Source organism: Podarcis liolepis, assembly GCF_965112155.1.
Source record: "Podarcis liolepis genome assembly, chromosome: 1".
NCBI lineage: Eukaryota > Metazoa > Chordata > Lepidosauria > Squamata > Lacertidae > Podarcis > Podarcis liolepis.
This window is the reverse complement of record NC_139554.1, coordinates 43247206-43318747: the sequence shown is the minus strand read 5'-3', so window position 1 is coordinate 43318747 and position 71542 is coordinate 43247206. Positions and strand designations below refer to the sequence as shown.

Sequence of the window (71542 nt, the reverse complement as noted above, 5' to 3'; positions counted from 1 at the left end):
GAAGTACTTGCCAGTGCTATTTTTCTAGAAAAAGAGGTGCTGGAATTCACCACGAATGCCTCCTTTGTTCTCTTGCAATGCCACCCACCTGAGAGGTGCCGGAACTGTTCCTAGCTAGGATTTAGGGGTGGGGTGCAGAAAATGCATGGGGATAATACAAAACGATTGCAAGAATCTGACCTTGCTTTTAGTCACTTGACCAAAATGAATGAATAAAATGGTTTGCTCACCAGTTTCTGCAAGGGTTGCCGGATGCATGGATAACAATGCAGTGGATGTGAGATGAAGTGGGTGGGCCAGGCACAGGATGTGGTTACAATTTGCTCTGACAATGGTGTCAAGGTATTAGCCATCTCAATGGCAATGTGCAGCTCAGTGCTTGAATTATTGGGCATGGGGATACATCAATAAGCTCTACTGCCTGACTCCTCCCATCCATTTTAATGAAACCATAGTTTCCCTGTTGCCTTCAGAAACTGTGGTTAAGGAGACTGTCACAAAAGAAAAGTAGGCTGGCCCTCCTCTGCCCAGCCTGTAATTCAAACATTGGCTCAGCATCAAGAGTAAAGATTGGTCTGAGAAATCTATAATGGCCTTTAAAGATAGTGGTCTGGAGATAATAATCAAGGCAAGAGAAAGGTCTGCATTATGAGTGCCCGTATATCTAATGAGGAGGCATGAAGCACCTGGTAACCTAAATAGATCATGCAAGACTCAAGAGTTCCTGTGGGTTCAAAGACAACAGGCAGTGACGTGTTGGGTGTGGCCCCAAATTCTCCAATTTAGGCAGGCAGAGGAAGAAAGATACGAAGAGGCAGAGGCTGAACTGCTCACTGACTAGACTTTTTTAACCCTACTAGGTCAAACATTTAAGTGGTGCATCTCAAGCACCTTGCTTATATTATGATTGTTAACCTCTGTAGCAGCCCTTGGGCAAGGTACAGAGCTGACAGGGCCCATTCTTGTTGCATCACAGAGAGAATTTGCAATATCTTTTCAAGGTTTATGTACTTTGTTTTAAAATGTGCCTTCAGAATCATTTGGGGGGGGGAAATAATTAATGCTTCGATTTATTTTTTGAAAGTGATACTGAATTAAAATGTTCACATGAACACTTAGTCCAGGACTTATTTAACTTAAAACCCATGGCTTCAGAACCTGCATTTCCATTTCTGAGGGGACAGCATGCTGCAAATGCCAAAATGCTAATACCTGCATTCAAAGCCCTGCCCGGCCATGGATCTTTCTGGGTGGCATGACATAAGTTCTCCCTCAGTTTAATCTACTTCACAGGGGTTGATGTGAAGATAAAAGTGTAACTTGTATATGAAAAAGCCCTGTAGAAAGGTCCTGTGACAATGGAAGCTGAGTGGGAAAACTTTGAGATCCACTGTCCCTCATAACCACTTCCTAGCTTGGAATTCAGTTTGTCAACTGCTCAGGGAGCAAAATGTCCCAAACATTTGTATCAGGGGTCAGCAAACTTTTCCAGCAGGGGGCCAGTCCACTGTCCCTCAGACCTTGTGGGGGGCCAGACTATATTTTGGGGGAAAAAAGAAATGAACAAATTCCTATGCCCCACAAATAACCCAGAGATGCATTTTAAATAAAAGCACACATTCTACTCATGTAAAAACACGCTGATTCCCGGACCGTCTGCGGGCTGGATTTAGAAGGCTATTGGGCCGGATCCGGCCCCTGGGCCTTAGTTTGTCTACCCATGTTTTATATCATTGGATGAAGACAAATCGAGGCTGGCTCAAGTCCTTGGGATTCTGGTATGCAGAGTCAGCAACAGACGTGGTGCTTTGCAAGACCTGCATCCCAGTCAGGCTAGATTAGAATTTTGCTGTGAGAAACTGTTCCTCGCCAGGCTGTAGTGGAGGAGTGGAATTACTGGCTCATATTTAGTAAACAAATTATCCCTCCAGGGTGAACATTCAGTGTGTTAGTCTCAGGTGACTGAGGCATAAGCACAGGTATGGATTAGGCTTCTTTCTGACAATGGTGAATCACAGCCAAGCAAGAAGGCCATTTACAGAGCTGGGGTGATGCATCGGAGCGGACTGTAACAAAAGCAATTATCTTCACTTCAGCTACAGACATCATACATCTAGAAGCAAGCTGAGGATGTTCCTGTGCTGGAGATTGCTGGACAGTGACCAGCTAAGAAACTTATATAGATAAACCAGAGTCATGGAGAGATCGTACTGTTCAGAGAACACTGACAGCGAGGTAACAACTGGCAGTGCAATGCAAACTCAGCTCAGTTTGGCCTGTCTTGCGTCAGCTTTCTGCTTGACGTTTATTCTTTCTAGTTAACTATCAAGACTTGGTGGAAAACCACTTCCTTTCATAGGATTCCGGTTTGCGCAGTTTGTTGGGCAACTGCATGAACCTATGGAGTTAGAGTGAACCCATGTATAATAAATCAAACTAGCTGGTTTTTGTTTTGTTTTGTTAATAACAGCAATGTTTTTCAGATAAGCAGATTATATTTACATAGGATAGATTCAAGCTGCTATTTTAACAAATCTTCAGAAAGGGTTAGGTTTTATGGATTGGGTAGAAACTTGCAGCAATCGCATGGCTGCTTAGATGGAATTTCTCCCTCCTCTTTTCCTTGTCATGCAAATATAACAAACAAACAAACAACAACAACAAAGTCAGCTCACATTAACAAAAAAATAATCCATCACTGCTGACTTAAAAGACACGCATATATGTAAGCATTTTATATGTCCAAATAGATATCCAGATTTATGATTATGATCATGATTCCTGTGTTCCAGGGGGTTGGACTAGATGACCCTTGGGGTCCCGTCCAACTCTACAATTCTATGATTATTAATGATGTATACTAGTTATGTGCCAAAATTCATCCCTGGTACTATTGGAACCAGCTCCCAGGTCTTGTTCCTTTCTAAGGAACCAAGTTCAGCCTTCATGGCTTTTAGCCATGGCTCTGCATCTTTTGAGGTTAACTCCTGGACCTCTTGGAAGCTTGAAGGTTCCCAAACCTTCTATGAGTTACTAATCCCAACAGTGCCTCCTCGCACTGCCCCACAGAGCAGTGGATGCCCTTAACCATAGTGGCACAATGGAGACTGGCCAAAGGCGAATATATGGCTAGCACTTTACCTTGGGAGGCAGCAGTGGCAGGAGCAGGGCTGCTGCAACAAACAAGCCTTTGGGAGGCACAGATGTGAGAGGGCATCAGAGGAGGGAGGGAAGGAAAGAGGGACTGAGGCCAGTGTTGCCGCGGCACCCCTGACCTAAGGTTACCAGATTTTTTTCAAAGAATCCGGGGACACTTCTTTTCTGTGGTCTCCTCTGTCGCATGGCCTTCCTCTGGGTCCTAGCCTTCTCTCTTGGAGTGCTAGCCACTGTGGAGGAGGCTTGGGTTGGACCTGGGCTCGGCCACATGTCCTTGCCCTCCCAGTGCTCTCCTACCTTTCTTCCTCAGCAGCGGCGGCAGCGGCGCGGCAAAGTTGGGGCTCCCCTCTTTTTTCCTCCTTCCTCTTTTTCTCTTTCCTTCTCCTTCTTCTCTCCCCTTTCTCCCTGCATCGGCTCCAGGGTTTTCCTGGCCCCGGAGCGCCGCTGGGCAGTTGGCCAGTTGGCTGGGCGCTCTCGCTCCCGGCTTGATTTGGGTTGCAGGGTGGGTGTGTCAGCGGTTCCCCCAGTTGACGTGCCTGGCGTCTTCGGTTTCCCCCACGGCAGCGACAGTGGCAGTCTCAGCAGCCCAGAGCCAGCCTGGTAGCGCAGTTGGCTCTGGCTGGCTTCAGGAGATGCTCGCTGCCATGGCACTCACCATTTTGCCTCGCCAGAAGTCCCCATATGATGTAGTAGGGAACATTAATTCCCTACTAATAAATCTACAACACTTTAAATATAAATCTGGGCACATTAAATGAAATCCGGGGACGGATTTTGTCCGGGGACAGATTTGTAAATCCAGGGACTGTCCCTGGGAAACGGGGATGTCTGGTAATGGTCTGATAACCATACCCTGACCATAATTCAAGGCACCTCAGGGTGCCATGGCATAATGGTTGAAAACCTCTGCTCTACATTGTTGTTGCTTTTTAAAAAGAAAGCTACTTGTGCCTTTGGCATGCATATCTAGCACATAAGATTGTTCAGGTGTGTGGAAGGCCCACAACTAATAGGCTAGCCATATACTTGAGGGAGTTCACTTTCTTTAAATAGCACCTATTTGCCTGCAAGTAACTACTGGACTGAGGAGATTAATTGCCCTAGACTAGGACCAATTATTCAGGGCGGGGAAAGGGAGAAATGGCTCCTTCCTCCAAAGGTAAGCTCATGATTCAGGAAACATGCAGAGAAACGGGTCGTGTCCTTTCAACCTCAAATTTATTTCAGTAAACATATGGAGAACTTGCAGGTAATCAACTGTGGTACAAAGGAATAAAGGTGTTATACAGTATTTGCTTATCCTGGAAGCCTTTCCCCCTCCTTGGAGTTTCATTAGTCCCAAACTGTATTTAAACCCCCAGAGCTTCAATGACTGGGTAGCTCACAAGCTCCAACAGGAACCTCCCTCCCACTTTTGCCCCTTAGCTATCTCAAGGATCATATCTGTTCTTTACCAGCCATGGACCAAAGGAAGGGGTGAGAGGTTTCTGCTGCCTGGCTGGTATAGAATTTTGTGGGGAGAGATTACCTCTCCCCATAAATTTATTACGTTTTTATATTTTGCTGGAAGAGTGGCTGGAGAAACCCAGCCAGATGGGCAGGGTATAAATAAAATAATAATATTAATAACAACAACAACCTCATGCAGAAAATGAATCTTAGCAACCTTAACAAATGACATTTCCCAGGATTCTTTGGAGGAAGCCATGCCAGTTAAAGTGATATAGAAGTGCTTTAAATGTTTGGTACAGATGTGACCTGAAGGTCTCTTGATTCATGAATTAATATGTTGTCAGCTTTGCCTCTGAAGGTTACAAACAAGGTGTCTATTCCTGTTTTTGTGACCTTTTCTACTCTAGTTTCACTATTTGTTTCTTTTAATGAGCCAGACTAGCTTTAATGAGCCCAGCTAACTTCTGACACAGCACAAAGATAAACCAGCTTCTCTCAGCAATGCCATATTATCCAAACCTGACAGGCTAGCATCTGTGACACATGAGTTCCTGCGAAGGGAAATGCCCATTTCTTTTGTAGATCATTGAAGGTAAGCACCAGCCAGTCTGTTCTTGTGATGTTTGATGGACCTGAGTCATTCATCTGAAACGCAAGATAAGATTTCAGAATGAAACACAAATAAAACTGAAGCCATGTGCAGAAAGCCTGAGAGAGAGAAAGCTTGTCCATAAGCTTAAGAAAACAAACAGAACCATTTCTTCTTTCTAGTTTGTGAATCGAAACTCTTTATAGTGCTGAAATTCATGACTCAGAATGATTTACAGTGGTACCTTGGTTCTCAGACTTAATCCATTCCGGAAGTCCATTTCAAAACCAAAGCGTTCCAAAACCAAGGGGCACTTTCCCATAGAAAGTAATGCAAAACGGATTAATCCATTCCTGACTTTTAAAAACAACCCCTAAAACAGCAATTTAACATGAATTTTACTATCTAATGAGACCATTATACATAAAATGAAAGCAATAATCAATGTACTGTACTATAAAATAAATAAGACAGTATTGTAGATGATAAAAATTAAAATTATTTTTTTTCTTACCTGCACTGATGATAGTCATTGTTTGGATGGGGGGCTTTTATCCATCTCTGCAGTCACACAATCCATCCATCCATCCATCCATCAGTAGCTGAACTGGGTTCCACACAGTCACAAAAACAAATTAACCAAAAAAGCCTCAAAAACAAAAAACGCAAAATAAATAGCAAAAACAAAAGCGCCAAACTTAATCCATTCCGGAAGTCCGTTTGACTTCCGAAATGTTTGAAAACCAAGCCACAGCTTCTGATTGGCGCCCAACAGCTGCATCGGACATTCAGCGTCCGAAAAACATTTGAAAACTGGAACACTTCCAGGTTTTTGGCATTTGGAAACCAAGGCGTTTGAGTACCAAGGTGTTTGAGAACCAAGGTACTACTGTATAGCCATGATCACAGGCATGGCCGGCTAGGCATCGAAGCCTCTGTGCACTCCTTGGTTTACCCCAGGGGTCGGCAAGGCTTATCTTGCCTGGGCTGGTTCACTGCCGCGGAGCCCCCTCTGTGCGTTGGATTGCAGGCGGGTGCGATTTTTGGCGTCTGCATCCACGCAGACGTGATTTCCGGTGCCACGAAAGCGAGTCCTGGTGCTGTGCTGCGCCGGTTTAGCGCAGTGCGCAGGGACTTGCCGAGCGGGTAGCTCGGTTCAGGGGCAGCTCATTGGCTGGTAAAACGACCCCCGTGGGCCTTAGGTTGCCGACCCCCGGTTTACCCATTCTTCAGTTAATCATCATCATCATAATCCAATATTGCATTTGCCATTCCCCTTGCCCCAGCAATCTTTTTTGTTGTGGAACTGCAATGGACCTTCCACACTATTGTAATTGTTATACGAAAAGTTTGGGGTTGGCTTTTACAGCCCAGCTCCCATCAAGGGATTCCCCTAAGAATGGATGGAACCAGACAAAGCAAGGCAGATGTTTATTTTCCTGTTGCAAAAGTCACCTTCCCCCGCCCCGCCCTACCGCTTGCAAGGAGGTGAGGAGGACCCACAACAAAGGTGTGTCTCCAGGTATTACTGTGAAACACTTCCTGTCTGAAACCCCAGAGAGCCACTGCCCATCAGTACAGTATGGGAAAAAAGAGGATGATGAGGGAAATAAACTTGAATAATAAAACAGTAAAGATGTGTGGATCCTAAAACAAAACACTGAACACACGATACAGATAGTGTTATAAAAGTTACGTATGGAAGTACAGTGGTACCTTGAGTTACATACGCTTCAGGTTACATACACTTCAGGTTACAGACTCTGCTAACCCAGACCTATTACCTTGGGTTAAGAACTTTGCTTCAGGATGAGAACAGAAATCGTGCAGCTAAAGTGGTGCTTCAGGTTAAGAACAGTTTCAGGTTAAGAACAGACCTCCAGAACGAATTAAGTACTTAGCCTGAGGTACCACTGTACCCAGAACCATAGTATAAATGGGAATGATTTTGTTTTCTGCTTGTCATGGTCTCCCCTCCAAAGGACAGCATAATAAAGTACATATGTAATTCTGGGGCCAGGGGATGTCAAGTAGCTTTGATCAGGGCATACCCTCCTACATTTCTCCGATGAAAACAGGGACATCCCATTGTATAATGATAATTTTACTATTGATAACCCACACATCTTAATGGGTTGCCCCAGCCACTCTAGGCAGCTTCCAACATACTGTATATAAAAACATAATAAAACATTAAACATTAAAAATCTTCCCTGAACAGGATTGCCTTCAGACAGTTTGGGGGGTTGGATAACTCCATACCCTCCAACATTTCTCCAATGAAAATAGGGACATCCTAAGACATGGGTGGCGTTGTGGGTTAAACCACAGAGCCTAGGGCTTGCCGATCAGAAGGTTGACGGTTCGAATCCCCACGACGGGGTGAGCTCCCGTTGCTCGGTCCCTGCTCCTGCCAACCTAGCAGTTCGAAAGCATGTCAAAGTGCAAGTAGATAAATAGGTACCACTCCAGTGGGAAGGTAAACAGTGTTTCCGTGCGCTGCTCTGGTTCACCAGAAGCAGCTTAGTTATGCTGGCCACATGACCCAGAAGCTGTATGCAGGCTCCCTCAGCTAGTAAAGCAAGATGAGCGCCGCAACCCCAGAGTGCCACATCAGAATGTTCAGGGGTCCCTTTAAGCAGCGGCAGAGCATATGCCTGCGCTGCCCAGGGCGTGTGTGCTCCCAAGGGGCACGGGGAGCAGAGGGTGCCCTTCCAGGCGCGGGATAGCTGCTCGGGTGCACAGAGCGACACGCTTACCCTGCAGCCAGGGGTGGAGTAAGCCACACACAAGGGCGGAGCGAGCTGCCAATGGCGGACATTCGGTGCGCCACCTGCCCACGACTCCCAAGCCTTCCCCAGCTGTCAAAACAAAGGGGGAAGGGGGGAATGCTGCCGGCAAAGCGGCACAGCTCCCCCTTTCCCCCGACGGCTCGGGATAGGCTTGGGAGTCGTGGGCAGGCGGTGTGCCAAATGTCACCCCCCCTCAGCGAAGGCGCCCAGGGTGGTCTGCCCCCACTGCACCCCCCTTCCTCCGCCTCTGATTCTAAGGAAAAGTGGGACATTCCAGGATCAAATCAGAAAGCAGGGCAGCTTCTCTAAATTAGGGACGTCCCTGGAACATAGGGATACCTGGAGGGTCTGTCAGGGGCAGCATTTTTTGTTCAGAAGGGTCTGGAGGCTAGCAAATTGAGTTCCACTGCGGATTGACTCGCTTCTGCATGAGCTGAGGCCAGGGAGAGGGCTTTCCAATGTGGGACAGAGGCTCTGCTTCTCCTTCCTCTCCACCCATCAGCCTGTGTCCTGGTTTCTGTATGGGAGGCAGCAAGTGAGGAGAATAAGCAGAGGACTCTAAATGTTGTTGTTCACATTCTGAGGAAAGGAGGAGGAGGCTTGAACAAGCTCTTTGTGTGCAGCCTATACATCAGCTCTGCAATCCATCATGAGTTTCCAGATTGCTTTGTAACATGTAGAAACAGGTATCATGTGGATCCTTTCCAACTTGAAAGAGGCCTAATTGGAAAGTGAGACACAGACGTTGGATGCACCTCTGTGGCTGGCGCTTGGGTCCGCTTTCCATGTAGTATTGGAGATCACGGCGGGGAGTGGTTTTGCAGAGGCAACAGTACTGTGAGTGCAATGTGTGAGCTCATCCTCATTCAATGGCTATGCACACAAGAAGGTGAGGGCTTGGCCATATTCTCACTTGCTCTTTGTATCAGAGATATGGGCTAGAGCATGGGTAGGCAAACTAAGGCCCGGGGGCCGAATCAGGCCCAATTGCCTTCTAAATCCGGCCCGTCGACAGTCCAGGAATCAGTGTGTTTTTACATGAGTAGAATGTGCCCTTTTATTTAAAATGCGTCTCTGGGTTATTTGTGGGGCATAGGAATTTGTTCATTCCCCCCAAAAAAAATATAGTCCGGCCCCCCACAAGGTCTGAGGGACAGTGGACCGGCCCCCTGCTGAAAAAGTTTGCTGACCCCTGGGCTAGAGAGCTCCTTGCTTGCATCTTCTCTTGCATGGAAAAAAGCATTTGCGGTGGATAAAATGGAATGAGGGAGACTATCATGCCTTCAAATGGAAACCAGCCAGCTTTAACCCCTGGGCTGCCAGTTGCCTGTCCTTACATATGCCTTTGTGTGTCTTCAGGTGCTACCAAGCCACAACATCTTGTCTAGACTGCTTGCTGACACATGCCTGTTAGTAATTGTTGGCATGTGTTCAGAAAGTTAAATAAAGAACAAGCTAATTTTTTTAAAAAACTGCCTTGTCTGGTCACCTGAAGCCACAGGCAAGTGGGTGAGTGGCTTTTTACAAGCCTGCCTAACATGATATTATACTGCCCTGAAATAGATGCTTAGATGCATCGTATTTTGCAGAGAGTGTCTCAGCAGCTCCTGCCAGCTCTAGGCAGCATTGCCAATGGTCAGAGATGATGGGAGTTGTAGCCCAACCTCACCTGGAGGACATGACATTAGGCATCCTTGATTTAAGATATTCAGTTTAGCTTGGTTACCACTATCCTACTCTCTTCTAGCTTAGTTACCAGGGCCACTACTACTTTCTGGAAATCCAAGGTACGTGTTTGACTTCGCTCACATTTACCATTCCAGAAGATCATGAATTCCAGCATTACTTTCCCCAAAGTTCATGCTACATTGCTACATAACTGTGCCCTCTTGGTTAAGGTCAAATCAAAGACAGCAGATCCCCCTCAACATTTTACACTTCTTGAAAGAAGAAGCTGTCAGCAAGGCATGTCAGATATTTTTGTTTTTGCTGACATCCTACAGAATTGGGTGCTGGATCAGGGAGAGGAGGGTGAAAATCTCTCTTTACCCATAATGCTCACAGAGTGACCTTGGGCCACTCACTATCCTCCCAGATTAATATTCACAGCATCATTGTGAGAAACAACCTAACTCCTCCCACACTGTCAGTGTCTCCAGAATGTCACTAGTTTGCAGGAGGGATTCAAATGTATCCCGGAAATGTAGGTTTGTGCAATTAAAGTGGGCGAAAGTGCTCTGTCACCCTAGCATAACAAATCCAAATCCAGCGAATAAATAAATGGATTTTTTGTGGTTTGGAAAGTGACAAGCCAATCTCCTGAAAGGTGTGGGATAAACAAATGATTTATAGGAAGATGTAGAAATACAGTGCAAGTACATCGAAATGAATGCTCATTGTCATATGACACTCCCCAGCCTCAGTAAACAAATCAGACAAATGTTCAATAGACTGGACATGGCGTAAGCTTTGTGCAAGCAAATAAGCATGGATGTTCAATAAACAGGACTTCTGGCAGAGCCCTATGCTTCTTGGAGGGTGAGAATACTAACCAACTAACAGCAGCACAAACATGGTCAGCATTGGCACCTATCTGAAAGATATTATTTATGTACCATGAAAATAAGCCCTTGCTGCATTTTGGACGGTTTGGGGAGCATGGCCTCAGAGGCAGAGCCCTGGCTTCCCAATTTTCTGTGCTTCCCCAAATGAATAAAACTCAGGAAAAGGATTCCTAATTGCATGATGAACTAGCAGAGCTTGTTCCCTTTTTTCCCCAGATGGTTGAATTGAGCTAATGGAGCAACAAGATCACCCTGGACAACTCATTCCCAGGACTGAGCTTCATGGATTGGCAGGGGTGTTCCCAGCATCTGGCAAGGTTGGGCAGTAGTCCATGAATGTCTGAAGGGCCACCAAGACAAGTTCTGGTTTTAGTACCCCGATTGGATCTCTCTCCCTTCTGCTGTCTGAGCAGGTTTCTTGTGAAAGCATCACAAACAATGCCGTTTTACCAGGAGAGGAATAAAAAGCTTGGAGACAGCATTTCACTGCCTTCAGGCTGAGGTTCCTATCCTATGTGAGGGTTTGCTTCACTTCTGTTCTTGCTTGATCACTGGTCCTCAGTGGGAAAGGTTAATTAAGGACTGTGAGAATTAGCAAAAGGTAGGGCAAAGAGGAGCAGCAGGGACAAATCCTTGACTACATCTTGCACACAGAAACCTGACACTGGTCTTGGAGATTGGAGATCCTATTTCAGCACCAGAGGCTTCTGCATAAATTGGCCCACTGCACAGCTGCCCAGACACCAAGGACGATTGCAGAAGCAACAAGGGTCACATAGTCTGCTGGTACCAGAGTGTCCTGGAATAAAGGAAACTGCCTTTTCAAATATTATTGCCACCTGAACTTAATAATATTGAGATGGAGCATGATGAAATCTAGATGTGTCCACCTGGGTGTTTTGTACAGGGCAAGAGCACCTCCTAAAACCTGTATTAGGGTGTGGCGCTCTAGAGTAAGTGGCTTCAAAGAAACTGAGCTCTGCAATCAACTCCCCAGGAAAAATGATAGCGGACATAACCAGTGTGCCAACTGTGGCTAAACATGTGCTTGTCCTATCTTTACTGAGATATGCATGCAGGATGGGAAGGTAGCCTATCTAGGAGATGGAAAACTCTGATTCTAAATCTTCACTGCCTTGCTAAGACTAAGGAGTAAACCCTACACAAAATGGTAGTGGAGTCCCTAAGACGGTTGGACTCCTGCAGCCGAGCTAGTGCAAAAGTATTGCTCTGCTCACCTTTGGACCACATCACCAATGTTGAGAGGGGAATCTTGTCATCTGGGCAGTCCAGGACCTCCATACAAACTGCCCAGCCTTGCTTCCCAGGGAGGATAACCTAAGAGAAGAGCCTGCTGGATGCTGCCCATCGAGTCCAGCATCCTGTTCTCACAGTGGCCAACCAGCAGCATTCAGCAGCACACAGCCTCCAAAAGTGGAGGTATTTGGACTAATATGTGGCTAACATGCAAGGGAAGGTGACAGCTTTGTGCCTCCCTAAAGGTAAAGGTAAAGGGACCCCTGACCATTGTCCAGTCATGGCCGACTCTGGGGTTGCGGCGCTCATCTCACTTTATTGGCCGAGGGAGCCGGCGTACAGCTTCCGGGTCATGTGGCCAGCATGACTAAGCTGCTTCTGGCGAACCGGAGCAGCACACGGAAACATCGTTTACCTTCCTGCCGGAGCGGTACCTATTTATCTACTTGCACTTTGATGTGCTTTCAAACTGCTAGGTTGGCAGGAGCAGGGACTGAGCAACGGGAGCTCACCCCTTCGCAGGGATTTGAACCGCTGACCTTCTGATTGGCAAGTCCTAGGCTCTGTGGTTTAACCCACAGCGCCACCCGCGTCCCATTTGTGCCTCCCTACCGCCACCCTAAAATTGAGATACAGAGCAGAGCAGTACAGTCTGCATGCAAGGCTTGGCTATCAAAGTTCTGCTCTTCAAATGGAGGTTGGGGGCAGATTTCTCCCCTCATGCATTGGCTATGAAAGTGCCCACTTCTTCTCCGTGCTGCTAAAATCTTTATCTGCTGTTTTCTGCACCTCTGTTTAAGGCCAAGAGGAGGCCAGGCTGCTTGTGTTGTTGCTTTCCTGGACAGCTGGCAACCCCTACCCCGCACTCCACCATCAGACTCACATGCTGGAAGATGTTGGCTAAAGTAGCTATACAACTCATAATGGAATATGAGAGTCACAACATGAACGAAGAATAGTCATGGCATTATATAACCATCCTTCTGGAATGTGTTTTCCGAGCGTAGTATAATTGTGCTCCTCACTGGGTGCAGGTGACATAGCGGTGTCAGGATTGCATCATGCTGCAGGCCCTGACAGTTTTAGGACCCAAAAGTACCCTGCTCCGAATCCAGCTGAGCCAACCTTCTGCTCCTCAGGAGCTGCTACAATCCGATGTACACTCAGTTTTTCCAGGACTCCACCTCCCCGCAGGGTGATAATGGATGTTCCCTCTTTCTCAGCTGCTGTAGCAGGCTGTTTTGAAACCAGTTCCAGCCTTCAGTTACTCATAGCTTACTGTTAAGTAAATAACCCTTTTTCTCACTTCCTGATCTTTGTGGCAAAGCCATTCTTTTGCTTTGATAATTCTTTTCCCTCAGTACAACTGTTTAGGATGTGTACACACCATGCATTTAAGACACACACACCCCACAAGAATCCCAGCAAAAGTAACTTATAATAATAGTAATAATAATAATATAATTTATTATTTATACCCTGCCCATCTGGCTGAGTTTCCCCAGCCACTCTGGGCGGCTTGCAATCAAGTGTTAAAAACGATACAGCATTAAATATTAAAAACTTCCCTAAACAGGGCTGCCTTCAGATGTCTTTTAAAGAGAAGATAGCTGCTTATTTCCTTCACATCTGAAGGGAGGGCGTTCCACAGGGCGGGTGCCAGTACCGAGAAGGCCCTCTGTCTGGTTCCCTGTAACCTCACTTCTTGCAATGAGGGAACTGCCAGAAGGCCCTCGGCACTGGATCTCAGTGTCCAGTAGAGGTGTCTGATGGGGGTGGAGACGTTCCTTCAGGTATACAGGGCCGAGGCCGTTTAGGGCTTTAAAGGTCAGCACCAACACTTTGAAGTGTGCTCTCCTTTGCAGAGCTACAATTCCCAGCACCCTTAGCAAACTACACTTCACAGGATTATTCTCTGGGCGCAGGGGAAAATGTACTTTATAAATGCTTCAAATGTATGGTGTGTATTCAGCCTTAAGAGGGAAGGAGAGGCTGGCTGTGTAGACATTACCGGTTTAAAATGCGCTGAGGTTTTTTCTTGCTGCATTTCAAGTCTGATTTGCCCATCACTATACCCCTCAGCATGGGTTGAGGTGTATTGAAATCACCTGCTATTTGCCCATTTCATCACCCAATGGAAATACCTTGTTGGTTTCCCTGCCGTTGTGTCCACCCCCTGATAATCCCCCCCCCGATAATCTGGACAGAATGGAAGGTTGTGCAAATGTACACACCTGGGATTCAGTTACAGGTAGGTAGCCGTGTTGGTTTGCCATAGCCGAAACAAAATAATGATAATAATAAATTTAAATAAAATAATAATAATAAAAATCCTTCCAGTAGCACCTTAGAGACTTAGTTGGTCTCTAAGGTGCTACTGGTGCTTTAAGGTGCTTAGAGACTTAGTTGGTCTCTAAGGTGCTACTGGAAGGAATTTTTTTATTTTGTTTCGACCTGGGATTCAGTATCAGTTGAATAAGCATATCATGCTCAAGTTGGCCTGAAGCTGGCTTCAAGGAAACTACATCAAAACACAGTCTTTTTCCAGAAACCATGAGATGGCTCTGGATCCTGGGCAAGTTTGTGTGTACATGAATTCAAAAACAGACAGCAGGAGTGGACTGGAGCCAGAGTAAATGTCAGTGTGTACACAGCCAGAGGGGGAGCGAAATAAGCAAGATGTTTAGCATTGTTGATGTCAGTTGTACACTGGGCCTCTCCAGGTGGCAAGCACTTATCTGCTCTCTCTGCTGGGTACCTTTTCTGAGGGCATCTCAGCACTCTTAGTGAGAAACCCAGCCACAAATAGTCATCCTTGATGTCACCTTGTCATTTGTCAGCGGTATTGATGTTTAGTAATGAGGTAGCCTTCCCTCTTAGAAGTGCATTATGTAACTGCAGAGAGAGAAGGCTTTCTCAGGACTGACACCCTGGCTTTGTTATATCTTCCCTAAAGGGGTGTAATCTTTACAATCTTTTTGGCACCAGGTTAAGACATCATTATTTACCCAGGCATTTTAATTCCCCAGGGTGCTTTGTAATTTTTGACCTGTTCTCGTTTACTACAGCTACAAACATTTGTGTTTTATTGTACTGTACAGCAGTGCTTCAAATTAATTTATTGCTTGTCTTGTTGAACACCGTCCTGGAAATTGGTTTTGCTGTAGGTGGTATAGAAACGTTTTAAATAAATAAATAGCAGCTAGCGTCTGTCAGCTCACTAATTCCCAAAACAACCCAGTGAAGTTGGCTACTGTTGTTATCTTAAAATGCAGATATAGGCAGTGGACACTTAGAGAGAGAGTGCCCTATCTAAAAGCCACTCTGGACTTTCATGGCTGTGGTAAAATGTTAACCAGGGACTTTGTGGCCCACAGCTCATTTTTTTAAGCAGCTCCCAATTACAATTACGGTACTTCCCCTTCTTCAAGCACTTATGAACCACTTAAACATTACCACTATGACCACTGCATCATCAATGTCTCGGGTATCATCAGATCTGAGCGTCATCTAATTTTCACTACTAAGGCAATTTGCTACCAGAAATGTGTGATTTAAGTTTCAGCTCCCCAAAGGCAGTACATTGCTATTACATCATCGTGGAAAGTGGAGATTGGCTAGGAACTGTTTCTGTGGGGGTAAATGTATGTGAACAGTAAAGGAACTGATAGGTAGTTGCTCATATAGAGAAAGAGGAGTCATTTTGTGAGCGTGACATAGATTATTACGCATAATTATTACATAATGTTCATCACAGGGTGCATACCTGGAGAGAAAGGGAAGCGTTAGCCCCTGAGGGGGAAGATCATCTTTTTATGAGTCAGAGTTCACCTCAGAAACAGTCCCAGTGACATAAATAGTAAGATGATAATTTCAGGTAAAAGAGTCATTGAGATGGTCCTTGCGGCCAACGGAAGCATCTCTGGCTCGGTTCCAACTAGTTGGCTTCGCTTGCTTTGGGGAATAACCTCCTCTCATGTTACATAAAAACCACATCCCAGAATCAGACTGTTACATCAGCCAGTTCCTCTGATGGATGCTGTGACCTTGGAAGTGAAGCATTAGTGGTGACTTAGAGACAAAATGGCTTCCCAAGAAGACTGCCAAGGGAGGAGTATTGGGACAGTCACAAGTTTTGTAAAGCTGCTGGGCCTTTGTGGGACAGAAGTAAACTCTTGCATCTTGCTTTTTAAGCAAGCAAGAGGCTTGTCATTTGGTCTCCCTGTCTCCAGCATCTGGCCCTATTGTACCCATTGTTCTGCGAGCTTCAAAAGCACAGTAATACTTGCAGTTTGCTTGTAAGAGAGTGCCTGAGAGCCACATGACCCGCAGTGTGCCTTCAGTTTTCAAGGGTGGGTTTGATCTCTGTTTGTTCTAGTTCACACTAGACTTGAACAGGTCCATTTTAAATTTATATCACTTTCTCCATCGTGAGGCGCCAGGGCTGCCCTATCTAAGCAGACTCCTGCCTTGTAGTTTCTGCTTGGCACTTTTCATAGAGATGGGTCGGACACATGGCAAGATGAATTAAATAGCCCTTCTCATTCCAGCTCTGTTATCAATGGAAAGTGGATAAAACCTCTGATATCTACCTAAAATTCACCAAGCAACGTTTTAATTTGTTGCAGATTACCAGGGATTAAATGTCAATTATCCTTTACACAGCATGCTTTTGTGGGAACTGGAGCTGCGTAGTAGATGTGTTACTCATAACTCTTCTCGTGAGAATCATCAGACTACTTCCTACTTGATCATATTATCATAAGAACATAAGAATGGCCCTGAATGGGGTAAATGTGCCCCTGAAGGACCAGGAGCGCAATCCTGGGAGTCAATGGAGGCACAGGTCAATTCTGTGTCCAGGGCAGCTGTCTACCAGCTCCATCTGGTACACAGGCTGAGACCCTACCTGCCCATGGACTGTCTCGCCAGAGTGGTGCATGCTCTAGTTATCTCTTGCTTGGACTACTGCAATGTGCTCTGTGTGGGGCTACCTTTGAAGGTGACCCGGAAATTACAACTAATCCAGAATTCAGCAGCTAGACTGGTGACTGGGAGCGGCCACCGAGACCATATAACACTGGTCTTGAAAGACCTACATTGGCTCCCGGTACGTTTCTGAGAGCAATTCAAAGTGTTGTTGTTTTTTTTAATAAATTTTTTATTGGTTTTTCACCTTTTATAAAGACAAAATACACACAGAAAAGACAAAAGACAAAAACATGTATAATTTCAGAAAATCCTACTTTCCTAACCTTGTTCCCTGACTTCCCCCCACCCCCCTTCATGCATCCCAATTCCCAGAATTGTGTCAGCAAATTGGTATTTCTCCTCTTAACCATCTTAATATTACCTCTTTTATAATGAAAAATAAATTTTTTCTAAGTTGGACTCAAATTCCCTTCCATCGATTTCCCATTTTGTCTTAGATAAAGGTCATATTATCTGAACCCAAAGGTCTTGAGTGTTTTTAAAATTCTATTCTTCCCTCCCTCCCATCCCCGGTTTTCGTCCCTTCCCAATTCATGTCCAAAATAGCAGTTCTTAGCCTGGGTTCCTCACGTCCGAGGCTTTCAAGTCTCTTTCAGTCCCTCTCCGCCGGTCTTGTTGGTAATCCTTTATGTCGGTCGTCAAATCTCGAAAGAGTTCTATCACCATCCAACCATATTCTCTTCCCACAAGGACATTTGGAAACAGCTGCTGGAAAATTTCCACAAGGCCTGCATCTTCAGAGTCAGAGTCAAAGTGGAGGCCCCAATCATATTTCTTTATTTTAAGTTCCTGTATTCCATAAACTCCCGGGGCCTCCTCCTTCGTCTTTTGCATCTTTCGCAGATTTGTGGTAGATGTAATCCAAAAGTCTCCTTGCTTATATTCCACAGATGTCAGCTTCTGGTTGGTACTTTCCAACTTTACTTTCTCTTTTTCTTGTTTAGTCTCTTCCACTTCTTTAGATATCATTTCCGATTCAGCTGTGGATTCTTTCTCATTCAGGTCCTCAATACATTCAGCAGAGCTGCTTGTTCCAGAAGTCAAGGTCATGAGTTGTTTATTCATAACCAGACTCTGCTCTTGTAAGATTCCCACCAAATGAAACATTCTTTCGATTTCCACTAGTAACTTTCCATCCACAGCCATTGTAATTTCACAGAGTTCCCCCTAGAGGGAATCTGGTTACTTGGTAATCTTTCTCCAACAATCCTCTAACTTATTGTTGTTACTTTGTTTCCAACAATTTTAGTTCAGTTGTAACTCATTTTAGTCCAGAGGGATCTTAAATGACAATTTTTCCGCTCTAAACTGTCCGTTTGACAGCTTTGACAGCTGTCAAACTCCGCACCTCTTCCACAAGCTCAAAAACAGGACGCTCCCGGGCCCGGGAGGGGGGGTTGTTTACAACAAAAAGAAAGCTTCCAAAACTCCACTCTCCAGCTCAAAATTTCTTTTTGCCAAATCTTGGAAGTTAATGTCTTTTTTTTAACTCACCCCACAAAGGGTAGGCTCTCCAGCTTAGTTCTTATATCGTTGCTTTAGATCGTCTGCAAGAGGGGGGGTGCGGACTTCCTTTTAGCACACCCCCCCGGTCGTCTCAAATTCACGGGATAAAATTCTTAAAGTCCAATTTCGTCTTACTCACGGGTTGTTCTTTTCAGTCCGAATTTCAAGGAAGGGAGTCAGCGCTCTCTGGTCATGGCTCGCGGCTTCGCTCAACCGAGGTAGCGATCGACTCTCAGCGCCACGCCACCCTCCGTATCCTCTCCGCAGCCTTTAAAAAGGCTCTTCGTGGATCGGGGGGGCGCTAAAGGTGCCCACCGAGTCTTCAGTCCGCAGGCTTCAGCGCCTGCGGTTTTTAAGGGTCCCCGCGTCGCCGGCGCGGCAAGACCCGTCCTCAGTTGAGCCGATTCCCTCCGCAGCTCGGAGGGAATCCGCCATTTCCAGATCGCGCCAACCCGGAAGTCCCGCAATTCAAAGTGTTGGTGCTGACCTTTAAAGCCCTAAACGGCCTCCGTCCAGTATACCTGAAGAAGCATCTCCACCCCCCATCGTTCTGCCCGGATACTGAGGTCCAGCTCCGAGGGCCTCCTGGCGGTTCCCTCACTGTGAGAAGCCAAGTTACAGGGAACCAGGCAGAGGGCCTTCTCGGTAGAGGCACCCGCCCTGTGGAACACCCTCCCACTAGATGTCAAAGGAAAAAACAACTACCAGACTTTTAGAAGATATCTGAATCTTTTACTGTTTGATGCACTATTTTATTTTAATATCTTGTTGGAGGCCACCCAGAGTGGCTGGGGAAACTCAGCCAGATGGGCGGGGTATAAATTCTGTTCTCACAGTGGCCAACCAAATGCCTGTGGGAAACCCACAAGCGGGACCCAGGCAGGAGAGTACTCTCCCTTCCTGTGGTTTCTAGCAATTGGTATTCCAGTTGTGGAGGCAGAGCATAGCCATCCAAGCTAGTAGCCACTGATAGCCTCATCCTCCATGAATTTGTCTAATCCTCTTTTAAATCAATCCAAGTTGGCGGCCCTCACTTCCTCCTGTGGAAGCGAGTTCCATAGTTTAACTATGTACTGTGTGAGGAAGTGCTTTATTTTATCTGCCCTGAATCTTTCTGAATCACTCTGTAATTATGGCATTAGCCTCCATTTATTTTTATTTTTTATCCTGCCTTTCCAAAGGAGCTCAGGGCAGTGTACAGACATTCTCTCCTAATTCTGGCCTCGCAAGGTAGGTTAAGTTGAAGGAAGATTATCATCATCATCAGTAGTAGTAGTACCATCATCATTTATTTAGCGGAAGTGTGGGTGTTGTCTGGGCGTACACTGATATGGGGTGGTTAGTACTATCACAGAATACCAGAGAGAGGGAAAGATTGGGCAATTGTTTCATAATTGGAACACTGAAGTCACAAATCGAGCATGTAATTGCCGTACTATGTAATTATGCAACGGTTAAGTTAATAGAATGTGCCAAGAAGGAAATGAAAGTATCCAAGTGGCACTGTGCTAGTAAGTCATAATGTATATTTTTAAAATGGCTGTAGGAACATGAGCGTTACCCTTATTGCACGGCAGAGACTTAGTAGCAATGGAACTTGGGGATTCCTTCTATCAGAGACTTGGATATAGTCATTTAATATGGCCCAGTCAGTTTTCTGGGATGCGGGTGGCGCTGTGGGTTAAACCACAGAGCCTAAGACTTGCCGATCAGAAGGTCGGTGGTTCGAATCCCTGCGACAGAGTGAGCTCCCGTTGCTCGGTCCCAGCTCCTGCCAACCTAGCAGTTCGAAAGCACGTCAAAGTTCAAGTGGATAAATAGGTACCGCTCCAGTGGAAAAGTAAATGGTGTTTCCGTGCGCTGCTCTGGTTCGCCAGAAGCGGCTTAGTCATGCTGGCCACATGACCCGGAAGCTGTCTGCGGACAAACGCTGGCTCCCTCGGCCAATAAAGTGAGATGAGCGCCGCAACCCCAGAGTTGGTCACGACTGGACCTAATGGTCAGGGGTCCCTTTACCTTTACCTTTACCTTTAGTCAGCTTTCTGCTTTACATTTCCCCTTGTTTCTTCTGAATTTTTTTTTTTAATTCTGAAATTTAAAATTAAATTCTGATTTTTTTAATTTTTTGTTTTTTAAAAACAAAAGTTAAAAAGTCTGGGTGTTTTCTTTATGACCCATCCAGACCTGTGGCTTTATATTTGTAATTAGAGATTCTGTAGTAGAAGGAATAGCTGAAGTTGCAAAACCAGTCTCTTTGTGAAGTTAATGACCTTAGCCGCATCTGCTAAGTATCTTTTTACATGACTAAAGAGTTGGCCAAGTACAGGTGTGTGGCCATAGGAAGGACTGGCTAGTGCTGCTTCCAGAAGCAGGGAGCAAGCCATTCCCCCTCACCTAGCCAGAGGCCATGTCAAAGCAGGTGTAGGAGAACAGCCTGCTATGCTCTCCTCTGGAGATGGGAAATGCAGAGGCTTGCCTTGTTCTCTGCTGAAACCACAGCCATGACCTTGTGAAGCCCCCTAGGAATCACATGGGGGAGCAAAATCTGTTGGGTTGCTAATGCTGGGAACCCTTTCATCTTATGTGGGGTGTGTGGGGTGTGTGTGTGTGTGTAAATAAAACTATATCACAAAGACACCACAGTCTCTGGTAGCCTCCATACCAAGGAAACCAAGTGCAAAGTATGTGCTAGCACCCCCTGAATTTCTCACTGCGCTGAGAATGGGGTGTGCTGTGAACAACAATATTAAGCATATTCAATAGGAAGAGAAACAGTACCATTCAGCTGGAAGCAAAGGCAATAGTGCTGATAAAACACGTCAGAGGATGTTGCCTTTGAGCAGGCTTGAGCAAGCCTATGGAATGCATCGCCACAGGATATTTCTGGGTGAAGTAGCTTAGCAGGATTAAATATGCATCTGAACAGCTAGATCAAACCATTTCAAAGAATACTGGCTGTCTTGCTTATGGGCATGCACCAATTTCCTGATAAATCATTTCCTTTCTTCAGTTTGTATTTTCAGTTTCTGGATTCGGGCAGAAGATGCATTGTGACTGTTTTAGAATAAAGGCATCACTTTGTCTGCAGACAAGCACTTCCAGCCTTGTTTTGTGAGAGTCCCTCTCACAAGCACCTGTGCCCTTAATTATACACTTCTTTGCAATTATATGTTACTTCCAGTGAAAAAAGAGTTAATTATAGTAACCCTGATAGTAATAACTTCCCACATTAAAGCAGTTATTAAATTACTTTGATGACAGTGTGCTACTACCCAGTGAATTGGCACCATTACAACAATAAAGCTTTAAACCTTTCTTAAAGTAAGAGATAACAGCTGTAATGGTGATGCCCAGGGTTGTTTTCTTGCTCAGAGCTTCTTGCACAGCAGCTCCAGAACGAAACCTTCTGCACCAAACACTCCTGATCTCAGATTCACAATAAGCCAAAATGGTTGAGCAGTTCAGGGGAGTAAAGCAGATCATCTCTAACTTCCATAGGGAGAGTCAGCCTTTCTCAACCTGGGGCCTTCCAAATCTTTTGAACTACAACTACCATGATCCCTCACCATTAGCCATGCTGGCTGAGGCTGATGGGGAGTTGTGGCCCCGAACATTCAGAGCACACCACATTGGGGAAGCTTACAAAGACACAGAGGTGACGGCTGAGTCACAACCAACACATACAACAAAATGAAGTCATTCACAATAGCTGTTGCCTCGTATAACTCGAGGGGATCGAAGGGCGCATGGCTGTTGCATCCTCCTCATGCTGCCCTCCCTGAGCCAGCCCCGCTTTGTTGATGGACCCTATGGAAGCTAGAGATGATCTCTTTTTCTCCCCTGAACTGGTCCCAGTTCCCAGGATTCTTTGCAGGAAACTGTTTAAAGTGCTTTAAATAAATAGTGAGGAAGGGGGCACAATATCAGGCAGTTTTATGTATAGTCTGTCCTCTTAACACTTCCCCTTAGCTTCTGCTGCTGCCGTGGCCACTTCACTGTTGGGGACTAGATCACCCCACTCTCCTCCTGAACTTCCCAGAGAAGCGGGTGACAGTATAGATTTAGAACAGTGGTTTACAGAAGGTCACTGTTCAGAGGCTGCAAAGTGGAGAAGCTGGGAAATATTGGAAGAGGAAGAGGAGGAAGAAGAAGAAGAAGAAGAAGAAGAAGAAGAAGAAGAAGAAGAAGGAGAAGGAGAAGAACCATCGGGGAGAGACAGCTGACAGACCCAGTGTCTTTAGAAAGCATTCCAGATCCCCCCTCTCCCAGGACCTGGCGGGCATGGAAAGTAGGAGAACAGAAAGCTCAGAGGCAGAAAGCACAGATCATCCAACATAGAGATGACGTATAATAGGAGAGACGGAGGGGGTGGGGCTTTATTCGGAGCAACGCCATTACTGCAAGAGAGGCACTTTTCAAAGCCTCTCTCTGCGAATATTGAATAAAAGACTTGGTAAGAACTCTTTTTGTTTATCTAATTCTTGACTGCGCACCATGGGAGGGATGTGATTCCCTGAAGCCTGACATTCACCCTGTCTGATAACATAGCTAGCAATGCAGCCACATGGGGCTGTGGTGGGCAGGCAATGCAGAGGTGAGTAGTGCCTGTTAGAAGATGCATGTGTTGAGCCTGAGCTAGGAAGGTTTTATGGCTCAGTGTGGGTTCATTGCACTTCTGGCTTCAAGCATGATGGCCTGCTTCTTCTGCTAATGTGCTCTTTCGTGTGTGTTATGGGTTTCTGAAGAAGATAGTAGTCTTAAAACACCTGTGAGTGTTGGTCACACTTTTACTGGTCACAGGCATGGCAAGCCATCTCCACCCCCTCTCCTGGCCTTGTTAGTTTGTACACTGAAATAGTGGCATTACTGCTCCCGCCGGCTCCAGCACACCCCCACCACTGGTGTCTGAAGCAGAGTACACATAATATTAGCCACCACCTGTAGGTATCTTGAAGTTCCTTGAGAAATATTGCTGTTTTCCTTCAAACCATTTCCCATCCTGTTTGAAAACATAAGCTGCCCTTAAGCTGGGGGTAATCAGATAATTGTGTGTACGGCAGCATAAAATGTGACTTCAACCGCAGCAGAGGGAAATGACCTTGCTGCATTTTAAGCCACAAATCTGCACATGCCCTTTGTTTTTCTCCCATAACAAAAGGTCTACAAATGCTGTGTTGTGTTCAAGGCGGCTTTCTGCGATTCCACAGGTGTGCTTGGAGCGCCCTCTATTGGTTCACATTTGCAGAGTAAATTGATTTCATTGTGCACAGCTTTGAGTGCTGTTGTTGTCGTTGCTTGTTGTTCCTTGGCTTTGTAACTCAGAATCCAAATCAACAGGAAGTTCATAACCAGCCTGCATCTTTATAGCACGACGTAACCTCCGCTCTCCTCTATGCTTATGCGGACTGGATTGGCACAAGCCGGTTTATTTGATAAATGAAATAAATAGAACACAAACAGAAGGAAGCCGGCAGTAGCCTTTGAAGTGCTTTTCTAGGGCCAAGCTAGATTTGACGTGGGAGATCCACAATGTAGGATCTCCCACCACTTTTTAAAAAAATCTAAAGAAATAGGATGCGGCACAACTGGGGAGGTTGTCACATGGCATTTTGTAGTGGTAGATATGGATAAAAGGGCAATCGTCGTGGGTGAGCTAGTTGTATTTCTCAAACTGCATAAGAGGATGTATGTTGCTGTAGTTATGTGCTGAACTTGCGGTCAACAGGGAGACCTGGGTGCAAATCACTGCTTGGGCATGAAGGTCACTGGGTGATCCTGAGCCAGTCACTGCCTCTAAGTCTGCTTGTTTCATAGAATTGTTACGAGGGAGGAAATGGGATAATCCAGTGAAGACAGGCTTGAGCTCCATGGAGAAAAGCTGGGGGAAGAAATGTCTATGATGATTTTTAAAAACAGTTTGCTAAGTCGCCAATGACTTCTGCACTATGTAATGTACACAGGAAAAATAACAGTACAAAAGCACTAATGAGATTGTTGTGCTTGGCTGGTGCAGGAAAGAAGCAGGCAGTTGATAAAATATTATTTAATAAAATGATTATCAAGAATTGTGGATGTTACAGTATATATATACAAATCTGATTTCCAGAAACTATTTTTAAAGGTGTTACTTACGGCCCCAGCAACAAAGGTGTACAACGGCCTACAATGTTTCTCAAAAGTTTAGCATGCCATCAGTCATAAATAAAAGTAAACAGTTTAACCCACTTTTGTTTATGATTGCCACACATTCTGGCAATGGAATGGTTAACTGAAGGAGCTGCACTCTCTTCTGTCAGGACCACCGGTTACAGAGATATTTATTATGGTATTTTTGTTTAACAAGAAAGGGGGTGGGAGAGTGGGAAGTTGGTTAATACTTGAGAAAAACAGTTGGCAAGGATATAATCAGGCAGGAAACAGGAAATGATGTCACTAGGTAACAAACAGGAAGCAATGATTATAATACAATGAGATCTCCTTGCTTTGGGTTGAAGCTTAAGGGGGGAGGGGAATTCCCTGCCACCAAGAAGGTGCAGTTTTGGTTCCAACTATTTCAGCTTGAGTGTTTTATTTTCTGGGAAGTTCTGGGAAGAACATAGAAAAATGCTTACTTAGCATAATTTGTTAGAAATTCACCTATAAACCTACAATATTAGATTTTCATACCAACATACTGCAAAATTCCATACTAAGTCCCTATTATGGATGGGGATATTAACTGAGAGGTTTTCTTTCCCCCAAAACTTTTTATTGATTATTTTTGTTACATACCAACAAAACAAAACAAAACACAAAACAGGTAAGCAACAGGAGCAATACAGAGTTGCAGAATCAAAAAATAACAGCAAACTAGAGGTTTTCAAGAGCAAAGAATGTTGAACGCTCTTGCCATAATAAATGTTTTACGTTGTGATCCAATACCTATACATATCTAGGAGTAAATCCTTCAGACATCTATAGGATTGCACTGTTAGACTTTTGTTTGTTTTTGTTTCTGTTTGTACAGAAATTATGAATGGACACTTCTTGGAATGTGAATTCTAGTGGAAAGTGGAATGCTGCCTTTGTTAGCCTTATTTTGAAAATTATACTTAAAATAATAAGGATGCAAATGAATGGTAGTCTTGAGAAAATATCACAGATATGTGCTAAGATCTGTGAGGCAAATTTCTCCCCAGCTCCAAATACAGAGAGCTGGTATTACTGATACACATCAGAAGTCATGTCTGGTAGAAGACTGATCCTTAAATTAAATCTGAAGCAAATTTCTGCCCTAGCAAGCACAACAGGTCCATTTAAAAAAACAAAAAACCCAGACTTTATGTGGTTCGAAAATGCATTGAAAAGCATGTGATGAATGAATGAGTAATGGGAAGATGTGTAAATACCCTGCAAGCAAATCAGGATGAATGCAAGTTGAATGCTCATTGTCACATAACACAACTGCCTTCCCCCAACAAATGAGAACAAATGCTCAGTAAAGACCAGACTAGCTTTGTGAAAGTAACTTAGACTGAATGCTGGATAAACAGGTTGTCTGGAGAAGCCTAAAGTTCCTTTCCTCTTTGGAGGAAATGTTTCCTCCTCTGTCTGGAGACTCGGTGGGTGTGCTGTGTAATCTGGGATCTTATACCCTCAGCAGGCCTATCTGACACTCAGCTCCCTGGGAGGTGGGGGGAAATCTTTTTTGAGAGAGACAGATGCTTTTAGAAGCAAAATGTGGCTTTGTGATTCCTGGCTGATCAAACCTCCAGGGCAGGGCTTGCTAGGGTAACTTGATTTGGGCCTAGCATTTGGAGGCAATGGTTTTGAAAGCTGGCCCTTCTAAGTATTTTGCCAATTACCAATGACAAAAGGGGGCAAGATAGGAATTTTCTGTTGGCGGTTGATCCTTAACAGTCACCACTTACCTAAACAATCACTTAATAGCAGCGTACAACACTTATCTGCACTCCTGGTATTGATGTGGACGTCAGTTGCGCTCGTCGTATTGATGTGGAAGTGCTGCCATGCAAAAGGTGGGTGGGTGGACAACAAGACCCTCCTGGGCAGGGCTGCCTATTAGTGGGGTAAAATGAGCAGTCCTAACTTGAAGGGGCTGGTTTTATTGATCAGTTCAAAGGGATGTTTTGTGTGTGGTGTACACAATTGCCTTTGGCAGAAGCAGAAGCAGACGGTTGTTTTAGGAAACAAACCCTGGCCCACGCCCTGTGGGTTTTTCGCTGTAAGAGCAAAGACCAAAACAAAAGACACCAGTTTGCAAGTGAAGCTGGGGAAGTGAGCAGCATTGTTGGGGAGGTCGGGATGGAGTGATGAAGACGCGAGTTCCTCTTGGAATGGGCATGCAGAGCAACACATTTCCACACACTAGAATCACAGAACTGTAGAGCTGGAAGGGACCACGGGTGTCATCTAGTCCAGCCCCTTCTAATGCGGAAATGCCCAAGGTGGGGATCAAACCCACAACCCTCATGCCATACCGACTGAGCTATCCCAGATGTCATCTGATGTCATCATTGCTGGGGTTGACAGTTGGGTTGTCCTGCCCATCTGCCATCTGTGTCACCCTGCAGAGGTGGGGCCAAATAAGGATCTGGCCTGCAAAGCCAAAATGGTTCCTTACCTCTGGTCCAGAAGACCTATTTATTGAACATTCATTTTGATTTGTTTGAGGGGAGGTTATATAATGTTGCATCATACGCAAAGAAATCAATGGTCATAACTAACTTAAGACTATAGATTTCGGTGGATCTGCTCTAGGTACAATTTGATCAAATACAACCATAATAAAATTAAGAGCTCTCAGGACAAATATATTTTATTTGCATCAGACTCACAACAACAACAACAACAACAACAACAACAACAACTATTATTATTATTATTATTATTATTATTATTATTATTATTATTATTATTATTATTTATACCCCGCCCATCTGGCTGAGTTTCCCCAGTCACTCTGGGCGGCTCCCAATCAGTGTTAAAAACAGTACAGCGTTACATATTAAAAACTTCCCTGAACAAGGCTGCCTTAAGATGTCTTCTGAATGTCAGGTAATTATTTATCTCTTTGACATCTGATGGGAGGGCGTTCCACAGGGCGGGTGCCACTACCGAGAAGGCCCTCTGTCTGGTTCCCTGTAGCCTCACTTCTCGCAATGAGGGAACTGCCAGAAAGGCTGCGTATGAAACAATAACCCGCAGCGATGAAAACAGAGTTTGGCAAAGAGCTGTAGAATCATACACTTATTCAGAGCTAGGGTTTGGATTAGGAGCAAAATGTACAGTCTTCTCTCTGATGTACAACAAATATATATTGACCAACCAAGGTGGATATAAGAATAAGAAATAATGGGGACAATGTAGAGACACGATGGCGTCATCCATACCAAGCAGAAATTTAGTTCACCACACAACTGGTCAGGTTACCTCTCTCACACACAGAGCTGCCAAAAATCAGTTTCCCCCCCTATATGAGCAAAACTGTGAGCAAAGTTATTACCGTATATTGTTTTTTTTTAATTTATGACCCCAGCTACGCAAAAGAAGTTGGAGTCATTACTAACACCGAATGGCTTCACAGTAGACCAAGTGTGGCCAAACTTGGCCTTCCAGCTGTTTTGGACCACAACTCCCTTCAACCCTAGCTAACAGGACCAGTGGTCAGGGATGATGGGAATTGTAGTCCCAAAACAGCTAGAGGGCCAAGTTTGGCCATGCCTGCAGTAGACTATGCCATTGTACAATGCACACAATCCTACTTCATTTCACTTATGGCCATATATCACTCACCTGAACTTCAACTCATGGCCAAATAATCCTGCAATTCAATTTCTGTGGATTTCTTAAAAGAAAGAAAAAAATCCTTGAGCTGTCCCTTCCGTTTAGCTAAGAATTATCCCATGTGAAGGTTTTACTGTACAGTGGTACCTCGGGTTAAGAACTTAATGCGTTCTGGAGGTCTGTTCTTAACCTGAAACTGTTCTTAACCTGAGGTACCACTTTAGCTAATGGGGCCTCCCGCTGCTGCCGCGCAATTTCTGTTCTCATCCTGAAGCAAAGTTCTTAACCTGAGGTACTATTTCTGGGTTAGCGGAGTCTGTAACCTGAAGTGTCTTTAACCTGAGGTACCACTGTACTAGCAACCTTTGTAGGTTTGGGAGAAAAGTCAGGGATGTCTCATCCTGCAGTTGGATGTGTACAGGTTATCTCACTTTAAAGCAATAATACTTTACATTCTTTTTCTTTAATCTCCTTAGGAGTTCATGCTTAGTTGGTAGTGGTCCCTTTTAGAGCTCTTGTTTGTTTCGCAGAATACAGATTCACATATAAATCCTTTTTCATCTGGGTTCAATGGACATAGTTCTCAGCCCTGTCCTTCCTTGATATGATTTTGTGCTTTGTCTTGAGACTCAGAAGCCAGATTTGGGTCTCAGTCCTGTTTGCTAAGCTGTGGAGAGAGCTCCCTGACTATTTTGTTGTTTAGCTGTTTTTTGTTTAAAGCTGGACTCTCTCTTTCTCTGTATGTAATCCGTGCGTTCAATTAAGAGAAGCATCTGTTGGGTTTATTTCACATTGCCAAGGAAGGGCTGCAAATCAGCAGCATCTGCTCTGCTTTTTGTCAATGGCTTGTTTTTCATAATTTGCTCTGCAGGGTGAGTGTTTGGGGATGGGAGGGATCTTTTCGCTTCTCCCATCTTTATTATTGTTTGCCTCAAATGGTAGTCAAGGAGACTGATTAGGATTTTCAGCTGATTTTACTAAGCAAAGAATAAAAGAGGCAAGCGGAGTTTTTAAGAAGGTAAACAAAACTGTGTACCATTGAAAATAAAGCACAATAAGGACTGCTCATTAATAGTTGTTATGACTTGTTTAATGATGTGTTATGAATTATAGGCAGGATTCACCTAATGAACCCCATCAGAGGACAGCCCTAACCTTAATCCTTCCACCCTTGCAACAGGGCTTTCCCCTCCTCTGGTGGGGGGGGGGGTGTTCAGGAGAACCCCAGAGCAACACACAGGGGGAGGATCACTCCATTTGGCCAGCTGATACGCTTACACAGAGAGAATGTTTGTTAATAGTGTGACGTTGAACTCCACCCACTGGGTTTGCAATTTCAGGTTGTTTTGAAGAAAGATTTTGTTTTAGAAGAGACAATGCACAGCAACCCACATAACAAAATACTTAGATTTAAACTCATTCCATTCCATTGGCTTCATGGGCTTCAATCCAACTCCTGCAGCTCAGGTAGATAATGCTTAACATTTGTCTTACTTTAAGGGCCGTAATAACTGTAGTAAACCTATCGCTAATTAGCCAACATCCTGAGATTTTTATGAGTAACAAGTTAGCAGTGCCTTTGCCACTCATGATTGGCGTGAAGACGGTCCTAAACCTCATGCTGTATTATTTACTACTACTGAGAAACATCCAGAAACGGGGAGGTAAAACCACCACCAGCAGCAGCATTAAACCCCAGGGCACTTTCCCCTGCCATTTCTGCAAGGCATGTTTATCAAGTCCTATAAGCAGTAGAGGCAGCCCTGTTATAATTAAATTATTATTATTATTATTTATTTATACCCCTCCCATCTGGCTGGGTTTCCCCAGCCACTCTGGGCGGCTTCCAACAAAGTATTAAAATACAGTAGTCTGTTAAACATTAAAAGCTTCCCTAAAGAGGGCTGCCTTCAGATGTCTTCTAAATGTCTGGTAGTTGTTCTTCTCTTTGACATCTGGTGGGAGGGTGTTCCACAGGGCGGGTGGCACTACCGAGAAGGCCCTCTGCCTGGTTCCCTGTAACTTGGCTTCTCACAGTGAGGGAACCAGGCAGAAGGCCCTTGGTGCTGGACCTCAGTGTCCGGGCTGAACGATGAGGGTGGAGACACTCCTTCAGGTATACTGGACTGAGGCTGTTTAGGTCAGGGTGGAAGGTGCAGGGTGCTGCTTGGTTGACGCTGACCTATGACAGGGCCTTCTCATGGCAGTTCCCATTTGGGGAATGTCCTCTCTGCTGAGGTGCATCTATCTACTGAGGTGCATCTATTTCAGAAGGAATTTTAAAACAATCCTGTTTACCCAGGCACCCAATGGGTGAAGAATACCTTGTAACCTAGTAACCTTGACATTATTAGCTGTGGAAGTACGGTATGTTATTGTTTTACAGGTTTTTAGATGTTTTGAAGATGTTTCCACTGTATTCTTTTATCACTGATGTTGCACTGCCCTGCCCTCTTTTGGGAGGAAAGATACAAATTTAATAATTAAATACATTATTATTTGGGGAAGCAGAAATCTGGAAGCGTGCCCGGATCTGTAATAAACAATGCTGTGACCTAACACTGAAAATAATTCAATTAGTTATGTGTCTTATATGCAGTTTCTAATTTCTGTTTTCTCTCACACATTTTATCATATTTACTTTACATCCTGTTTAAAGCATTTTGGAATAGACAGCTGCTCTGATACATCCTGAACTCTGTTAGAACAGAGAAAGGTAAGAAGCCGGCAAAGGAACTTTCTCGCTCATTAATAGAATATAAAGTTGAGAAGTGAGTTTATTTATTCCCGAATCCTTTTCCAGAATGAACAACAGATGTAATTTCTATTGTTGTGTAAGAACTAACATAGTCCTTAGAATAAGGACAAAACCCTGGCCTATGTAAAAAGCTTGGCTTTATTACATTTCTAGATTAAAAATGTAAGAATTCTTACATCAAAGCAGGTTATCAACTAAAAAAATAAATAAACTGAATTCATTCACCAGAAACTGTGACCTTTGCACATGTTATGTAATGCCAAGCAACAAATTTATATTACTACAGGACCTGTTAGAACTCAGCCTCTATGACAAAGAGATTTCCTGTAAACACTGGAAGATCATGAAACTCAAGTCATAAAATGAGAAACCACACCAAACTTTGCAGTAGCAGGAAAGTATTTTCATTATTTGAAAAAAAAATAAAATTCAAACTTTGTCATCACATAAAAACATAACATGATAAGTAATAAACATATTTACACTTCTGTTTTTGATTATAAATATACATTATATACAAAATAATGTTACAAAATGTAGAAAGTTCAGTGCTTCTGATTTTCTTTTTAAATTATTGAAATACTATGTTTTAAAATAACTACAAACAGACACTAGTATAAACCATATTATTGATTTCTGAAGGTCATTTTCATAACGGTCTTGAATGGTCAGACCAAAAGGTCAGTACTGAACATTCTGAGCAAAATCTTGCTTGCACAATTCAAGGCTGGAGGTGAACAAAACTGATGCTGGGATTTACAAGGTCAGGAACATTGCTCTTCCACCACAGAAAGCACAATCCCAACTTCCTTGAATGAAAATTTGCTTCCTCTCTCTGCTTCCGCCATATTCCCTTTCCCACAGTACATGTTTATCACTACAAACATCACAGCACTTCCTATCTGAAATGTCTATTATTATTGCTGTAAATGTATGAGAGTCTGCGTGCACTGAGTTTTCCAGTTCAGAACTGCTCCTTTGGACTAAAAAACATAAGGTTACTCCTTTCCTTGTAGCAGTGTGAAGGAATGAAGAAGCAGGACAAACCAAGAAATTTATGATTTCACCCACAGATATCCCTCAATAAGTCCCCCTTGTAGCTTAGTCTTTCTTAGCCCAGCAGAGCTGTAGATAGTGGTGGTTGTTCTGCAGCAAGGAATAAAACTCCAGGGCTCATAAACACTTCCCTGGCTGTAAAAAAACCCCACAAGTTTAGACTTGGAGGTTATTTGCAATTGAGGTGGTGGCACCAGATTCAGATATCCAACACAAAATTCCAAATCCTACCTAATGCATATGAAGAAGAAACACACTTCTATTCATGGTGACTAGTAGTGCAAAGGGCATGAAAACAGCTGATTGATTTTAAACGCATTTGTAAGGCTTTCAGCGAGCACTGGGATTAAGTTTCCTCATACTGAGGAGGCAGCAGCGGCAGGATTCTCCTCTGCTGTTTAAAAGTCCATGGATGTTTCTGTCATTCAGAAATAGGAGCAATTCCCAATTCACTGCTCAGTTCACCAAAGCATCATCCTAGGAGATGAAATGCCAGCTCATTATCCACCTCCCCTTACATTGTTTGGAATACATGGAAGGGGAAAAGGGATGTAAAATAGAGAAGCAACAGGAGGTACTGGTAGTAAGTAACTCCTTGCCAATACTGTTTGGGTACTGCAGGGGGAAAAGGCAGTTATGTCTTGATTTGGGCTCTCTAGATTATTAAACACGCTTCAGGCACTTTCAAATCCAGAAAAAAATGGTGAGCTCATTTATTCTGTATCCATTATATGCATAGAAAAACATGTTTCTTCATTCATTCTTCTCACAGTATTGCTGGTTTATTCTGTGATGGCAGAGTGCCTTTTGCACCAATGGGCACCTTCCAAAATGGAAGTTTTGGAAAGTCACACAACTGTCCACGAGCAACTGGCAGCAAAGTAATTTCAAAGGCTAGTAAAAGACACCATCACTGCCTCTCCCCTCCCTGTAGTCAGTTATATTCCTCCTATCAGACTTCAAAATAAGGGAACAGGGGGCCAAAAGGTCTATTGCATCTTTAAATTCACAGTCTGTCCAGTTCACCCACTTCCATCCTCTCCTCCTCCTGAGAGCAGCAAATTGCATATAATTTAAAAAATCCAAGTCCAATCCAATTGTGAATTGTAAACAATTAGCAGGAATGTCCACCTTGTGGCATCTCCAACACTGAGGTGCAAACAGAGCAACCTTCATTCTTATACCTGTTTATAAACAAATGGGAGGGGGAGAAATTAGAAACAGGCAGTGCTATTCAAAATACAGATTAAAGTTGCAAACCAAATCCCCCCCCCCCAGTAGCAGCAGAGTTTTGTGGAGCAGTGGGGCCACCAGATGGGAGCAGGATAATTGGCCTGATGCTGTCAAGTGAGGGCAAGGGGACTGGCATGAATTTTATCAGTATCCCCTTCCTGTTGTAGCCCTTTGCTCCACATTCCATGCCTTTTTGAAACAGGTTTTCAGGAGGTGTGGGGTGCTAGAGTGGGAAGTAAGAATGCAGAATTCTGGTTTCAGAAGTAAGAGCTTAAGCCAATGTCTTTACTCTGGGATTCAGACCTTAAAAACAAAACAAAAAAACCCTGAAGAAACTAACCCATTAATTTCTCTATTTTCTTAAGTATTGTTTGCAGGAATGATCTGAGCAACACTAGAAATAGTTCCATTACTACTCACTACTTGCCATATGTATGGAAATGATGCCTGCAAGTCTAAAACTACATTGCTATCTTTTCAGATTTTTATTATTAAAAAATGAGACCTTAGCTCTATAAATTAATGACTATTGGTGACAAATATAGCTTAGGAGCAGGATATCTGAAGAATCACCCCTCTCTGCATAAACCTGCTTGTCAGTTGTGGCCACCTTCCAGGGCTCTGCTCTATGTTCTGCAGTCAAGGCAGGGCCTTTTCGGTGATGGCACTCCAATTGTGGAACTGCCACCCAAGGAAGAATACACTGGCCCCTTCTTTATTGTCAGGTAGGTGGTCAAGACATTTTCCCTCTTTTAATATGTGTTGTTATCTCCGTTTAATTTTTGTTTTGAATGTCATTTTTGTTTGTATTGATATTTATTGTTGTAAACTGCTTTCAGAGCTCTTTTTGGAGCTAAAAGCAATATAGAAATGTTTAAGTAATTAAAACAGCGGACGCTGTAACACTCCAACAGTTTGACTTTAGCCCCAATGGCGCACTCTTCCGCTGTCTCTTGAGACAGGCGGGTGGCAAAAATTAAAATCTATGTAGGCAACATACATACCTCTGTGGCTATAACACACTCATTTCGCTCCTCTGCTATCACAAAGACAGATTGGTACATGGAATCCCTTGGAGAGCATATAGCTGATATTCTACATTCTGGCTTTTCACTGTTGAAAACAAAAAACCATGATAAAAATTCTAAGCAAAATGTTCTTGTTTCATGTGTTAAAACTGAAGAAAGGATCTTTTACAGTAGCTTAGGCCACGAATGACAGCAAATATTTAAAAATTCAGTTTCCAACCAATGACAACCTCAGTCTTCTATGACCAAATAACTATGATCAGGCTGAAACTTGCATATGGGGAGTAGCCTGGTTTCAAGTAGCATTCATTGTGTTTTATTGAACCAAGTAAATCAGCTTGACTTACTAGGTGCAGTAGATGCACAAAATTTTAAATATTTTATGTAAAGGCTGTAAGTCTGCATTAAAAGACAGAATTTGGAACTACTTGGCTGCACTTTCTTTTTGTCTCTCTTCATTTCCTCACATTCACAAGACCAATTAAATTAGGTGAGCAGTTCAAGCATAAAGAATCTGGGTAGAGGTGTTTTTGTGAAGTCAACAACTTTGACAGGAACAAACGCATGCAGCCCTGCCTCACATGTCATGATAAGACACAGTTTGTCTTAAACCATGGTTGAATTGTGAGTGTGCCTCTGCTGCGTAGACCCCTTGTGTGGCTTCTCCCTACTTGCCCCATGTAGCTTAAACAAGCCATAGTATGACTTATCACATCATTCAATCCCAGACCATGAATTGTTTGCTTTAAACTGATGATGAGCAATAAGCCAAAAATAAGCTTAAGAACAAACATTAGTTGCTTTCTAGCCCTCAGATAATGGTTTCTTGGAATCTGTTACAACATAGTCCTACCACCTATCTAGCTACAGGATTGGCCTTGAATCAGTGGACTGCAACCTGGCCATAAGATGGGTTGTGCCAAGGCATTTAAAATAATGTTATTTCATTTAAGCTTTAAGGAAGGTAAACCTCTTCCAAAACTTGATAGATTGTCAACGCTCCTCTGTTGCTGTGAGTGAAGTGTACTCTGCATGAAATTTAAAATGTCAGAGCTATCCACTTTCCATGCTTTTCAGAATCTAACACATTTATGAGTTGCTCCCTACTCCTGTTCTTTGCACTACATAGGCTTCTTTGTTCACAAATGCAGAGAAATTAGATTTCTTTAGAAGGTGTTCATACCTGCGTAACCAGAAAGGTGATTTCTCTCCTATACATTTTTCACTTTTATGATATTTATCTTCCTGAGCCCCTCTACTCGTCAGTTCCTTCATCAGGTTATAATCCAATGTGTGATTCTTAAGTTTGTAGTTTGATTTCTCCAGCACGCAGTCTACTTCAAGGTCTTTGTTTTTATTGGTGTTTTTAAGTTGAGAGGCTGGGATGAGATTTTCCTTCTGGAAGTCAGACAGGTTGTTCATGGCTTCTGAATTCTGTTCTGGCTGTCTCTGCATCTGCCGGATAACTATAGCGATCATGCAGCACAAAATGAGAAGAGCCACTAGCCCGACTCCCATGGATATGGCCACCCAAGGAACCTGTTTAGGAGGCTCTGAAACTGAACGCACTGGAAATTCACAATGGCTGCCCATGAAGCCAGAAGGGCAGTGACAAGCAAAAGAAGTAGGATAAAGCCCAACATAGCATGTTCCCCCATTCTGGCAGGGCTCAGAGGCACACTCATCTCTAGTTCTGGTTTCACAGTTTTTGCCAGCGTAGCCTGGCAAGCAAGTACATGTATAATCATGTGTAGTCACAAGGTCATGACAAGATCCTCCATTGGTGCATGGATTTCTGGAACACTTGCTGATGTTTATCTCACATTTCTGACCGGAGAAACCAGGACGGCAGCGACACACGTGTTGCTGGCCCAAAACAAAGCATTGCCCACCTGTAGAGAAGAGCGCAATAAAAAAAAGCTTGATTAGGAATGTATTTTTTATTATAATTTAGCGACTGCTGTGTTACACTGAACACAGAAGCAAAGACCAAGACTACCCAGGCACTAGAATATACAGGGTGTCCTTTAAAAGAGGTCCTGTGGATACAGCGTACATATGTTCCACAGGGCCTCTTTTCAAAGACTCACCCTGTAGTAGTGCAGCCAACAGGGCAAAGCTGAGGAGAAGACATAACCTGATACAGAATCATCAAGAATGAAGTAGGAGGACATAAGCAAGTAGCAGGCATCACAGAATGTGTGTGGGAAATGTTGTGAGAAAAGATATCAATTGGGAAATATTGACTTGATGCACAAGGAGACTTTTCTAGACGCAGAAGGTGCAGAAATGAGGGAATGTAGACGACAAGAAGAGGTCCAGTAACAGCTAAGATTGCAGAAAAGCAAGAAGAAAAGATACAGTACAGAACTAAGATTTAGAAACCCAAAAATGGGTGTCAGATGGTCCATCAGTTGCTTCCAAAATCCACCGATGGGCCACATGAAAATTGCAGAGGGTCTTGGAGGCACTTATGGATTTTTCTGTCAGTTGTAGCAATTATAATGCACTACACTACATGTATTATTTTGAATTCTATTTTTACAGACACACTGTTCCACCTGAATAACATTTGTGGACCACTAGTAGTCTACAGACCTATTTGGGAACCCCCTATACAGTGGTGCCCCGCAAGACGAATGCCTCGCAAGACGAAAAACTCGCTAGACGAAAGGGTTTTTCAGTTTTGCGTTGCTTCGCTAGACGAATTTCCCTATGGGCTTGCTTCGCAAGACGAAAACGTCTTGCGCTTTTTTCTTAAAGCCGCTTGAAGAGGCGCAGTTGCGACGGACCGTGCTTCGCAAGACGAAAAACATCGCAAGACGAAAAGACTCGCGGAACGAATTATTTTCGTCTTGCGAGGCACCACTGTACTATAGTCTGGTCCAAGGGGTCACGAAGAGTCGGACACGATTAAACGACTAAACAACAACAACAAATACTACAGTCTTATGAAGTGATCATGTATATAAACAAACAGCATTGCAAGCTACTCCTCCACCCTGTGAGTTAAAGAACAACTTAGGAAGAGTTATTTTGAGCTGGGGGGAAAGAATCACTGGAGGGAAAAGGGTTAAGGAGACTCTTTCCCCTTCCACTCGGCCGAAGCTGATCCTTTTTTAAAAAATGTGGAGGAAAAATAGGCAACTCATTGTAACATGCAATATAAACCTCACAAGTAAGTAGAAAATATACCGTACAAAGTATACCTTATAATAGTAAAAGAAAACTGACAGATCAAGGGAGGAACACAGAATCAGATTAAAGTTGCATTATTGTCTGTCCCCAAAGATGAAACTCCTCTGGTGAAAGGACTTACCATTAGAACAGGGGTTGTTGGTACACCTGTCTTCTTTCTTTTCGCAGTTGGATCCTGTAAAGCCCATAGGACAAATACAAGCATAGCTGGTTCCTCCTTCTCTTTCTAGGCATGTGCCACCATTAAAACATGGAGAATCAACACAAGTCAAGGCACTGTGCTCACAATTAACACCATCGTATCCTGGGGGACATGTGCATTTGTAGTATTTCCCTAAATCCTGTGGGGGAAAAAATAAGGAATATATAAAATTTAGCTCCTTCAAACTAGTTGCTTTCAGTTACATTTCCTGTCCATTTTTCAAAGGGACATAAACTTTCAGAGATGTGAAAGCAGGTGCACCCAAAACAAATTAAATTAAAATGGAATCAGATTGGGTCTCCAAGTAAGCAGGGCTAAAACACAGCTAAAGGGTCTTGCAGATGAAAAAGTAAATGCACACTATAAATTAAGTGATAGTACTACAAAGAGACTTGAGTTCATACCAACAATGTACTTCTCAACTATTGATGGTTACTAAAAAGAGCACTGAGGGAATAAGACTTATTAACCTGATATGGACTGTATGTACTCAGACACTACCAAAGTGAAGTAAGACAGACTGAAAATATTACTTGCAGTATAACCGTGTAGCTAAAAGAAGGTACATGAAGCAGATAGATGTGTTTTATATAGCACTGAAGGCCAGGACTATGCAGGGGGATCAGTAATATTTTTGCTTTTGTTTGTGTGCAAGCCCTATGCGAGCTTCAGGGCCCCTCTGTGCCATAGCTGGGGGTGCCACCATATCTGCATCAGCGCTACCCCCACCCTTTTTTGCCGATGCCGCAGTGCCTGCTAACTTCTCCTTCCCCAGTGGCCAGGAAGAGTCTCCAAGATGGTATCCACCAACTATCTACCTTGAAATCATCATCAGAGGCCCTCAAAATAGCAAGAGGCTGCTAGGAGGAAGGGCCTTCACAGGAACAGCATCCTGGTTCTGGAATGTTCTCCCTCGGGAGGCTCACTTGGAGCATATTCTGTATTCCCTTCAGTGTCAGGCAAAGGCTATTTTAAAATTCTTCCAGGCTTTTTAGGGACTTTTAATAGTTTTGATATTTTTGATTTAAATTTTAAAGATCTGCCTGTGGTTGGTTTTCTCGATTTATTTCTGCTGTAATGTGTTGCTTTTATTGTTTGTACTGTATTTTAACAATGTACACCCTCCTTCCCCAGACCTGTAACCAGTCAATCAGTCCCTCCTCTTTACTGGTCAGACAGGGGTATTGTGAACATTCATGCATACTACCCCAAACTCATCAGTGGAAGGACAAGATATAAATATGGAAAGCTGCTTTTTCTCTTTCCACAAATAAATTTCCAACATATAATTAGTTCTTACTGTGCAACTGCCTCCATTCTTGCAGGGGTTACTGTCACATTCGCTGATATTCCGTTCACAGTCAACACCAGTAAAACCCTCTTTGCAGGAACATGTATAACTTCCCTGGCCAGTGTTCATGCAGGTGGCCCCATTTTTGCAGGGTCTGTGATGGGTGCAGTAGTTCAGATCTGCAAGGACAGAAACATGACAATGAGATAGTTATGTTTTAACAAAGAACAAAAAAGATGAGGCACTAGAAGTAGCAAAACAGAAACTTTGGCCAAAACACCTTCAATTTATTGTTCAATAGAATCAATGGAAATTTATGTCCCCAGCCAGGACTTTTAGGAATGCCTAAAATAAACATCCTGGGGGTACATAAGCTCAGTACTTTCCCCACAATGTAGTTCTCATTGCCACAATGAGTAATGCTTAAAACCTTTCCATGTGCAATAAGACAAAAAACAAAGATAGTCACCTGGTGGCCCTCACTTTTGTTCATAACCTGGTATATCAAAACGACATGGAAGGAAATGGACTTATGAATGTACTATGAGCTTTTAGTATCATGAATATAACCAAGGTAAGATGGCATACTTTACTTAATGATAGATGATCAATCAGAATTTCACCTGCTAGGCCAATTAAAATACCCTTAAACAGGCCATATTCTGCAATAACTACTGTATATATGCATCCTTAGGGCTATAAGAATGATTTTGCTTTGAATCTGGGTGGGCTGATAAGTGTACTGCGTTTGGAGCTAATACTTGTCTTTGTAGGTGCCTAAAGCTATTAGCAATAAAGGGATTTAAATGTGCATTTATCAAGTTGAAAAAGATCCTAGTAAGTTTATACACTTCCAACATTCTCATTAGGTAGGCTTTCTCTAGACAAAGTTTCTTCTACAAGGTTCAGAAATGTTTCTTAGGATGTTCAATCATACATAGGTGGTATAACCACCTTGAAATATATTGACCATGTATGTGGTTAATAAATTAAATAATTGTATGTCTGCATATTCCCTATAAGGATTCCATTGTAGCAAAAGAACTTGTAACCCCAGTTTAAAGTGCAGATATGACTTTGGAGAACCATAGTTATTCAACTGAGATTACATCAGAGATCATGGAAACATGTCAGGTGCATAGTCAAGCCTGTCCCTCGAAACAGAATCTGGAGATTTCCCCCAATTTCCATTTATTTTAAATTCTGCATTAGTCATATAAGAATAATCCCATGAGTAAAAATAAGGAAGAGCCAGATTCTGTTTGCTTGTGATACCATATGTTTAGAAAACGGCCTCAGTTAGGTATTGTATATGATAGATCACTAAATATACAGTTTTTATAAAGGACAAGAGGCAAGACTAAATGTGTAGTGTGTATTCTTAAAAGAAAAATATGTGTGAATACTTTTGAATGTTCCTGTAAACATATACCACTTTTACAGAAAGAGAAGAATTTAAGAGGAATTTTGACATTTGGCCACAATCATCCAAGACAATCAGATTCAAAGTCTATTAGTTAGACTTCTTGCAGCAACCTAAAATGTTAAATTTCTCCTTAAGAAATTTATCAGCAAGAAAAAAAACACTCACATAAAAATTAATGCATTTTTGTTATAACTACATCAACTAACCTTGATCACAAAAAAGGCCTCCCCAGCCTTCATCGCATATGCACTTTCCTGGTTTTGTACAGGTCCCATGGCGACAGCCCACATGAGGGATACATTCATTACAGTAACGGCCTTTCCAACCACTACGACAGCTGAAAAGAAACAATTGAAATGTCTGAAGTAACTGTTACAATACTTTGAGCTTACTTGAAGTCAAAGGGAATTTTATCAGTGTTGACCACTGAAATGAGTAAAGTGAGAAGGGAGAGGACTCATATACTGTTAATCACATTGAGATCTAATACAGCAACTACTTACATGCACTCTCTTGGCTTTCTGCAAAATCCATTTTTCTCTGAACACCCTTCTAGACAGATAGCTGTTTCAATGGGGGGGAAAAAAGTTTAAGTTAATACTTTCAAAAATGCATTTCAAAGTATTTATTATTGTATTTGTATCCAACAAGCTCAAGACAGCAGCCTAGTTTGCACATCACAGTAAATATTAGTTAACTGTTTACTGTAAACACTGATATGGGCTGCTGATCTGGCAACAAGCCACGATCCCTGGTTTAGCATTATGCTTGAATCAGGGATTGTGGCTTATTTCATGCCCCCAAACTAATGACCATGGTTTCAGCAAAACAAATCCTCATCCCTGGTTGGGTATAATGCTAAGCTAGGGTAATATTTTGTTTCTTCTTGCATGCTGGCAGGGAGGACCAAAAGATTAAACCATCAACTCTGGTTTATTATGATGTGCAAACATGGTCAACATGTTTTCTCATTGACAATCCTGAGAAGCAGTGACTGCCCCAGAGGCAGAGAGTGAATGGCCCACAATTGCTTACAGTTGTATTTTGCACTAAACAAAAATTCAAATTCTGTTCCAAAGATTCTCATATGCCATGCTCAAAATTATGTAAATCAATGTGAAGTGGGAACATGTACAATTTTATGTATAAAACAGGTGTAATTTACATGCATTATTGTGAATTCAACATTTGATTTGCTTTTTAAAGGTAGAGAACTAGAAGAAACCTGTAGCACCAGCACCGTTCTTAAAGAAATTTCCTTTAGGCCAGGAGTTTTTTTGTTTTGCTTTGTCAACAAATATCGACTTGGTTCCCTAAGACCAATGAAAACAAGAAGTGGTTGGATTTTTAGAATTCCTACAGCTGCAGTGCCATCAGTTTTGATGATAGCTGTGAGATATACACACAACTTTAGCAATAAAAAAACTCTAAACTTCTTAGATGTACCTGAGCCCATAGTTAAAATGCCAGTATGAAATTCACTAAGAAGCTGCCCTGGCAACTGGAAGTGTTTTGAAATGTAAAATTAGACTTGAGAATACCTTTTACAGTTCTTGTTATCTAGAACATTAAGCTAAGATACTGGGGACATTCGATGCAGTCACCATCTAAAGCTGGCTGACTGAAAGTAGTTGCAAAGCGGGGAGTGGAAATGATGTGAAGTACAGATGCAGGAAATGGTGTGATGGCCCCAGGAGCAGGTGCAATAAGAAAATGAACCATTTATGAGGGAGCTACATTCCCCTGATTCTTTAGTACCAAGGGAATGGGGGTGGAGACAAGTGTGGTTCCCATTCATTTCCATTATTGCACATACACTACCTCACCCAGAAGAATGGAATGGCATTTTTGCTCTACTGACTTGCTTAGAGTTGGAGGTCTGCATTCAAAACAGGCACACCTGCAGCCACCATAAATGGTAGCACAACGGAATATAATTTTGAGAACCACTTCTATGGAGCCTAGGAAATCGCCAAAGCCCTTTTAAATGTAAGAAATGGTCCCAGAGAGTAAGTAATGTGAATCGGGGAAACCATTGCCTGGCTGCAGCCTTACAGAAACTTTCAAATCACATTTGTGTGTATTAATTAGAAGCCAGTTCCAAAGACAATTGCATCAAGGAACTGATGTCCAGTAGTGCAGCTTGGACATTTGAAGACTGGATTTAGGAGAACCATTTAATCTGTAAACTGTGTGTATACACTTCGAGGGATGGAGAGAAGAAACTGGTCTCGGATATATGGCAGTGGGTGTTTTTTGTAAAAAAATTACTATTTTCATGCTTTAAGAAGGAACTTATTCGGCCTGTTCCAGATAAGGCTGGCGCCCGTTTCCTCACATTATAACTGTCCATGTTATAACTATGAGGCGCTCATAACGGGGTTAGGAGGCCAGTGAGACATTTCTGGTTCTCAGTTGGAACTGCAAGGGCACAGCAACGCATCCGCATGCCGTCCTGCCTATGAGCTTCAACAAAACCCCGTCTCCATCCCTCTCTCTGCCTCGACCCTCGCAGGTTCCTTTTCCAAATCCTCTCAGCCCTCTCGCCCCCGACCCTTTCGACCCCTCCGCCGACCTCTAAGGGCTCGCGCACGCGCAGTGTCCCCCTAGGGTTGCTTTGCTTTCTTTGCCTCCCCGCCCGCCAGCTGTTGGCGCTCGCGACCGGCAGGGGGAGCTGTCGCGCCCTTTCCCTGCCCTCGAGGCGCAGTTTGCGCGCCCGCCCGCGCGTTTTCCGCGCCAACTGGTCGCTGGGGGGGCGGAGGGAGGGGGAAGTCTAGGGCGGGAAGGGCGGCCTCGCTCACCGTCTGTGCAGTAGTCCCCCGTCCAGTCGGGCAGGCAGGCCATGGTGCCGTCGGCTTTGCAGACGTAGTGGCCGAAGAGGTCGTCGCGGTCCTTGCAGAGGCGGGAGCAGTTGTCGCCGTAGTAGTGCTCGTTGCACACCACGCGGTAGGAGAAGTTGAGGCGGGCCCACTCGTGGCTCTGCTGGTCCGGCAGCCACGCCTCGCCCACGGCCAGCGAGCGCCGGATCGCCATCTGGCTGATGAGCCACTTCCGGGCAGGGGGCTTGGATCCTGCTGGGGCGGGAAGGACACAAGCTAGGTTAGGCCTGGAGGGAGAAACAGGACACTCTCCCCGAGCCCCGTCTCCCTTTCTAGCCACATCCAAGGCCCCGTGCCAACAAGGTCTTTGGTTTGCGCCAAGACTCAACTGCGGAATCTGGAATGCGAGAAGAAATGCCCCTGGGAACGTGCAGAGTGCCACTCACTCACCACTCAAAGGGGGGAAATAAACAGAGCATAGAGGCAGGTGATAAGGTTTTGGATTGCATGCAGAAGCACATCTCTTTAAAATATAATAAAAAGCTTTGCACTGACAGTCACCACCCAGGAGTCACCGCTATCTCACACCGTCCTCTAGCTTTAGTCCATCTGCTACACTTTAACCTCCTTTGCATGCCACTGCTGCATCCCTCTCTCACATCCCAAAGGACCATTTGCACTCTTGCTTTACAGAACCCATCCCATAGTGTGGTACTGCATCCTCACAGGTTAGTTGCCACTTTCCCCCCAGCGGGTGTCAGGGCATCAGTTTAACGGCTGTATAATAAGCAGAAATCCAACATGTAAAATATTTTCCATCCTGGCATTCTCCCTGTGAAGACGCGCTACACCTGCTGAATACAGTTGTTTCAGGCAGAGAGGCTCTGCTGGAAGCAGGTGGTAACTCTGCTCACAGTTCATCCCTTATGTTAAAGCACACTGGGCACTTAACTGCTCCTCTTGTCTGATGTGCCTTGGCTGTTCACAACAAGGAAGAATTCCCACACAGCGTCCTTCTGGCCCATGCTACCATGCACAGTGCTACCAAACACTATGCCCTTATTAAAACATTCTCACATTACACGCCAGCTTGGGCTTCCTCTCCAGTGTCACCGTAATTAGCGATGGCGTCTACCATCAATCTTCTAGCCCCAACATACAAGCCCAGACTCTGTGCAATAGATTTCATCAGCTGGTGCCCTCATATTTTTTTAAGTAGCAATGCTCATTGCAACATGCTCAATATAATTAAAAACAGTGAAGGATTTTGTTTTAGGGGGCAGGATTGAAGGTAAGAAATCCTAATAATGCCAAATAAAGAGAATCAACCTGGCCCTCAAAAGGCGTTTGTGACAACGTGTTACCACTGAAATTAAACTGAGGAAGAAAATTGCATTATTCAGCCCAAGTAGCGTGCCAAATAATGTTGATTAAAATATTAATAAGCCAGGAGTATATGGAGACATTTGAGGCTCAACCACTGGGCTCCAGTAATTAGGGGGTCAGGGGTCACATGATACCAGTGTAAAAGCACTGTTCTCTTTTGCCTTTAGTATCCATTATTGTTAGCTGTGGTCCTGAGAAGCTTTACAGAAAGCCTTTCAAAGTAAGAGCTCTTGTGCTGTTGAAATATCCTTTTCCTCTATGTCAGAAAAACATCCCAAAGCCATTATTCCTTTTCCAAAGGGCGGAATTTGAAAAAGGTGTAAAATACAGGAAAAGGCAGTCAGGACTTTTTGGCAGCCTTGCCGTTTTCTCACCAAAGAGCTCCTTTCTTTCCCACGCCAAAAATAAACGGGAGGAAACGCAATTGTGTGGAGATTAAGTAGGGGGACAAAATCAAAGCAAAACCCATCAAGATGTTGGGAACAGCTCTGCCTTGCAAATTAAAGCAAGCATCGAAAATATTTTCTGAACTTACATGCAATAAGTAAAAACAATATTTATTTATGTAGCTTAGGTGGAAGCTATTTAATAACTGTGCTGGCAGACTTAGCTATTTTGTGTTGTTTTTTTAAGCTAGCTTCTGCATAAAGCTGCAAGTTTTGAAAAGCTGTCGCCCCCTAGTGAGTAGGAAAGGAACGGCCATATTCACCTGCTGGATTGTAACCTTCGGGAGCGTGCCAGGCTTCAATGATCAATGAGAAAGTTCCCTGTGAATGGAAAGGAGGAGTGAGAGGAAGGCACAGAACCTAAGACAAGCGTGGAGTTCTAGTGATAAGTGATCGGAAAGGGGCTGTCGGCCTCAGAGATTTAAAACAATCGGGTGAAACCAGAAAACCTCTACCTGGCGGTAGATATACATTTCAATTAATCTAATTGCAGATAGCATTACTTTGTCTGAGTCGATGAAATGGAGCTTCCTCCGGAGGACTGCTTTCATCTCCTGGGAAAAGGCGTCTCTCGCCTCTGACCAGGGTGCAGGAGGAAGAAATGTCCTCTCCCTGCCTCCCCAAGGCGACCCTTCCCACCCCAGCTTCGTGGAAAGCAACTTTCCCCTAGCTACAAAATGTGCACATTTCACTCGCCTTGAGGAACTCGCCGTTCTATTCCGACATGCATTTGCAACGCCCGCAATTAGAGCGCAGCTTTCTACATGGCACCAAGTTATGGAAACAAAACGTCGAGCGCAGGGTTTGTTTATATAGCCTGCAGCTGAACCACGGCGGCCTCTGCTTTTTTATTGTTATTATTTCGACTTCCTCGCTCAACCCCCGCCCCGCTTTTCCAAGGCTGTTGAAGGTGAGCTCTCACCGGCCACGTGAAGTTGAAAGGCAACTTGATGGGGCTGCCGAAGCCCTCGGTCTCCCGGATGGCGAAGGAGTTGATGCCCAGCACCGGGGTCACGATGCTGCCGAAGGTGCAGTCGCCCGGCGAGATCACCGCCTGGTAATGCATCAGGCACACGCGGAAGAAGGTCCTGCAGCCGGACCCGCACGACTCTCCGCTCGCCAGGGCGCCTTGGCCGTTGGCAAAGTGCCGCAGCTCCAGCTGGAAGACGCCCGAGCCGGAGACCTTCTGCGCAAAGGGGAGACACACACAACAGCAGAGCTTATACCCCGAGCTTGTTCCCTTTGGGGCCAACACTTTCCAGAAAGAAAATGAAAAACTCCCCATGCACACATATATAAATGTGTGTGTATATATATACATATTCCCCCGACGGCTGTGCCAACATCATTACCTGCAGCGTCACCGCGACAGCCAATGTCAAGCCCACGAGGCGCAAGGCTGCCATCCTCCCGCTACGATGTGCTTAATTCCTCCCGGGCTGAGCTTTCAAGGCTCGCTCGTATTCCTCAGGTGGTCCAAAGATGCGCTGCTGCTGCTGCTGCTGCTGTTGCTGCTGCCTGGCTCTCCCAAGTCGTGGCACGCAGGTCAGAGGCTTCCCTTCCAAGTACTCCCCAAGACGAAGAGGAAGGTATAATCCAGTGGGGATGCTTTTTAAAGCATCGGCGTGGTCGGAGGGTTAAATCCCGTCGTTTATAAAACTCCCAAGCCCGGAGGAGAGAGGCGGAGGGGCGTGTGAGCGTGGCGCGGCAGCAGCTCGTTCCTTCCCCCGACCTCAGCTGCTGCTCCTGCGCTCGCTCCGTGAGTGGAAAGCTGGCTTCCCTTCGCGCTGTTTATATAGTTGCCTCCTGGCCTCGCAAGCTCATTATGTAAACTGTCCGTCAGGCTCGGGAGATCCCTCCCCTCTTTCTGGAAGAAGGAACCCAATGTGGTGGAGAGCCCGCAGATCCAGAATTAATACCCTGCTGCTGCTGCTCCACACTGACCACCAAGGAGCCGAGCTGATTATGAAGATGCCCCAGCATCTGTTGAGAGATTTAGTGCGCTCGCCACGGAGACGGAGCCCTCGCAAAGGGGAAGGAGGCGGCAGGCAACCGGGGAAAAATTTTGCCTTGTGAAAAGAGTACCCTTCTCATTCGGGCTCGAAAAGACTGCATGCTTCCTAAAGGAAGGCGAATGGAGTCCAAAGCGCTAGTGGACCTGTGGCTTTCCAGATGTTTTCCAACACCTGTCAGCCCCAGCCAGCATGGCCAATGGTTATAGGTGAGGGGAGATGGGGTCCAACAACTTCGGGGCGCACAGATTCCCCATCCTATGCACTCTTGTTTGGCCATATAGTGTTACCTGCCCAGGTGAGAGCAGGTAAGAAACCAGAACTGACGCCAGTTCTTGAGAAATCGAAAGGCCAACCTTGCTGCGGATTTCCACACCCCTCCAAACATCTTCCCCCGGGCTGTTTGGCAAATCACTTCGATTCACAGGGCTCTGAGGCCGGCGCACCGGTGTGCCCTAACCCTGTGGCTATTTCTATCTGCAGCCCCGACGCGTAAGAGCGGAGAGGGGGCAGGACGACGTATTAACCCTTGCGCTGCCTCCGGACAGAGTTAGAAAAAAGTGGCTTTGCTCTAAAGTTGGTATATTCTTCCATGCTTCTCCTGCGGCTCCCAAAGCCCTACCATTTGCGCCCCCAAACCCCACCAGCTGACTCTCCTTGGACAGAGCGAAGCTGCTCTCACCTCTCAGGTGAGGACCGGTGGAGGCAGTCATTTTCATCAACAGGAGAATCGTAACCGTATAGAGTTCGGTTTCCGTGACATCGAGGAACACGCATTGGGTACCAACCCTGTCCCAAGGGCAACATCCCCCGTGGTGTGAATGGAGAGCCTTGCAGCCTGCCAGCCTGCCCGCCTTCCTCCCTCCTCGGAGCGGTGCGCCGGCTCAGATTGTATCCTGGCTGCAGGCTGGTGTGTGCCAATAAACCCCTTGGCCTGATTGCAATGTGTGCTTATTGTTGGGTCGCGTGTCCCTCATTAAAGCCAAGCACAGAGAAGGCCTTTCATGTGGCTTTTATTTCAGCTTGTTAAAAAGGGAGGGAGGGGAAGGGGGGGGGAGAAGATAAACCTTCAGCTGTATGATAATGAGGTCTTGCCACCTTTATGCCAGCCCCTGTCCGCGCTTCTCTTCACCTGTAAAAAAATAAATAAAAAATAAGTGAAATAACCGGTTGGTGCGTTGTTTTGGGAAACAGTGGGTGTCTCCCAGGCAGCCCTTAGGGAATACTCTTGTTTTATTTTGAGGCCAGAAAGCATAAACATAGGTGTGGGTTTCTGCCTGAACCAGACAGGATCGCCCCATGCACTTGCTTTCAAAAGAGCAACTTTTGTGTGTTTGTGTGCGGCATGAGAAACGCCTGCCTTACAAAGCCGAGGAGGACCCAAAGCAAAATGTTGATTTAGGATATGATGTACTAACAGGGATGGGTGGTTTTTTTGTTTTTTGTTTTGTTTTTAAAGTGTGCCTGCCAGATGGCTCCTGGGGGAAGGGGAGGGGGAATCACTTGTTTCGAAATGGATGTAAACTTCTGCTGATCTTGCTTGACTCTAGAAAGTTTCTCTCTCTCCCCCCCCCCCTTTATAAAGCCCTGCCCAGGAACTGCTGAGCGTCTGTCGATTTAATATGAAAACCCAACGCTACAGCAGCGAGAAAAAGCCACGATTCCCTGTACGAGTGTGGCTTCTCTCGGGATCTCCTCCAGTGTTTGGCTCGAGGGTTTCGGGGTCCCTTGCACGGATCCATCCACGCGCGCACAGTGTCCCCTTTCTCTTTTGATCCTTCGTCGAGAAGACACCTTGAGAGGGTTTCCTTGGAAAAACTCACCTGGGTCCTTTCCACTTACCGTCTCCCTCTCGCGCTCTTTCCAACGGAGTGTAACCTACAGGCTGGTCATGCTTTGGTGTAGCAGAGCAAAGTTTCTCCGGAGAAGACCCCACGCCCAAAGCGTTTTCCTTTCCTACTTGTTTGAGAAAGCGCCCCGTGCCTGTGCCAGGGAACAGGTGCCCAAGACACCATCCCCTTCGATGCCCACCGGCTGGTCTCTGGGATTGGGGGGGGGGGTATCTCTCCCAAGTCAGGATCACAGGGCGATGGGTGCTCTTTCCTAGTCCGCAAGGTAGAGCAGGAGGTCCCTGAGCAGCCAGGGTCCCCTCCTCACCCGCGAGCGCGTCAACTGTCAACCCACCAAATCTGCTCGGGCGCTAAATAAAAACACGGGGCCAGATAACATCAGTGCTTGGTAAATGGTAATGAGCGCCTAACCCCGGGGGAACAGAAGGGCGGTGGGGCTCTTTAATGCGCGGCTGAAAGGCTAGCTGGGTACTGCGGGCCCGAGCAGATGTTCGTATGTGTGTGTTTTGATTTGGGGACTTGTGCTGGAGGTTTATGAGGCTAACCAGAGCCACCCCACGCCTGGCCACTTGGCCCAGGCGCCATCTGGCACAAGCGCGCACGAGCCGGGCACCGCATTGGGGCTGCAGATCCACAGGCAGCATCTACCATATGGACGCGCTCTATTCTTCTCTTCCTTCCCCAGCCAATGTAGGTTAAAGCCAGAACAAGCGGGTCTCTCTCTCTCTCCTCCTCCTCTTTCACAGCTCTGCCAAACCTCAGGGCAATCCTCTCTCTCTCTCTGGGCGAGCACCTTCGCAGATAGAGTTTCACGTCGAATCGGCGCGCTCTGGGCATCAGCTTCCCTCCGCGATCAAAATATTATGATGTGGGCGGCCAAGGGTCCAGCCCCTGTGAAACCGAGCCTCTTTCCTCTTCTCAGCCCGCAGTTGGCCTCTCTCCTTCTTCGCTGCTTTCCTTCTTCCCTCGACCACAGAATGACTCCTGACCTGGCACACGTCGCCCGACAGCATCCCTCCGCTTTCGGATGGCGCACAAAACAGATGTGAAATCTTCTCGAAAGTCAAGGGCATTATTGTGCCGTTGTGATTGTAGCTATTAAAGAGGCGGTGGTAAAATAATAAATGCGAAAGGGGCCATCTGCTTTGTGTTGACCAAAAATTTAGATAAAAAAGTTGCAACGAGGAGCAGAAGGGCAGCTGGATCGAAAAGTTTGCAGAGGGCAGGTTCGAACGACCGTCGTTTAAAATTATTGGTATACTTCACTTTCTTATTATCCGCCATATGGGAGCCCACAAGATAGCACCTGTATGGGGCCTCCCTTCTTTGTTTGTTTCGCTGCCATAATCCAAGACCAAAACTCTTGTTCTCCACGTCAAATCATCCAGGATAATCATATATATCTTCCTGATTCTGCAATCACAATCAGTAAAGGAGTCGAGAGCTACGATGGCCACCCAGTTAAATGTATCTCAATAGACTGATCATATGACTTTTAATCACTTGATTAGTCAATTAAATATGCATACATTTGCATTCCAATAAAATAATGGTTTTGAAGGGGGGAAAGCATTATTTTGAATTATGCATATGGTTGAGTCGCAGCAAGCACTACCTTAGATGACGCATGTGCCTGTAGTTTTTGCCAGTACAAAAAAATATTTTAAATACATAAGTAATTGTTTAAGTCCCTTATATACATTTTTTTAAAAAATTGTGAAGTCTCTTGGTTTTTAGTATTGTCAGTGAAATCTATTTAAAGGTAAGTTTTCATTGTTGAAGCCAGCCATTATGGAGCAGACACAAGATAAATATGTGAAGTGTTTCACATTTCTCTCTTCCAGTTTCATGCCTTGAATTCTTGCCACAACATCCACATAACCTGAAGGGAATTGTTTGCAAACTATTAGTGACCAATGTGACTGGCTTCAGTGAGCATCTCCTGTAATTGTTGGCACTTCCAGCATTAAATACTGGGAGCATTCCAATTAGTTAGTTATATCCTGATCCCTAAATGTAATTACACGGAAGACAAGTCCTATTAAAAGAAGGAGGACTTATCTGCAAGTCAATAGACTGATAAAATAAAAAAATTCCTTCCAGTAGCACCTTAAAGACCAACTAAGTTAGTTCTTGGTATGAGCTTTCGTGTGCATGCACACTTCTTCAGATACAGTATCTGAAGAAGTGTGCATGCACACGAAAGCTCATACCAAGAACTAACTTAGTTGGTCTTTAAGGTGCTACTGGAAGGAATTTTTTTATTTTGACTATGGCAGACCAACACGGCTACCTATCTACTAATAGACTGATAGTGTTTTATTTTATTCACACAACAGCCTTCAGCATCTCCCTTAAGGGCCTAATAGTCCATTTGGACTGCAGTCCTGCTCACTTGAGTACCAGTGACACAAGTCCTGAGCCACTCTTATGAGTTAAGTCACTCTTATGTTCCATTAAAATCAATGGGATTTCAGTTACTCATGATTATATACTTCTTCTGGGCTAGGGCCCTTAGCTTCAATTGGATTGAATTCACCCAGCTGTGCAGGATTGCAGCCCAACACTATGTAAATCTCAGCAGTTGCCTTATACTGAGACTATTGATCAGAAGGCCAGACTCTTGACTAGCAGCAGACCTCCAAGCCATCATGCTAAGGTTCCTTCATGATGTGAAGGAAGGAAATGGCCATCGAAATCTGCCATTGAGCCAACATAGTACACTCTGATCCTATGTATGCTTTCTCAGGAGTCCCACTGAGATTTGCTTCTGGGGAGGTATGTATAGGACTGCAGCTGCAGATGTGATCCTCCAGAATTTGTGGGATGCAGAGAGACGTACCTAGGGCCAAAGGAGCTGAATTGGTCTCCCCCACCACCTCCAAAAACAACACTTTACCACACACCTTTGTGCCATGGTGGAAGGATGGGAAGCTTCTCCTGAATTTCATCTCCTGCAATAGTGGTGGGGTGTCTCGCCTCTGGTTGGAGGACAACTCCCATCCTCCCTGACAATTGGCCATGCTGGCTGGGGCTGGTGGGAGTTGAAGTCTGACAACACTTGGAGAGCCAAGGGCTCCCCATCCCCTTGTGCAGTGCAACCCTTAAGAAAGTTGACTAATAAGCAAATCCCAATTAGTTAAGAGACGAAGGCTATGTACGCCTTAGCAGCTTGAAATGCAGCAGTTACTTTCTCCCACGTTGTTTTAAGTACCTTTTAATGTTAGTGAATGTGGATTTATGCACACAGAGAAAAAGGATAATAAATGGTTAATTTAGGTGTGCTTGCAATACACCTGAAGCTGCACCTTTTGAGAGTATAAATACTCTTGCATTTACAGTATAGCCTTGGGTAGAACCTAATCTGTGTTGGAATGCTGTAAGGAGCATATGTTGCAGCAAATACTTTTTATTACTTTTGCTGTTGGGACAGACTTTGTGCTACAACTACTGTATATGTAACTGCCGAGGAACTGAATTATCCTTTGGACTACCTGTCAGTAAAGGAACTGGTAAAGGAACACCAAACTGGTGTTTTTCTTTAACAACCCCATTCTAGGTTTTTCCATTTGAACAATCCGTTGGCACAATCCGTGTTGGATGGCCTTTCTGCACATGCATGTTGATGTTCACAGCAGAGAGGAGCCAGAGATGTCTTTACCCAATGCTCATTACCTGATTTGTTTCCTTATGCTGAGCACCATCTGCAGACGTGCCAAAGCTGCCTGAAATGTACATGCCCAAACATAACCAGGGTCTTGCTTTTCTAATTGGATAACTGGCTGGTTTGATGGAAAGCCTATCAGACAGTAAGATTTCTCAAGAAGCTGCAGGATACCTATGGATTGTGGCTAATAGCACGCAGACTCGGTTTCAAACACCAGCAGTGGGAGTGCACTGGAGCAACAGCAAATGGTAACAACTACACAGCCAGTTAAACTTGTTCAAGACTGTAGTCTTAGGGCTCATCCACACTTCCCTTTTGTCCTGCTGCTTTCCCCCACAGAAAACCGCTCTTTAGTGCTCCATTGGAGCAAACAGCTATTTGAGTTTTCTCTGGATTGGCATTTGCTCTCATTCAGTGCTAAATTACGTTTTCCCTGGGAAAGGAGCAGGGCTAGGGAGAGGAAACTGCTTGGATCCACACTTTCTAGGCAGAGGACAAGTGGGAATGTGGATGAGTCCAGTGGAGCAGTTTGTACTATGGAAAAGTTGAAATTAGCTTAACCTCACACGTTGGATTTCAACCTGTGCTTACGTAGCATACATATAAAAGATCTATTGTTGTACGGGTCCCAGAGCAGTTGCTGCAAATTTTACTGGGTAGATTCCCTGTGCTCCCACTGCACTTTGTGGTGAGGAAGGTGGTTGTCAAAATCTACACAATTTAGTGTTTTACTACTACTACTACTAAATTATTTATACCCCGCCCATCTGGCTGGGCTTCTCCAGCCACTCTGGGAGGCTTCCAACAAAATATTAAAATACAGTAGTGCATCAAACATTAAAAGCTTCCCTAAACAGGGCTGCCTTCATATGATGAAGATGAAATGGAGACTGATGCTACGCTGGTGCTGGGTTACATTGATCAAAAAGGTTCAGCTACAGTCCAGACTCCAGAAAGCTTGGACTCACTTCCTTGTGAGAACTGGAGGCTGGACTAGATGGGCCTTTAGCCTGACGCAGCAGAGCTGCTCTTATATATGGGCATGATCCGCCTCCAAAAACAGACTACCAGGCCATGTCACTAACAGCTTTTGAAATACTTCGGAGTTGTCCCATGGCAAGGGAAGGAGCCAGAAACCCAAGTTGTGCTATCTTCTATGGTTTGGAGTCACAGGAAGAAGTTGTAGCTAAATCATACCAAGTGTTAACCTAACAACTGATCATAAACCACTCTTCCGGGGGAACCCCATCAAGAATGGATGATGGAAGAAGGAGGCTCAGGAGTTTCAGTCTGCAACAAGATGATAAATCAGGCCACAAAAGGAGGCAATTCTAGGCGTATCCTGTTGACATTTGGAGTTAAAATGCTGATAGAAGTGGAACTGAATCCTGAATCCCAGCAGGAGGAGCACACTTTACCCTGGACGTAATCACACTGAGGCTCTGGGTTTTGAAAAATAAGAGATGTTTATTGCAGGAAATACATACTTGATAGGAAGGATTCTAGTTCTATCTAGAGGAAGATGCAACAAACTATGCTAGGATGGAGTGAGATCCAAAATAGTCATCTCCTTTCATGAGGGAGGCATGGAAAAGGAAGGAAGAAAAAAGGTAAAAAAAAAAAAGGTAAAGGACTCCTGGACAGTTAAGTCCAGTCAAAGGTGACTATGAGTACAGCATTCATCTCACTTCAGGCTGAGGCAGCTTTCCAGGTCATGTGGCCAGCATGACTGAACCACTTCTGGCACAAAGAGGACCATGATGCGCACGGAAAGGCCATTTACCTTCCTGCCAAAGCAGAATCTATTTAACTACTTGTATTGGTGTGCTTTTGAACTGCTAGGTAGGCAAGAGATGGGACAGAGCAACGGGAGCTCACCCCTTTGCATGGATTCGAACCGCCAACCTTTCAATCGGCAAGCCCAAGAGGCTCAGTGGTTTAGACCACAGTGCCACCCGCTACTCTATGTGGAGGAAAGAAGACAACCCTAAGAGTGTAGGTCTAGCCTGAAGGAAGTTCGGCACAGGTTAAATGTGTAGGAATAGCACAAAAGGACAGTCTAGGAAGCTTGGAGGTTCCTCTACTCTTTTCCATGCAGACACATCAGCTTTAATGCCAGCTGAGTTGCATCCCAGCATTTCTACCTTATCCTTTTATAGTGGGGCAGGAAAATAGTAACAGCCAATAGATCCCACCTAAGAAAAATAGCCTGCTTCTATTGAGGGGCGGGCAGGGTTGGACACCTGGAAATGCCAATCTGTGGCATGCAGGCAGAATCAGGGGGCCTGTTAGTCTCTGTGCTGATCACAGCTAGTCCAAGCCAATTACTTGGATCAGTGCAGAAGCATAAAAATAGTGTCTGCAGCACTAGCTTTACCACATCTTTAGTTGAGATACTTTTCTGATCTACATTCTCTTTTGCTGCTATTATTGGTTGGGGAAGCAGCCACCTGAACTTTGCTGTTGTGTATCCTTTGCTGTTGTGTACTGATAGGTTGGGGCTAATCCATTATGGGCTGTTTGTTCAGAGGGGACTTTCATTTAACTTTCATTTCTGCAGCACACAAGCTATGCATACAGAAGACAACTAGTTCAATCGTCTCCGTTTATTGGAGGCGGGCTGAGAAAGTTGCCAGTCTGAGAGCTGGGGGAGCAGCTGCCAACTGGGGTAGACACTACCTAAGTTGTGGACTGCCTGCAACTATTTTTGCTGCTCTTTTGAAGAGAGCAAATTTCCCAAACACAGCCCTGTTATATCAAAATGATGTGGCTTATAGATTTACATGCATGTGCCATAATCAGCACTACCATTTGAGACACATTTATTAAATGGGCACTAATGTGAGGACGGTCATTTCCTCTAAATTTTAGATCACCCAATGAGAACAAAAGTTTCTCAAAGCATAACCTTATCCTGACAACAGAGTGTGAACAGGTCTTTCTTTCTTTCCTTCTCATTTTCTTTTGGAGGGGGGCAGCCAATGCTGTGTTCTCCAAATGATTTGGACCACTCTGCCCATCAGCTGCAGCCACCATTGCCAATGGTTGGGGACGATGGGAATTGTAGTCCTCAGCGTCTGGAGGGCACCACGCTGCCTACCCCTGCTTTAACAAAGGCTTCCTAACAGTGAAAGCGGGTTTGCCAGGGGAACAGACTGCCTCAGGATATGGCAGGCTCTCCTTTGCTGGAGGTATTTAAGCAGAGACCGGATTGCCATCTGCCACAGGTGCTGGTTTCATCATGCATCACAGATCCTACACTGAGCAAGGGGCTAGACTACATGCCCTCCAGAGTCCCTCCCAACCCGGTAATTCTATTATTCTAAGGGTACAGCACATGACAGCCTGGTGGAGGAGTTGCAATAAAAAACAAGGCTTCTTCTTGTAAGTTACATCTGCTGCCTCCACCTGCTCTGGCTTACTTTCTCAGCACCCATTTTCTGCAGTTCTTGAGTGGAGAGCTGCAGCAAGCTGAATGCCAGAAAACTGTGTGTGCAGGTAGTTGAGATTTCTGGATACAGAAAATGGCTCTCCGGTATTAAGAAATTCTCCTAGTGCAGCCTTCCCCTAACCTGGTGCCTTGCAGATGTTTTCGACAACAAATCTCATCAGGCCCTGCCAGCACGTGTATTGTAGTCAAAAATATCTGCTGGACCCCAGGTTGGGAAAGTCTGCACTAGTGAGTTAGTTAAGTGTATTCAGCTCAGGACAAAAATGAATTCAAGCTGGGATGAGGGGGCGTTTACAACCAGAGCGCTGCTCTCATGAATGGAGATCTCCCATGAATGGGAAAGCTGGACTAAAGGCTAGCCTCTGCCAATGACTCACTGGGTGGCCTTGGGCAAATCACTTTTTCAGTCATTCGCCCATCATAGAGGAATAATGGAAATCATGGGTGGGTGTGGATGAGTGCAACAGACACACCTGTAAATCAATCTCCATCAACGAGGTACTCTCCAGATGTTTGGGGCAACAACCCCAATCATCCCTGATCATTTGTCAAGCAGGCTAGGGCTACTGGGAGTTGCAAGTCCACAACATTCGGAGGGCAGCTTGAGGAAGGCTGCTGTAAAGCAATTCTTGAGCTCCATGGAGGAAAGGAGGGATAAATGATATAACTGTAATTAATTAATTAAATTTGGATACAGCACCGAAGACCCCATTAAACAAAGCAGACTTGAACCGCATTATTAACACACACACTCTCCACCCATCCTTTCTCACTCTCTGACACATTTATTCCATTTATATCCCACCTTTTGCTCCAAGGAGCATGGGTTTCCTCCTCCACAACAACCCTGTGAGGTATGTTTGGCTGAGAGACAGTGACTGGCCGAAGGCTACCTAGTGAGCTTCAGGGTGGAGCAGGAATTTGGACCCTGGTCAGCCAGGTACTAGACTGACACTCTCACCCCTGCACCACACAGGTAGTCAACCTTGTTTCTTGGGCGCCTCTCCCTGTCAAAGCATTGCACCTCCCCTGCAAGTCTTCAGCCTCATTTTGCGATCAGGTTTCCTTTACGGCCGATCCCCGCCCCCATATGAAAAGAACGGCGCCTTTAATTCCGCGATGTTAAGTCATAAAGGACCCGAAGAAAAACACACACGAGCCTGCTGGTTTTGTTTTCTGCAGCCTCAAAACTGTCCCCCGCTCAGGAGCCTTGCCCACCCCTCTCTCCCGCCCCCTTCTCTCTGGAGAGAGGAGCGCCGAGGGGTGTTAATGTGGTCGATTGGGGAGACAAGCGTTTGGAAATGTTTCCTGCTTCGCACAGAAGGAAGGGAGATTTGCAAACTGTTGCTGCCACATGGCTCCATTCTCATTGTAATGAGGCCGGCGCGTGCCTCATCTGCTCCAGGGGAGCTGCCACGAGCCAGCCAAGCACGCCACGTGCCAACTGGGACAACGAAGCCCGCGCCAGCTCAGCCCGGCAGCCTCCAGACACCCGGAGCAGCAGCAGCAGCAGCAGCAAGGCCCGGCAGGAGCGCACAAAGGACACCTGCTGCAGCCCCGGCCGGCAGCTGCAAGCGGGCCCGGCAGGCGCGCTCTCTCACACCCACCCACCCGCATACACACGCACGGCACAGGCCTGCCTTGGAACTCGGGAGAGGAGCCCGCTCGCCTGCAGGCAGCAAGGGCCGCGCCGCCGAGCCCGGGCTGGCGCGCCTCGAGGGTCCCCTCGGTCGCTCCTTCGCGCGCTGGAGCCCGGGCGGAGATCGGGATCGGGCAGCTCGGCGCGCCAGGGCGAAGGAGGGGCTGGAGGTGGGCGCAGGCGCAGCCCCCTAAGAAGAGGGCGCAGCCCCCAAAGCGGGCGCCCCAGACCTCGCCTTTTCTCGCGGCTCTTGTGGTCTGGGTTGTCCTACTTGGGGACGCACGCGCGGCCGTTGTAGAAAGACAAGGGTTGGGTGGTCCATGTGATAAGACAGGCATACAGGGCAGGGTGCCCACTTGAATAATATATTGGGGTGGGGGTGGGGGGAGGGCTAGTAATCGATCTCTCTCACACCCACCATAATCGATCACATGACATGGCGCACTATTTGAATAGCAATGCCCATCAACTTTGGGGGGCGGAAAGGCGATCAAATGTTTTACTGGGCAGTCTGAATATATATATAATAGCAATCTTGCTGCCGGATCGAGCCGCATTTGATTTCAGGGATTTCCACATGTCAATATAATATTAGAAGCTGCTTTCGTTCCTTTTTAAAAAGCGGCTGCATTACAACACGCTGGGCATTTCGCAGACTTGTGGTTTGGCCGGTAAGTCGCTCCAAGGAGGTTGGGCGATATTTTTTTGCCCAGAGCACATGAATTCCTGGTCTGGCGGGCAGTTGTGCAATTCTGTGTAGGATCTATAAAGCGAATGCCCGTTCTTTCCAGGGGTTCTTTTAAAAATAAACCTGCCAACAGCGTGTGTGTGTGTGTGTGTACTGGAAACCGTTTCCAGCCAATTGCATATCATCACTGTCACTAGTCCGCATGGAATTAACCCCGCCACATAGAGAGCAGAGGTGGTGAAACTTGAACCCGCTGCATCCCAAGCTTCAAATCAACTCTTTATAGGGCAGACCTCAATCCCCAACGAATTTCCTACCAGGTAAATCTTATTGGCCTTAAGGAAACTTTGAAACCACCTGTTTAGCAAGTGGAGCTCTTGTACTCGTTGCACGTTGCGTCTCCGTGTGCTACGCGCTGCACACACAAAAATGGAAATGGCACAGCGCATGCCCAGAGAATTTGCCACCTACGCGGCACTGCCATTAACCCCACTCCCAAACAGAATTCAGAGCGCCAAATGGCAATAAGTGAACCAGCTAGCGATGTCTTGCTGGTGGGGGCGAGTGCTTGAGCTGGGTTCAATTACAACCCGGGTACGTCCATCTCCTTTTGTTATTCAGAGTTTAACTCATAAAACGAGGCCTTTTGGAAATGGTATAACGATTACGATTGACTCCTGGGTTCCAAATCGATGGCTTCTTTTCCATACAAATGCATGTTTGTTTCTTGAAGTTCTCCATCTGTTTGGTAGCGAACACCTGCCATTCAGTAAATCGATTTTCCAATTTAATGTAACAGCTTCGCAGGACATCACCCCCCTCCTCCTTTCTTTCCTTCCTTCGGGGCCAGATGCCACAGCAGCGCCAGCTCTTCTCCTCTCCAAGCTAGCTCGGGGCCCACCTACCAGTCGCTTCCCCACAAGCAGAACCAGGAGACGCTTCAGTCTGCCCGTTTGCACCCAGCAGAGCACGGGAGAAAAATGGTTACCCGCAGACATAGCTGACCTCGACTCCTTTCTTTCTAGATTCTGACGGCTGCTCTTTTTCTGAGCATTTCCCAGGGTTCTTTAGATCCCGACCCAATTTTTTTGGTAAAATTATTCCTCAAGTGTATTTTAATTAATAAACTAATCACTTTGTTTTTAAGAGAGATGCCAGGATGCATCACAGGGAAGGAAAAGGCACCTTGTACATGCACAAAAATTACTTTTGTAAAAAAACAAAAATAGGGCGGGACACTTGGTATGTTTCAGGAAAATAAAAAATATTCCAGGGCTGAATATTTAATATCTAAAAGCCTCATCTGCATTTAAAGCTTAAACTACAGTTCCCAGAATTCTTGGGGTTTAAAGTAGTAGGATACTGTTTTAAATGTACAGTGCAAATGAGGCCCTAACTCGAACCCGAATTACCTTTCCTTTGGTGAGCTAAAAGGGGTGTGTGTGTCACGGTGCATGGGGAACATTATCCCTTTGCAGAGCAATGTGTGCATTCACGAAAGGGTCTTTCCTGGAACTTGTTTTTAAGCGCCGAGAAACAGGACCATCACTTGCGAAGGTGATCAGGGCAATAACATTCTGATACATGGGATGCTCACAGGCAACTGAGGTGAGGCATGAAAGACTAAGGGTAATGGGGTGGCCGGGGAGGAAAACCAACAGCTACTAGAGAGCAGTTTACTGGGCGTGCAGGCCCAGGGATGACATCGTCTGGATATTCCGGTTGGATTCCCATCTGCAAAATGAGTAGCAAACCACCTCTTCTTTATTACTGCACAGGGTTGTCGTAAGGGCAAACGCATTCAAGATAGTAAAAACTATTTCATAGGAACGGCAAATGAACAAGCTGCAGTAAAATGTAAATCAATTGGAGTCCCCTTTTATAATCTCAGCACTACTAATGCCCCTAAAACCTGAAGACTGGAAGTTCCGTGGTACAGAGAAACTTGCAGATCGAACCTCCCCATTGAGTCCCAAGTTTCTTCTTTCTAAGCGTGCACAGGATTGTAGCCTAGTTTTGGGCTTATCTGATCGAGAAGGATTTTCGAAGGCAAATGCCTACCTAACTGCTGCATACACCGTTTCTGAAGTCTAATGGTTGTTAGCACTACCCTAATCGTTCCCATTTTACACATGGGGGAAAGTGAGACGGAGAGAGCAGCTTGACTAAGACTCCCCAGTAGAGATACGAATTGTATCGCAGATCGAAATCCAGCCCTCTCTGCACTGAAGAGTCCACTGCAGTCCGAAGCATATTGACTTGGAGGCAAACCCTATTGAAATCAATGAGACTCCCTTTCTGCTGAAGTGCGCCGAGAACCGAGCTGAAAATCCCACGGATGTCAAAGGGATTTCGTCGGGTATGTTTGGAACCGCAGCCATCGAGACAAGGAGGCAATGGAGACTCCTGTGGGTCAGTGGTTTGTCCTTTGAAAGTTGCTTGAAAGTTCTGATCTGGATCGGGGTGAAAAGATGCGCAGGCGACGCTTCTTGGTGCACAGGGAAAGTAATGGAGAACTGTGTGCTTGAAACTCTGACGGGCAGCCCTATCGAGATCCGGGACGGGGAACCTACAGCCATCCCGGTGTTGATGAACTCCAACTCCCGTCAGCCCCAGCTGGCATGGCCAAGAGCCAGGGATGATGGGAGTTGTAGTCAAACAACATCTCCGGATTGCACCAACCCTGTAAGGCTGGATTCTGACCTCATCCCGCGCGAAATGCACACTTGTTGACTTATTCCTTATTGAATTTATATCCCGCCCTTCCTCCCCAAGGAGCCCAGACCTAACCATTCGCCATCGGGAAGGAAACTGCTGGGGCACCAGCACTCCTTGTCAGTGGCATAGCGTGGGTTGTCAGCACCCGGGGCAAGGCAAGTAATTTGCGCCCCCTAACCCGGGGCAAGGCAAGTAATTTGCGCCCCCTAACCCCTAACCTGCCGCCGCTGCCAGCTTCTTGCTGCTGCCTGGTCTGGTCTGGTGTGGTTCTCTCCCGCGCTCAGTGCTGCGCTGGGCGGCCGCTGCACTGTCCCTCCCCCAGATAGTCCCTCGGTCTCTCTCCGCACCGCACGCCTGGCACCCCCCCCCCACAGTGGGCGGTGACCCGGCGGCTCGGATCGGATTCGCACAGCCAGCACTGCAGTGAGAGAGAGTGAGTGAGCCAGGTAGGGGCAGAGAGCTGAGAGTGCGAGCGTGCCCCCCCAGATGTTGCGCCCGGCCCCCCCTGCACCCCCCACGCTACGCCACTTCTCCTTGTTCTTTTTGCACCCCGACCTCTGGACTAGATCAAAGGCAGACATCCGGCTTGGAGGATTGTGGTACAGGCCTGGCCCTCGCTTTCTCCCGGAACCCATGACTCTTTAGGTTAAGCCTTAAACAGCCTTGGCCCAGTATACCTGAAGGAACATCTCCACCCTCATCATTAAGCCCGGACACTGAGGTCCAGCACCGAGGGCCTTCTGGCAGTTCCCTCACTGCGAGAAGCAAAGTTGCAGGGAACCAGGCAGAGGGCCTTCTTGGTTGTGGCGCTTGCCCTGTGGAACGCCCTCCCATCAGATGTCAAGGAAATAAAGGAACTACCTGACTTTTAGAAGACATGTGAAGGCAGCCCTGTTGAGGGAAGTTGTTAATGACTGATGTTTTAATGTATTTTTAATATTTTGTTGGAAGCTGCCTAGAGTGGCTGGGGAAACCCAGCCAGATGGGCTGGGTATAAATTATTATTATTATTATTATTATTATTATTATTATTATTATTATTATTAATTCTCATGGTGTACTGCCTGAGTTTGCCAGCTTTCTGTGGCCACTGCGCCTGATTGTTCTGGCTAGGGCTGACAGGAGTAGTAGTCCAAAACATCTGGAGAGTACCAGGGTTGATGGCTTCTGCACTGTTTGCCTGCAACATCTGGTAACCAGAGACGTACGCAGCCTCTGAACATGAACATTTAATTTCTAGCTATTTGTTGTGTGAAGAGGTAGCTCCTACTGTTCGTCTGGGAACCTGCTGCCTTTTGATGACTGACTAATATTTCTCAACAGCACCGCCACATTGCTGGGTGTGGCAATGCATGCTTTTTATTGCACCCCATTTTATGGCTAGCCATCACCACCCACGGCAATCACGGAGGCAGCAGCTGCAGGGCCACCAAGACTTATTTAATGCTGAAATTTAGAGGGCAGATTTATGGTTGACACAATCAGGTGCAGCTGTGCCAAAGTCAATGAAGTAACTTTTGCTGATGCAGTTAGGATCTCAGGTGGGTCTGGTATTTGCCTGTACAGTTGCTTCCAATGATCTTTGTGTATTTCTTTGTGGCTGTGCTGGTTGAAACCCTTGGAAATACTGCTGGATAGAACCTTGGCCTGGAGAAAAACTGGCTTGACCTGGCCTGGTCATTGTCACCAGCTCTGCTCCTGGATTGGATGTGAGGGGCGAGGTGGGAGGTGCTTCTGCGAAAAACTGTTCATTTTCAGGGGCAAGACAGCCAGAACCTAAATAATTGTGTTATAAGAGCTGTAACTTGAAGTGCTTGCACTTGAGCTTGCTTTTCCCTCCTCACTTCCTTTCCCCTCACACGTCATGTCTTTTTAGATTGTGAGCCTGCAGACATGGATCATGCCAGTACCATTGCTTGTAAGCCCTTTTGGCTAGATAAATGCCATAAATGCACCAATAATATATATACATAAAAAGAAGGGCGAGAGAAAGAGAGAGGAGGAATGATTATTGTTCCATACATTTATATAGCATTGACTCTACACAGTTGTAGAATGCTCTCCCCAGGACGGTCCGACTGACGCCTTCATTATACACCTTTAGGTGCCAGGCAAAAACATTCCTTTCAGGGTGCCAACTTGAATTCAAGGGGCCCAGGTAAGCCTCACACTGCATAATCAGTCACAAATATTTGGGGAGGACCGATGGGACCTTGGCCCCTAGGAGTTGGCTCCTATGGTTCCTCTTCAACCAGGCCTTTGATTGATTGACACCCGATGTCCTTTTAAATGTGTTGTGGCAGGGGAGATTATTGGTTTGTTTCTGTTCTTATTTTTATTATGTATTTTGTGTTTTTTATGTTGTAATTTTATGTTGTGAGCCGCCCTGAGCTCTTAGGATGAAGGGCAGCAATACTACTACTACTACTAGTTGATGGGATGGTTTATTTATTTATAAACAATGACCTGTTCTATTTTACTGATACAATATTATTACTTTAGTTGTCATTGCTATTGTGATCATTCATGCAGTTCATCATGTACCAGGGGATTTGTATATATACCCATATATCCATGCCATCAATGCAGGAGGACAGGATTCGGATGGGAGAGAGCAGGAAAATCTTTGCATGAAAAGCTTCCCTCGTGGAGCAGCCTCCATTTGGTTGTATACAGTGGTACCTCGGGTTACATACGCTTCAGGTTACATACGCTTCAGGTTACAGACTCCGCTAACCCAGAAATAGTACCTCGGGTTAAGAACTTTGCTTCAGGATGAGAACAGAAATCGTGGGGCAGCGGGGCGGTGGCGGCAGCAGCAGGAGGCCCCATTAGCTAAAGTGGTGCTTCAGGTTAAGAACAGTTTCAGGTTAAGAACGGACCTCCAGAAGGAATTAAGTACTTAACCCGAGGTACCACTGTTTAAGTAACCCCGCAGGCTGTTGCGTTGGTGGGTGTATTAGGATGTAATTGTTCACATGACTGGGCATAACACAGGTTTGAGGTAAGCCATGGTCACCTTAGCATAACTCACTGGAACATGTAAAGTATCAAGAAAGAAATGTCTCTTTCAGTATGCACACACTGCTATTCTCTCCGTTGCTTCTAGACATTTTTCTTTTTCAGAAATCAACTGCTGGACTAAACCCAGGCACTAGCATGGTCAAATTTTACACTCGTAGTACTTCCTGGTTTAGATGAACCAATGGCAGTAGTGGAAACACACTCAACGGTGCTTTTTATTTTTTTAAGGACAAAGTCATTTGGAAGTAGGACAAACAATTGAAATGTCACTCAGCATTGGAGGAGGCCATTGCTTTGCTATTGTCTGTTAATCTTGAGTGTGGAGAAGAATGGTGAGGACTGCTTCATTCCGGTTCACTAGAGTTTTCCTGGTTCGAGAGTTTTTATTATAGAATTGGGAAGCCTGAGAGGATAGCTCAAGGACTGGCAAAAAGTGAATAGCAATTTATTAGATACCGCAAACTCCAATGGTTAGCTTGCCATCTGTCTGCAATGCCTGACACTGGATTACTATTTATTATTCATCCTCAATCATTAATTATAAATCATGGAGCCTATATGCCACTCTATACATTCACATTTGCTATGCATTCACAAACACATTATGTAACGTTTTAAAAGCATGGATTTTCCTAGTATCTCAAGGATAGGTGCGTTGGACCTCTCTAATGTCACAAAGGTGTAAATTAGCTTTGTCCAATCCGCTAAGATAACTGGAGAGTGAAGAGCTGCAATAGAAAACACTGCAACTGGGAACCACCTTGAGCCCCATAGTAAATACAACAGTTTCCCTCCAGTGTACCAACCTGGTTACCAGCTGCTGATTTTACTTACCTATTGCCATGGACTTACTGCCTGATTTTGGAAAATGAATTGTTCTTATAAGTTTGTTTGTTTAACATAATGTGCTTGATATCCTGCTCAACAATAAAACCTAGTAAGAAAATAACAAAACAGCAGAATGGGTTGTGTTTCAGTGTTAAAACAGCATCGAAACCAACTTTGTTGCACAAATGGGGAAAAAAAGCATTTATCTGAAGCTGAAGAGAAAACTTTGCAGCAAGGGAGCTGCACTAATAATATACTGTACTAATATATATCTAAGTAATTTGCAGTAGATCAACAAGGTTTTCTGTCTACCAAATGTTTTAAAGTAGTGATAACCCCCCCCATCCACCCAAAAAATTTAGGCTGCTGAAACCAAGAAATCTGGGATGATGGGACAATTGATTTTTTGCATGGAAGGACTATGAGGTCTCATGAGATGCACTCAGATGCATCCTGTTCCTTAATTCGAAGTACAAGTCTGCACCTCTTTCTAAAGCACCCTTTTGCAGTTGGTTTCTGTTGGTGGACCTGGGGATTCTAAGGGAGGGGGGCGACAAAGATGATTCTGCAGTATTGAAGTCCCCCTGATCTAACAGATTTGAAACCAGTGGAAATATCATATCTTCCTCCAAAGAATTATAGCTGTGTGAGGGTGATCAGGCCCCATTTCATTTTGGTCATATAGGAATTGTATTTCTATCCTGCCATTCCTCCAAGAAGCTCAGAACACCTTCCTACCACCCTAGTTCCCAGACTTCCTTGTCTAGGAGCCATGGCAAACATGCAGTTGTGAACCAGGATTAAATGCATAGCTCTGGATTGCTCCCATATTGGCAATTGACATGATGATATCAATATATCCTCTTATTTGTGGAATGAATTATCACACCTATCCATTGCAACATTAATGATCTTTAAACACATGACTTGGAGTTCTTATGGCTGCATCTCTCTGCTGCCTCTGGGCCATTTTTCATACCACCCAATTACAAGCCTTTGTGTAAGTAAACAAGGATCTGGTTTCCTCCTGGTAGTTCTAGAGCTAAATATTGCCTCTGCTCTGCAGGAAGAAGATGGTCAGTTGTGGGTGCTTTGCTCTAGCATGGTGCAGGGAGTATAAATATAGCTGCATCTTCCCGACACTGGGTGACAGGAAGATGCAGAGATATTTAAAAATACCTGCTTTGACACTAGCCTAGTTTTGTGCTCAGCGAGAAGCAGAAAGTTGGCCTACATCCCGTTTGCAATCACATTCTGCCATCACCTCCCTCTCCCTTCCCCCAAATTAACAAATTGTAGGACATTTTCCAGAGTCAAAGGCAGGAAGTGAAGTGTATAAATAAAATAAAGTCACTAACCGAAAGGTGCTACTGTAGCTCCCATCTTATTCTGCTTTTGCCTTTATTTACTTTTTGCTCAGATTTTTTCTCAACAGATTTTTTTCCTTTTACTTTCCTGGACCTTACCCAGTGGCCGCTGTTATCTTCCCAACTTCTCTTCTATGTTTTACTAACCTCTTTCAAATGTTACTTTCACCTTCTTTTCCTGAATTGCTGCTTCCTTCCGATGCTTCACTTTTCCCTTCTGCTCATCTTCGTGATGCGTTCCCCCTCTTGTGCAGTGTGTTTCCATTGAATGGGATTCTGTTATGGCAGAGCTTGCACAAGTATAAGAAAAAGATGCACATCTTGGTTTTTTCTCACCCCCCCCCCATACTAGGAATAATTTCTTGTGGCTGTGAAAACGGAGATTATGGTACTTTCTCCTAGGCCTTTATTTAATAATAATAAATAATAATAATAAATCTTTATTTATACCCCTCCCTTCCTGATTCAGAAAACCGGGCTCAGGGCGGCTAACAGCAAATTTAAAACACTTAATTATGATACAACAAAAAACAGCATAAAATATAGTATAAAAGCATGAATAACAATAAATTCAAAGCTCAAAAATCAATTTGGGGGAAAATCCATCCAATAAACATTAGATGGTCACCAGGGCTAGCTGGCTAAATTAGTCCTATTTCGGGCCAGCAAGGAGGCCAGGGGAGAATTAGCTGTGGGGTCCCAGAGCAGGTAATCTTCATAAAAAGGGGAGGGAAGAGAAGGGAATAAAATATCAGGCTAAATTCAAATTGAAAACCAGGTGGAATAGCTCTGTCTTACAGGCCCTGCGGAAAGAGGTTAAATCATGCAGAGCCCTAGTCTCATGGGACAGAGCATTCCACCAGGTTGGAGCCATCACTGAAAAGGCCCTGGCCCTGGTGGAGGATAGTCTGACTTCCTTAGGGCTTGGGACCTCTAAACTATGGTTATTCATGGACCTTAAGGTCCTCTGCTGGGCATAACAGGAGAGGTGGTCCCATAAATACGAGGGCCCTAAGCCACAAAGGGCTTTAAAGGTCCTTTGAAGCTTAACACCTTAGCTTAACACCTAAGGATGGTTCCTTATTGGTTAGAATTGATGGTTAGAATATGTTTGCTTAAATGACCACCAATAGCTTTCGATGCTTGGTGGCTGCTAGCTATTAGTCACACTCTACCAGCTTGAAGCTCACTGGGCGACCTGAGGCTAATCACTGTCTCTCTCAGCCTGACCTACCTCATAGGATTGTCATGGGATTAAATGAGAAGGGGGAGAACTATGTACACCGTCTTGAACTTTTTGGAGAAAAAAGTGGGATATAAATATATATATAAAAATATATATTTTTTAAAAAGAAGTTCTATGGTGCATGCTCTTAAATGTCATATAATAATGTGTGATGCGTGTATTTTGTGTTACGTGTTTTTGCAATGTTGTCATCAGTAGTAAAGAAGAGTAGTTTCCTGCCGGAAAAGCATGGACACACACACACACACACACACACACACACACACACACACGTGTCTGTTTTGTTGCTTATACCAGTGATGGGAAACTGTGACTGGCTACAGGTTCCCACTACTTCTACTTGCCAAAAAACGACAGGTGTGGTATTGTCAAGTGTGAAGGTATACGCATTGTGCACATAGTTCTTTCCTCCATGGAGTTGACATCCAAGGTGGAAAACCATCGGTTGTTGAGGCTCTGGCTATTCAGAAAGATTACTCACAAGCAGTGCTTTTTTTCTAGAAAAAGAGGTCCTGGAGCTCCCACGTGCTGCCCCACAGCCTCCAACACAAAGCCACGAGCAGCATGCCGCCCGAAGTCTCCAACACGCAGCTCTGGGCGCCGTGCCGGTATACTGCACAGCTGCCGGTATGCTAAAAAGAGGTGCCGGAATGCACTGAAGAGATGGTGTAACTCAGTTCCGGTGTGTTCTGGCTGAAAAAAAGCCCTGTTTGCAAAGGTAAAGCTCGGCACATACTTAAGAATGGCAAAACGGAGAGCTCTTAAGAATGCAACTGTGTCATTTCAAGGTTACTTGTTAAATAGACTTCCTCTTTAGCTGCTTACAGATGTGGGAAGTGCTGGAATTTTAGTCTACGTGAAATATGGGATATTTGGCAGCAATAAAGGTCTCTCTTTTTGCACGACAAATAACAAGTGAGGGAAAACAAGGGGTGTGAATTAGATGGTCTCTTTCCCCTTTGAGCTAAAGGAAAGTGTAAGGGTATTTCCTGAGAAGGAAGAATACCGTGCTTAAAAATGTCCTTCCTTAAAAGAAAAAAAAAAGTAGATTCAAAACTCCCTAAAAGTTGCAGATTTCCAGCTTTGAAAAGGTTTGTTACTGGCAAAAGGGACATGCAGATTACAGCCTTTGGAGCATGTATGTTGGTTGACACAAGGATGCAGTGGGCATATTTGCACAGTGCAAACTTCTAATGGAACTGCATGTTTTGCCAATGAACATGTGCTACAGCTGTGTGCTTGCTGAATAAGGTGGAGGGGCATTTGCAAGGGAGAATCGTCTTTTTCCCCTGGGTGACTTCTGAGATCAGAGATGAGCCCAGCTGGGATAAAAATGGTCTGGCGGGGTCAGTAGGGGAAAGCATTGGATGAGGGTTTAAATCACTGTTCTTTGCGAGATATGCAAATTCAGCAATGTTTTGTTTGTTTGTTTAATTCAACAGAATTTATATACTGCTTGATTGCAAGAAAACCTCCAAGTGGTTTTCAGAAATATATAATAAAGCATTAGAATTCTCAGTTAAAAAAACAGGAACAAATATTGAAAAACATTATTAAAATCAATGGTGGCTAAAAAGAGAGAAAACACATGCAATTTTTTCATGTTTGACTAGGCTTGCCGAAACCATGATATTTTAAGCAGGTGTGGAGGGTTCTAGGTCATTGAACCTGTGGTAAAGTTTGTGAACGCCTCTAGAGGACCTGTTTATTTTTAAATAGTTTTTTTATTGAAGATTTTCTGATTTGTTAGCATTCATCCTGATTTGCTTGCAAGTGTGTTCATTTCATTGGTCATTAGTTTATTCCACACTTTTCAATTCGTTCGCCTGTCATCTTCCAACCCGCAACTGTCCGATTCTTTTTTTAAAGGGGATTTGTTGCGTGAGGGCAACAGGCCCTTTAATCCACTTTAGCAGCACGGACGTAACATTTCAATATGCTCTCGAATCCCTCCTGCAAAATAGTGACAGTCTGGAGGTGTCCTGTGACACAAACCTTTGTGACATCCAGGGGCACATGCCTCACCTTTTTACAGGTTTTTGTAGCCTCTGCATTCTGATGGACGTGGCACAAGAACAAACGGTGCCTCGTGAAAAGCAGCACTCCTATAAACCGCTCGAAAGCACAGTGGGCATAACCCAGCGGCAGGAAATTCCCATAATTAGAGGAGCTGCTGATCTCACTTTCTGTGGAAAGGGGCAACTCAGTGACCAATTGCATCATGTCAATGTATATGTTGCCGAAACCAAACAGGGTATAAATTAGTCGGCACTCATTTGTTTCATGAAGAGCATTGTTCCTCTTTTATTCAATGACCTTTTTGTTCTTTTACATCCTGGACCAATCAAATGTCATGGTTGTAGCTGAGCCCTGAGTGCAGACAATAGCTTATTCCGTCTATTCTGTTTGAGGGGCTGCAGGAATGGCCGGCCACTTTGTCATGTGGTGACTGGAGGCTGTTTAAAGCAGCTTTTCCCACCATTTAGAAAGTAGCCGAATCCTGAGAGGAAAACCCTGTCATAATAATAATCTAGATCCCATTGAAGTTTTTTTCAGCTTTATGATTTGGGTGGGGTTGGAATGCAGAGCACTCACTGGCTTTTTCGCTGCTGAAGCGGAGAACTAGAGAGTAGTTCTGGGGCCTTCATTTGCAGACTCTGAAAAACCTAAGTGCAACTTTTTGTAAGGTTTGTAGAACTAGGAGCTTTGCTCTGCTTGCTGTATGTCAATAAAACCTCCCTGATTATGATATGGGAGTTGCAAGGAGCCAGAACGGATTATAGGAGAGATGGGTGGCTGGGTTTGTGAGGCGTAGCAACGAAATTGGTTGCTTTGGGTATAATTGTAATTCTTCTGTTTGCAATAATACAAACAGTGCAATATACCTGGACTGGCAAATTTGGTTGTTGATTAAACTGTCTCTTGTCCTAGGATGTCAGGGGTGGACATGGGGAATGAAAGCTTACGGTGGGATGGGGACATTGGTACCAGCCTTCGGACAATTACGTTTCTTTACTTTGTTAAAGAACAGAGACGTAGCCAGAAGCTGGTTATTGAAATGTGTTTGTTTATTGTGATGCACAACTATTAAGTAGTCACACACATAGGACCTGCAACAAAATGTTGCAACAGGGACTTCTGGGCATTTCTCCTGAGTTTCCATTCCCCTCCCCCCCCTTTAAATGGGCATAAATGATTCCCCTCACATATCTAAACTCACATTTCGGAATCTATTTCTGCACTGATGCCTGACTCCCACACTAGTCTCAAACCACCCATAGTGCTTGTGGATGCTTCAGCCAGGATTTTGCATATGTCAGAAAATTCATCCTTTAAATTTGGGGCCAGACTGCAGAACCAAATTTTAGACCCAAGTCAGGGGCCTTGTCACAAATATATAAACACCCACACCCACACAAAGAACATATGCATAATTTCACCTATACATACACATGGAAATACAATACTGTATGCTTGGTGGTTAGCTGCTATGGAGAGATGCATAAATACATAAACAAGAGATTTGCAGACATAGAATCATAAAACTGTAGAGTTGGAAGGGACCCTGAGGATCATCTAGTCCAACCCCTCCAATTCAGGAATATGCAGCTGTCCTATACGGGGATCGAACTTGCAACCTTGGCGTTATCAGCACCACGCTCTAGCTAGTTGATCTAATTGGTAAACATGCTGTGCATTTTTTTTAAAAAAAACGTAGGCTTAAATATGGTTCTTATTCTTGCACAAGCTGGGTCTTTGGAAGCTGGCCGGCACCATTCACAACACGGGTTTTTATCTGGCATCTCGTAGGACGGATGTCAGACTGTTTCCCTCCTTCTTGGCACTCCATCTTTTTCTCAGAGCCCAATCCCTTGTGTGACATCATCCGCTTTTCCTCCTCGGCCTTAGGCACAGTGTTTCTGGAGCTCGTTGCTTCCTGAACCAGAATTCCTAACTCAGGATAGCGATGTTGGGGAGGAGGAGGAGGCGCTGGTGACGAGGGAGAAACACATAGTTTTGTTTCGCTCGGAAACGTTAAATGAGAAAGGCAGCCGTGGAAAGTCCTTGCATAGCAACCAGCAGCACCAAGGTTATGGTAATTAATTTCAAATCTG

At 44.9% G+C, this 71542-nt stretch overlaps 1 protein-coding gene and 2 long non-coding RNA genes across 6 annotated transcripts in view; 2 read left to right on the top strand and 1 right to left on the bottom strand.

Annotated features, from left to right (window-relative positions):
• Positions 1-14129: 14129 nt before the first annotated feature.
• LOC310704992 lies at positions 14130-15015 on the top strand. Its single transcript, XR_014525144.1, has 2 exons — positions 14130-14181; positions 14229-15015. It is a non-coding gene; the product is annotated as an uncharacterized lncRNA (long non-coding RNA).
• Positions 15016-31233: 16218 nt separating this feature from the next.
• Positions 31234-47846, bottom strand: DLL4 (delta like canonical Notch ligand 4). 4 transcript variants are annotated; one of them, XM_083507477.1, is made up of 11 exons: positions 46290-47845; positions 45860-46123; positions 45201-45258; positions 43088-43360; positions 40790-40850; positions 40493-40623; positions 38870-39039; positions 37489-37708; positions 35353-36061; positions 34146-34254; positions 31234-33092 (listed from the first exon to the last, which is right to left on the bottom strand). In XM_083507477.1, the coding sequence occupies exons 1-11, from the start codon at positions 46341-46343 to the stop codon at positions 33087-33089; spliced, it is 2055 nt and encodes a 684-aa protein (XP_083363603.1). In that variant the 5' UTR covers positions 46344-47845; the 3' UTR covers positions 31234-33086. The 4 variants fall into 4 exon arrangements, with proteins under 4 accessions (XP_083363603.1, XP_083363604.1, XP_083363601.1 ...); XM_083507478.1 differs by having other exon boundaries at positions 43088-43357; positions 46290-47844; XM_083507475.1 differs by having other exon boundaries at positions 45860-47846.
• A 13749-nt stretch (positions 47847-61595) lies between these two features.
• LOC310710514 overlaps positions 61596-71542 on the top strand; it is a 14561-nt gene continuing 4614 nt past the window's right edge. The window contains exons 1-2 of the long non-coding RNA XR_014528106.1: positions 61596-62503; positions 67929-68145. This is a non-coding gene — a long non-coding RNA (uncharacterized lncRNA). The remainder of the gene's footprint in view (positions 62504-67928; positions 68146-71542) is intronic.

Coding starts and splice junctions, on each gene's coding strand:
- DLL4 (XM_083507475.1), bottom strand. CDS start 46,258: ATGTATATATATACACACACATTTATATATGTGTGCATGGGGAGTTTT. Junction 40,851..43,087: donor GGGGGACTACTGCACAGACG/GTGAGCGAGGCC, acceptor CCATTGAAACAG/CTATCTGTCTAGAAGGGTGT. Junction 36,062..37,488: donor CAACAACCCCTGTTCTAATG/GTAAGTCCTTTC, acceptor TCTTCTCTACAG/GTGGGCAATGCTTTGTTTTG.